The 66,433-nt window shown below is 39.6% G+C and overlaps 2 protein-coding genes across 4 annotated transcripts; one reads left to right on the top strand and one right to left on the bottom strand.

The window, feature by feature from the left end:
- Positions 1-8,328: 8,328 nt before the first annotated feature.
- LOC143292645 (UPAR/Ly6 domain-containing protein crok-like) lies at positions 8,329-12,646 on the top strand. The gene is made up of 3 exons (XM_076603137.1): positions 8,329-8,522; positions 10,608-10,730; positions 12,283-12,646. The coding sequence occupies exons 1-3, from the start codon at positions 8,459-8,461 to the stop codon at positions 12,492-12,494; spliced, it is 399 nt and encodes a 132-aa protein (XP_076459252.1). The 5' UTR covers positions 8,329-8,458; the 3' UTR covers positions 12,495-12,646.
- A 4,214-nt stretch (positions 12,647-16,860) lies between these two features.
- LOC143292644 (protein phosphatase 3 catalytic subunit alpha-like) lies at positions 16,861-64,513 on the bottom strand. Of its 3 annotated transcripts, none has more exons than XM_076603135.1 (14): positions 64,066-64,513; positions 60,056-60,256; positions 56,477-56,601; positions 54,905-55,016; positions 53,443-53,588; positions 52,990-53,129; positions 51,739-51,816; positions 50,758-50,852; positions 50,005-50,130; positions 49,344-49,421; positions 43,636-43,671; positions 27,934-28,009; positions 26,251-26,348; positions 16,861-25,693 (listed from the first exon to the last, which is right to left on the bottom strand). In XM_076603135.1, the coding sequence occupies exons 1-14, from the start codon at positions 64,112-64,114 to the stop codon at positions 25,557-25,559; spliced, it is 1,497 nt and encodes a 498-aa protein (XP_076459250.1). In that variant the 5' UTR covers positions 64,115-64,513; the 3' UTR covers positions 16,861-25,556. The 3 variants fall into 3 exon arrangements, with proteins under 3 accessions (XP_076459250.1, XP_076459249.1, XP_076459251.1); XM_076603134.1 differs by lacking the exon at positions 43,636-43,671 and adding an exon at positions 36,903-36,947; XM_076603136.1 differs by lacking the exon at positions 43,636-43,671 and having other exon boundaries at positions 64,066-64,512.
- Positions 64,514-66,433: the final 1,920 nt, after the last annotated feature.

Genomic DNA, 66,433 nt, shown 5'->3' with positions numbered 1-66,433 from the left:
CTATCTGCATCCATCAGTCTCACTTCCCTGTCTCTCTGTCTTTCTCTAACTTGCTGTGTCTTTTCCGAAGAAAATAAAGAAAGACGACGAAGAACTTTATGATTGAGTATGTCCGCAAAATAAAAGAAGAGAGAGCAGACAGAGAGAGAGAGAACGAACGAACGAACGAACGAACGAACGAATCTTTTTAATGAGGGAAGTGGAATAAGCATACATATGCTTTTTTACATCCAGCCCTCAGGGCAAAAAGAAATGAAATCAAAATGTTCACAAGATAACAAAAGGTTATAGAAAAACATACATGAAATTCAAATACACTCAATTGCACAGTAGCATTTACAAGTACATAATCATGATACCTGCATTAATGACAATAATGTTTATGAATATGGTAATGAGAGAGATAGAGTGAGTGAGTGAGTGTGAGAGAGAAACAGAGGATGAATGAATGAATGAAGGAAGGAAGGAATAAATGAATGATAAATGAATGAATGAATCTTATTTCCGATAGCATGAGAGTAAGCAAACAATTGCTTTCTCCAGCCCTCGAAAGTGAAAAAAGTCTAAAGAAAAGGTATGAAGAAGACCCCAAAAAATGAGTAAACGTTAACAAATTCATAGAAAACGAGAAAAGAAACGACATTATAATAAGCATCATATTTATAAGAAACAACACGCAATTTATAGCATCATATTTATAAGAAACAACACGTAATTTATAAAAATGCGCAGCGAGGGAGAGAGAGAGAGAGAGAGAGAGAGAGAGAGAGAGAGAGAGAGAGAGAGAGAGAGCGAGAGAGAGAGAGAGAGAGAGATGGAAAAAAGCGACAGGAGATGAGATAGTATTTATAGAGAGGGTGAGATAAAGAGGTAGAGTGAGACATGTGGCGAAATACAGTAATATCATATGACGTAACATAATATGGTATACTAAACAGAATTTGCAAAATTTTCCATCAGGTATTCATGATACCTTTTCTTAAACACAGTGATACTTGTATGAACATTAAAACTTGATAAGATATTGTTCCAGAGGCAACCGCCAGAGTAAGTGAGACTCGATTTGAATAAATCAATTCTTGGCAGTGGTACCATGATCTTGTTGTTGTTACGTATAGTAGTTGTAAGGAATCGCTGTTTCAGATATGGAGGAGCAAAACCAGACATGATCTTAAACATGAAAAGCGCCTTATTAGTGCTTCAAGTCTCCTAAAATTAATGTTCTGATGAACGTATACAAGCAGACCTGTTTCTTTCGGATTGACTGGATCTTTGCGAATAAAATGGTAGTTTTGCATTATAAGTTCTGAGTCAGATATGTGCTGAGATAATTTTGATTCTGCGAAACCAAATATATGAAAGCCTTTACCAGAATTATACAATATATGGGACACATCACTTAATTTATTTACCACATGATTTATATTGAGATACCCAACTCTCAAGCCATCTTTTGATGGCCAAAGATTACGCGTATTGTTCATAACTGTCAGGACAGAAGAAAAATGCATGCAACGCAAAAGTACAAATAATTAGAAAAGATAATCAAATAGCGCACTAAAGGTATAAATAGTGTAAATCAAACTTGTTAGGAAGATCAACTATACAAAGAGACAACAAAAGGCAGCAGTGTTTGTACACTGTTGCAGGATGTCCTGAAGCTGCCGTTCAGCCAGGTACCTCGAACGGAAAGCATTCAACACAACGTGAATCTACTTATGAACTTAGTCACATATTTTGTTCCGGCATACAGTGACACATGTGAGTTTTAAGATAAGCCATACAAATGCAGCATGTGACAAAAGAACAGAACCACAAATCACACATCCTCATTTGTATATGCATACATTCACTCACACATGTTCACAAGTAATGAAACGATTTAATTAAAAAATGTAACTAATGTGTTTGATGAGCAGGGAATGCGTGTTGTTGTGACAGTAACTTTGAGGCCATCAGCAACAACCGCTCAGCATCAGGGTGAAAACGATTTGGGGATACTGAGCTCGACCATCCTTGCATTTGTTGCCCGGGGAAAGCGGGGGGAGGGGGGCTGTATGCCTCCACATGACTTTCTGGCTGATGTGGAACGTGAGTGGAATTCGACAGGAAAGGGCGTGAGAGAGGAGGAATGGAAGTGTTTGTTTGTGATGAAGAGACAAGATTATCTTTGGTACAGGGATTTTGGATCAGTGGTGGATAATGATAGGATGAGTAGACAGATGGCGGAAGAGGTTTTGATTGTTGAACTCTAGGGGCGTGAACCTGATTATCCAAGTTATTTTGATTTACATTGGGAAAATTAGAAAACTGGACAGAAGGCTTTGAATGTTTGTACCCTTGTGAGGATCTGTACCCTGATCGGAATGACAAACGATTATCTTGTGGAATGTTGTCATCCGAATATGAAAATGTCCACAGCAGCCTTTTCAGATTTTCCGCCAGACGCGCAGTGCCCCTGGCATTGGGGTGATTTGTACTGCTGTACAGATTTGCGTCAGACGCGAACAGGGGAAAATTGTCAATAAAATTTACATTGTATCGAGTACATGCTTCTTGCATATAATGATTTGCTGGGGCAATACTGTTGTTGAAATGGTGTTTTCCCTTTGCCGGCAGGATGGAGCTAAAGGTCACCCGTGCCTTTGGAAACTTTCTCTGACATAATGCCATGAGCTCGGACCATGTCACCAGTGGCACAGGGCCAGACGGACAAGAATTGATGCCGACATGCACAATAACTTCTTTCAGATCAGGGGCTGTGGGGGTTGACTGCAGCCAGGTGTGGAGATATCTAACAGTCATACCTGGTACACATATTTTGAATAAAAATTCTTGTCGAGGGGCTAAGCGTTTCGGATTTATGAAGCGTATGATGGAGTCACCGATAAGTAGCATTGTTGCTCTCTTGGGGATAGACATGTGAGCCAGAATTTCACCGGGGCTTGATTTGGGGTGTGGGAGGTAGCTATCCTTCCTCACAACTGCCTCGACAGGAGGCAGTGTTAAGTGCGCTGCTGGAGTATTTTCTGACAGTGCGGAATATGCGTTTGCAGTGGAAACAGAATATTGCAAAGCATCATCATCCGTATCAGCTTGAATCGGGGCTGGGGGGTTAATGCATATGTTGGATTTGTCTGCCGTCAGTGACAAAATGGAGGGTGGTTGTGACAAAGACTGACAATCAGTCCGTGGTCCATCTTCAGGACCGGTAAGGACTGTTGTTACAGTCTGACCATCACTGTTACAGGGAGAACTGGGAAAACATGTATCTTCAGTTTGAGTATCAACATCCACACTGCTGGCCTTGTTTGACATATTGTGATGTATTTCATCTGACTCAGTCTGTGAGAAGGTTGATACACTTTCTTTTGAGGTCGATTTTATTTTTTTAATTTCTGACAGGAGGGACCCTAGCTGAGCTTTTATGGACCCATTTTCTTTTGTGAGTTGTTTGTTACATTTTTCCAGGTCATTAATGTGTGTTTTTAATTCATCTATTTTGGAAACTAAAGCATCAATTTTTTCACAAACATTTACACGTAGTTCATTTTTGGTGACTGTTTTGACGTCTTCAACCACAGACTTGAAGTCACTTTCCAGTGCGGACTGTGCACTGGTCACCGCTTCTAGCTGCTGTTCCAAAAGAACAACTTTGTTGGACAGTTTGGGAAATGGGCTGCACACAGATGACACACGAGGGGGAGGATAAAGTGTTCGTTTGCACTGCTTTCTTGTCCTTTTACCCACACGGGTAGACTTCCTGTGGGATTTGGGTTCAGTCTTTTGCTGCTGCTCACAGGGTAGCACTGTCGGGGTGGGTGGGAGGAGGATGACGCTTTCTCTTGTAGGGTCGTCCGTTCTAGACTCCAAGAGCAGGTGTGGTGTTTGGAGAGGGGGTGTGTCCACTGCTGGCACTGCTGATATTGTTGTCATGAGAGATAAGTCAATGGTAGGATTTTTTAACATTGGTGTTCCATGGAAACTACTAATGAACTTTACAGGAATTTGAATTAATGAAGACATCAGTTTTTCACAATTCTTATCTTGAGTAAAAGTGGAAATAAAATCTTTTAAGATTTCACATTCATCAGAGTCCCACCTCGGGCAGTCAACACCTTGACAAAGCAGAGTTCCTGCAGACTGTGAAGAAAAATAAAGGGATATAGTAATAGATTTGGAGGTCTGGTGAAGAATACGAATAACTGTTTTAGATAGAGGTGGTGGTGGCAGCAGTGAAACCACTATTGACGAGAAGTTTAATATTGAATCACTGGAATCAAAGTCACTGTGCTGAACGGAAATCTCAGTGTCCTGAATGGCTAGGTAGCGATATAACAAACTGTTCCTCCAGACCAAGAGCTCGTCTTTGCTACATGTAAAACGTTTTTGAATGATGTCCATAGTGGGCTGTAGTTTGTTGTTAATAGTTTTTCCATAAGGGGAAATAGATTCAGCCATGATAATGAGTAATAAAACGGACTACTGTGGATAAAAAAATATATAAATCATAAAAAGGAATTTACACACAGACAATACACATAACTCACTTGCTGTCACCGCCGGAACAATACACCGGGTTACTCACAAATAAATCCCATCATGAGGTGGTATGGTATCCATATGCACACAGTTATCCTGCCACACAGGGTCACACTGAACAGCACAGTCAGCCACACACAGTTCACAACAGCTGACAAGTGCGAACACCGAACAACACCGAATAACACACGATAATGTGTAAAATAAAAAAAAACAACAACTTTTTACAGCAGTTGACACAGAAAAGTATCCACTTGATCTACACAATGATGTTTTTTCATGATCATGCACAGGAAAATTTGTAATTAACAAAAACGCTAAATATTTTTGACGAGCTCTTTCCAACGGCTGCCCGGCATCTCGTGAGCACAGTTCAGAGCAGAGAGAGAGAGAGAGAGAGAGAGAGAGAGAGACTATGCAAACAGACAGTCAAACAGACAGACGGAAACTGACAGAAACGAAACAGTCCGGCAAAGAAGTACAACGTGCAACTAAAACATCACGACTTTTGCAGACCGCTATCAGGGAAGTCTGGCTCTAACCATGGACTTACAGATTGATAACTCTGTAGAAGTCCATGGGCCCTAACCTATCTATCTATCTCTATATTTATACCTATATATAACAACTGAACACCCTGTACCAATCCGCTCTAAGCAGAAAAGCACACCAACGTGTTAACGATTCTACGCATCCACTTGACTCTGTCTTTCAGAAACTTCCTTCTGGTAGACGAAAATCCCTCATGCAAAGAAGAACGTGTACAAAAAATCGTTTGTTCCGGATGCTGTTGCTGTGAAAAATAATTCGCTCAAATAATGTTTTTATTCCATTGCCTATGATTTGTTTATTGTTCTGATGACAGTTGTCTTTCTTCCCAATGTATGCATGAATGCATGTGTGAAAAAAGAAGTGAGGGTAAGAGGAGGGTTATAGGGGAAGGGGGGACAGAGACGTGTGTGTGTGTGTGTGTGTGTGTGTGTGTGTGTCCGGTGTTTTGTTTTGCTGCAGAGGGGTGTGAGAGGGAGTTTTTGCATGCTTGTAGTCTTGGTGACGGTTTTAGACCTTTCGACTGTGATTTCATGTCTTAAAAGTTAAAAATTGTCTTAATTTTCTTTTCATATAATGATTGATGTCTGTATGATAAGTCTGTACGTGTTATTTGTTTGTTTTTATTTCATTTGTGTCTCAGTTGAAATGTTATACTCGAGGCATCTTGCTGAATATTTTTCTTTCATATGATACCAATGTTTCACTTCATTTTGAAATTTTTTTTTCTCACCTGAATGTTTTCTTTTTACATCATATAATTCATATGTGTGTTGTGATCTAGGAAGGGTGTGCTAGTTGCTCATTCGTTTTTCAATTTGATTTGTGATGAGCATTTGTCTCTTAAAATGTTATAATGATGTTAAAATGTTATAATCATGTTACTAAGTGAATATTCTGCTTTTTATGATGATTTAAGACCGAACTTTACCAACAATGTCAAGACACTGGTCGACCTAGAATGTGTGCCCATGCATAAAGCAGGCTGAACTGGGTATACAAAAGACTGATTTGTTTTTTGGAGTATTCAGTTTCCACTACAACATCGGTTTGATAATGTGTTGTAATGATAGTATGATTTCCCACCATGTGATTGTGTCCCTATTTCTACTTATATTTTTACATTAAAAATTCCCCTATCTCTCTCTTTTCTATTTCTGATCATTCTCTCTCTCTCTCTCTCTCTCTCTCTCTCTCTCTCTCTCTCTCTCTCTCTCTCTCTCTTCTATTTCCAATCATTCTCTCTCAGTCTCGCACATTCACATCTGAACAAATTACTGGTAACTTCTACAACAGTCTTAGCACTATTTAGCACTATTTATTGTAGCCAATCTCTTTTAATCGGATTCTGATTGACGTGTCTCTCTTTCTTATCTCAGTCCCGCCCCCGGTGCTCAGGTCAGATCACAAAGAGAATTTACACCACGTGCCTCAAAATCAAAACTAACGTAGACACATCAAAACTAATGTGGAATTTCTAAACAGCTGGAAAAATCATGTTAAACACGACTATGGTCTAATTAAATTGCATTGCCCATAATTATTCACTAAAAAAAGAAAAAGAAAAAAAAAGGAAAAAAAAGCAGTTTATAACTTTTGAAAGAGATGTTGAAAACTACTGACAGGAACGTCAACATCAATGGCACATATGATAATGTGCATTCATTCTACACAATGCCATATATTTTCAGCTTGATACTACTGAAGTGTTTTTTTTTAGAAACTAAAACAAAATATAACTTATCATGCGCGGACTTTCGCATCAGTGTACACACACACACACACACACACACACACACGGCACCGGCACACACACGCACACGCACGCACGCATTGGCATGCACGCATTGGCACGCACACTGACACACACACACACACACACGCACGCGTACACACGTAAGAATTTAAAAGGTGATTCGATTTGAACGTGAGCACACGAACTAGTTCCTCAGTCATTCCATGTAGCCCCCTCCTCCACACCACAACGGCAAGGAGGCACTGACTGACGCGAGACCACACATGGGAGGTAACCCTTAGTGACTGGTAGTCAAGTGTTACCCGAACCGAGTGCTGTCAGAATGTGTGCTGCATGATGAATGTGTATGCGCACGTTGGGTCGTATGTGTTTATTTCTTGATGTAGGGTAGATAATTTCAGTATGTGAGTGTTACAAAGTAGTGCCGCGCAGATTTATATCTATCTAAACAACAACACCAACAGCAACAACGCAAACAAACAACAACAACAAAACCAAAAAAACCTGAACAAACAGACACACAAAACCCCAAAACAAATAATAACAACAACAACTGCATGATATGCCGATGTGCCAATGAAAAACAAAGCGTGAACATGACGTTACGCCACAACGCATGCAATGTCTTATATTAATGATTCAGCATCCTCTCCCATCCAGACGCCAGTAATAGATGTACAGGCACCCCGGCCAGGACCGAAGATTGTCTAAAGATTAGCAGAGCAAGGCAAGTAAACCAAAGGAAATCTTGACTAGAACAAAACAAAACAAGGAAGAAAAAACAAAACAACCCCCCTCCCAAAAAACAAAAACAAAACAAAACAAACAACAACAACAAAAAACAAAAACAAAACAAAACAACAAAAACGCCATGACACAAAACTGCCGAAACTTTTCCATTGAAAAAACAACAACATATACTTGACTCGCAGGGAGGGACGGGGGAAGGGGGGTGTGGGGGGTGGGGGGAGAGTTTGTGACTGTCTGTCTCTCTCCCCCCCCCCCCCCCTCCCCACTGCTACACGCCCCCTCCCCTTGATTAAAGGGCCGACATTTTGAGAAGGTTGATAAATCGACGAATATAATTATACTGATTGCTGTTTAGCGCGTGAGGGTAAAGTTGCCTGCTTAATTGTTTCAACAACAGACAATTTTGCACGATTGGTAGTAAATTTGCATAAAATCAGCACTAGGTACGTCTACATATTCATCAAGATAAAGAATGATCGAAATTCTATTGAGTGCACCAAAATGCGCAAAGAGCAAACTCTGTCCACCCACCCCTTTCTTTTTTAAAAATATTTTTTGGAAACTAGATAATGTGTTTTATTACAAAATATTAAGCCATTAAATAAATAGATACCAATTAATAAACTGATAGCAACAAGTGAATTATTAATCATCAAATTTTGACGGTTTCCTCTGACAGGAAAAGATAAAGCCAGGTTTAGTAGATTGCGGCCCTTGCATGTTGGCGGCGCCACTGTTCGCGGTATGCAAAGCGAGTGAAGGTGACCGCAAAAGCAGGAGCGTCTTATTGTCAGATCATAATATCTTGCTCGTTCCTTTTGCTGTCCAAAGACCAAGATCACACTGTCGCAACCGAACACCATGATGGGCTCCTGTCATTTGCTTGTTGCTGCAGTTTTGTTGCTTGTCGTGGCTGTGCGAGAAGGTAAGTTGAGCGGCAGTTCACGCAACAGCACGCACTCGGTTTAGTCTTGGTTGACTGCCCATCAGCAAAATTTCAGTTTCATTACTATTTGCACAGCATAGTCGGGGCAGGTGATAGTAATACTTGCATAACGCTAGAATATGCCAATGGTAGATTCTGAGCGTCAGTAGCTGTGGATAACGGTTGGGTGACCTTCGCTGATAGGTAGTACTTGCCGACTTGTTTCAGTCGAGTGTTTCGACCTCACTTGAGAAATTACACCCAGGTGTAGGGTATGAGAGAGTGAGAAGCTGTCGAGATTAGTCACGAAGTACCATATTACCTTATTACAGTTGACATGTTTTATTCAACACCAGTTGAATAGAGAATGAATATGCATAGTTTGGGTTTGTTTTATTCCTTTGGATTCAGTCAAACTAACTTTGATTTTTTTTATTTGGTAATCAACAAAAAGTTTAAGAAAATGCATTGAAATACAACAGAAATGATACTTGAGAAATTGTTGAGTGTAAATTCAGCACACACACACACACACACACACACACACACACACACACACACACACACGTGACACATGCACACACACATCACACACACACAAACACAATGTATACACACAGGAGCATGCATGCTTGCACACACATAAACATACACGCATGCACACACACACACATGTACACACACGAGCATGCATGCTTGCACACACATTCACGCACACACATATATGCGCGCGCGCACACACACACACACACACACACAGAATATCCCCATGTCCTGTCTGGTCAAGATCTTGGCATTTGGAAGTATGGATTGTGCTTGTCCTTTTAAAACTATAATAAAAGCATGTTAAAGAAAATGATAATTTCCCCAAGATCTTGGCATTTGGAAGTATGGATTGTGCTTGTCCTTTTAAAACTATAATAAAAGCATGTTGAAGAAAATGATAATTTATCAGAACACACACATACACACACACCACACACACACACACACACACACACACACACACAATCACTCACTCACTCACTCACACACGCACACACACTATCCTATACTTATTTATCCCTATGTCAGAATGTGCTGACTGGCGAGATCGTGGCATTTGGAAGTATGGATTGTGCTTGTGTTTTCAAAAGCATGTTAAAAAATGATTATTTATCAGATAGTGACTTGAAATGGTCTTCCTAAAAATAGTTAAAAAAAAAAAAAAAAAATTTATAATGGAGAAAACCTGCCCATTCAATAGTTGGCTTTGGGGAAAGATGGGAAGACTTCAATTTTTTTTTTTTTTTTTTTTTTAATTATTTTTTTAATACTAGTGCTTGGTGACACTCACACAGACTGACAGAAGCTGCTGGACACTTTATCCTGATCCATGTCGCTGCTGGACACTTTGTCCTGATCCATGTCAAAATTGATAATGATTCATTGGTAGATCTGTGACTGAGCCTATCATCAGTATTCTGTTGGAACATGAACAAGAAAAGTAAAAAATCTTGAAAAAAAAAAAAAAAAAAAAAATCAGTTTCTGTGCTGAACACTATCACTATGGTGAAAGCTTATTCATATACTGTTAAAAATTGAACATAAACTGATAAGAAAATCATTCATAATGAACATATTGTGGAATCACCATGGCAGGAATTTTATTTCCAAAACTAGTAATGCTGACTCAGAGACTCAGCATAAGAAGGTTACTGGCAAACTCTGACATGGTTTGCAAAGCCTAACAATGCCCTTTTGGACAGGAGCTTACATAACCACCCTGTCCCCCTGCTCTCCTTTCCTGGATCCCCTCTGCACCACTTCCCATCCCCCTTCTTTGTTATCAGGACATAAATGTATGTTATCAGGACATAAATGTATCAGAGATGAGGAATAGCTTTCTGTAAACATAGGAACTTAGAAATATTCAGTAATTTTGAACGTGAGATATTGAAGAATGGAAATATTATTATGATTATGTAATTTCTAGAATTTTACAATATGTTTTTTAGCATTTCACTTCAGTTTATAAAGTGGTCAGAGCTTGAAAAAAAAAACAACCCAAAAAACCCAACCATGTGTTTACTTTCACTGTTACAGGTTTATCGCTGAAATGTGTGGAGTGCAACTCATTTGTGAAAACAGATTGTGACAGCAACCCCTTGTCTCATACAGTTGAGTGCCCCAAGAACACCACATCATGCAGAAAAATGGAGCAAGAAAGTATGTATTACCTAGGGCCACAGAGTATTGATTATGTTCATTTACATTATTTTATTCCACATTTAATTTGCATTCTTTTTATTTAAAAGAATGTAATTTTTTTAATGTGCTGAATGTGTTTGCTTTCAAAGACTGTTTTGATTTTTTATGTGATTTATGTGTATTTTCAAAGAATGCTTTTTTTTGTAATTTTGTTGTTCCTATTTCTGAAAAATATCTTGCTAAAGAGAACATGTTACTGGTTTCTTTTTGTGTTGCTACTCCTTGGTTCCTGTTGTTGCATCTGTGGAAGGTATTGATTTACTTTTAGTCACAACCGATTGCTCAGTATGAGGAATGATATTTGGGCTCCTCTCTCTAGGGAAAGCACATCACCAAGGTGTAGCGCCACCCATTTTTGACTTGCTTGTGTAAACAGTAAGTGTGTTATAATCCAATGTTCGGTTGTTTGTATGTGTGTCTGTGGTAGACTTTTGAACATTGTCATTTTCTCTGGAAATGCTTTGTCAATTGACACCAGATTGGGCACAAAATAGGAAAAATTATCTTTTTTCCACTAACACTGTTTTCAATAACAATGCGCCTTTGGGATGGGAAAAAAAAAGAAGCCAAATTATAATATACTGTTATAATTTTTATTTCTATTCACAGAACTTGACACATTGATTTGATGTACTGAAAGAATGATCAACAGCAGTCTCTTTTATCATTTTTTGTTCAAATAACAACTTAAGTCTTGAAGTTACATTGATGAATAGATATCTTTGGGGCAGCTAATTGAAGGGGAGATTATTCATGTTCTGAAACATGGGCATTTATTTGTTTTTATGGTGATCTTTATCTAAAACAATTCATTTTTGAAAAAAAAATTACTCGGTACATAGAAACTGAGAAAGTCTTTTGTGTTTTACACTCATTGTGAAGACCTTTCACAATGTATATTCGCCCAAGTATTATTTTTTCAGGAAATAGCAGATCATACATAATGACATTGTTCGGAATAAGGTCCCGGAAAAAACCCTGTCATACTGTGTTAGTGTGTACATCAGAGATTAGTGACATTTTAGATACAAGCTGCTGCTGCTTCTCCCCCCCACCCCCCACCCCCATTTTTCCTTTGTTCAATTAAGTACACATCACAAGTTAGTCTTGAAGGCCTTGCCTCCCTTGTCTGGTCATTTTTCTATCTTCAGGTGTATTTCTTTCGTTGTTGGAGTGGATTTTTCTAGAGAATTTTGCCTGGACAACCCGTTTTTGGATGTGACTTCTTTTACAAGCACAAAGTCAGTAAGCGCATGCTGCACATTGGATTTTGGTTTATCGCCTCAACCAAAAGGCTAACTCCCAGACGATCACTCAGAAAAGTGGAGAGAGTTGGGGTGGAGGGGGTGGGGGTGGGGTTAAAAAACATAGAGGGAAACCCTGGTCCATGCGGATTTTGGAACACATGGGACTCTTGCTTCCTAGACACTAAGACAGGTGCTTTACCACTAGGCCACTGCTTCATGTAAGTGCTTGCTGATGATTGTTACTTCTGTGTGTGTTCCCACAGTCTACTATGATGACGACTACCATGTACGAACGATTCGGCAGTGTGCCATAGAGTCTGGCCCAATGAAGTGCATTGAGCGCACAGGGACCTACCGCATCAAGATCTTCTACTGCCACTGCGATCGCGACAACTGCAACAGCGCTGGCCACCTATCCATCTCTGTGCTGCTGGCTTCTGTCTGCGGGCTGCTGGCCTACCTGCTCCACTTGTGATCCTTCTGATAAACCTGCTTTTCTTCTTCTCTCTTAATCATCTTTCTCTGTCTCTCTCTGTCTCTGTCTTTCTTCCAAACTCTCCTTTTTATAACTTTTCAGTTGTTCCAAGAGCCCTGATTTTCAGATTGTTTGGTTTATGATGGTGATTTTTTTAATTTTTTTTATGTTTCCTCCAGATTTTTTATCTTTTTTGATAAAATCCATTTTTATTACACATAATGTACTGTAACCCACTAGTGCAGACTCCAGCAAGGGTCTGATACCCTGTCCTGTGCAAGCTATTACCCCACTGAAGGGGAGAAAATGAAAAGATGCGGTTAGTTACTCCTCCCAAAATCCAGTTTAGGTGCAGAGGTTGGTTGGTCGAACAGCTGACTGTGAAAGCTAGTGGTGGACAAAATTGATGAAACATTTGCATGTCTTGATCTGGAACTAAATCCAACTCCACGCCAAAGGCATTCCTGTTTTTTGGGAACCTTCACATCCTTTTCATTTTATTTGTTGACATGGTTATCAATTTTTGTTTTTTATTGAATAATTCTTTTTTTTATCTTGGTCCAGACTCCAGTTCAGGTATGGATGAAATCATGGTTATCTGATTTTCTTGGTACAGTGGTAGCATTTCTTCTTGGCAAGGGTTGTTTATTATGATAATCTTTCTCATCAATCTAAAAATCTCATCTGTTCCTTTCTTCTGTCTGTTGCAGACTCTTGATGTTTATCATCCAGACCTTTGCTTTTCTTGCACCAGTTCCCCTCCTTTTCTAGAACCAGTAACTCATTTGTCTTCAGTTGGTTGTCTAAAAGGATGTAGAAAATGGGTTTTTTAATATCATTTTTTAAATCTCAAGTTGTTAGCAAAGATATGTACACGATAAGAATGATACTGGACCATGTTTGTCACCTTCATTATCATAAAGTTGGTAAATTGTATGGACGTCTGTCATGTCTGTTGTCATCAAAGCAGTCGCCTTGTTCTGCAGTCATTTATTATTATTAACATTTAAAAAAAAAATTTTTTTGCAGTTTGGGAGGAAGGAAGGTTTTCTGTAGATGCACAAGTGTGTGTGTCTTCAAAGTATCTGAAACCTAGGACAAAATCTCTTTACATTATGTGATCATATTTGTAATTCACTCTTTATTGGGGTTCATTTACAGCATAACAACTGTGTGTATGTCTCTGGGTCTGTCGTTTTTCATCTGCTCTTCCTTCTCAAGTTTCTGGAGTGGCTTGATGGTTCTGATGACAGTGTACACAAACAAAAAAGTGTAAAGGAAAGAAAAGTTGCTGAACTTGCTGTGGAAGAAGAAGAGGGGTGAAGCCTGCCAGTCTTGTCACTGTATTGGTAGACTCTTGCATCTGTGACAAAAAGAATACTTACCACTGGTGTCCTACAGCTTAGATTTAGATCCACTACACACTTGCTATTGAAAGTGGCAGTCTGTTGTTCTTATGGAGAGATACTTAAAGCAGCAGTCGTAAACTCATGATTGAAGTTGTAAATGGAACAGAAACAGCTTCTTGTGTGCTTCTATTGGGAGCCTTGAGAAAGCAACAGATTTGAACAAGTTTCTTTCTTCATTGTATGTAAAGTGCTTTTGCTTACCATTTAATTGTTCCGTGTCGTGTAAATTGAGGAAAAGTCTGAATGTGCATTTATAGCCTTTCAATGAACAAGTAATGTTGGATGTTTTCGACTGGCAGAAATAGCATAGAAAAATATTAAATTTTTGTATGAGAATCAAAGCACATGCGTAATAGCTCCTGAGCTACACACACACACACTCTCTGTCACCCTCATCCATGCGTACTGTTCATGGTTGTATGGAAATAATATTTGCCATTGCTCCACAACCCTGACCTTCACTGCCTTGAGCGCAGATCCCATCCCACTGGAAGCATTTATTCCAATGAATAGTGTAGTGTGAAGTAGTCCTAAGGAACCTGTTGGGTGCATTTCAGTGGATTTGTCCTCCTTCGGATCACCTCACATTCCAGTGTGTATAATCTGTCATGCGTGTACATGTTACCAATGAAATGTTCAGCTTTTTGCAATATTAGATTTTACACTCTGCCTTTTACTTGGTTAACTCAGTTAACTGCATTGCGATTCGAAGTCTTGTTTGAAACTTTTTTCCTGGTTGTCTTGCATCCTTGCATTTTATTCTTTTTAAAATGTTAAATATTCAGTGTGAAAACCCATTGTACATTTCTAAAACTTGATTTTTCAAATACACAGAAACCTTTTTTTTCTGTTTTTTAATTTTTAGAAAATTTCCTTTTTTAGCTATAAATATTAGAAGGGGTTTGTAGACCCTTTCATGAGCACTACATTGCATTTATCTGTGTTCATCCCACCGTCTTTTTTTTTTAATCATTGTGGGATTTTGATGTGTGTGTGCCTAACTAGTAATGATCTGGTAAAAAGTTGTGCCGGTAAATCGGGGAAAAGGTTTTACCCTCGTGATTGTGTCAGTCCTCATCTATGAGGGCGTGAATGATGGACTATACTTCAGTTGAAAGCAAAACTGCCTGGCAGTGAAAATGGGGTAAAGGTTGTTCAATTTGTGCAGGGGAATGGTTCGTTGTTTCTTGCATTTCATAAGGGTGTTTGGAATTTGAATTTGCACGATTGATCAGTTTTGAGTGATGTCTTTTTTTCCCCTTGTTGGAACTTTTTATGTTTATTTGATTTTGTTCATAATCACAGATTTACTCAGGAGCTGTGAACTTGCAAAAGCAGAACTGGGTTATGAAAAGGTTGCACATCAGATACAAATGTGGGCATATCACATACTGAAACCAGACATCATACCTTGTGTGAAAGAGTTTGTGGATAAAAACATTTGTGACACAGTAGGCATTGAAACTTGAAGTAAATAAAGCAAGTGGTTTTACCACATACACTGGTTTATTTATATTCATGTTGAGGTAAATGATATCAAATAAGAAGTGAAATAGTGTTTTGTTTCAGCATTACTTTTATGGGTGAAGAAAGGACCATGCTTTAGCCAGTCATGATGGGTTGATATGGTATCTATCAGTAGAGGCAGCACATCAAGCTTGTTGGAATCAAAATGGTTATTGGAGCTTGCCATTAATTCTTGTGCAGTTGTCAAGTCTTCTTTTTTTAAATTTTATTGGATTCAGTTATGAAAACAAAACAAAAAATCCATCAGAATATTAATGTGAAACCTCATTTGTATGGATGTGCAATCTTGCCCACTGCAGTATTCTTTCATGCACTCTTCTCATCCTTGTTTGTGAAGTCAGATGCAGAATGAATTGTTCTGTTTACCAGTGTTTTTGTCTGTTGTGATAGAGTGAATATCTTTATTTCAGATCTAGTGGGTCAGTTATTTGGGAAGAGAAAAAAAAGTGAAATGTTAAAAAAAAAGAAAAAAAAAAGTTAACTGTAAAAACCACAGCTTCTAAGAAATTTGCTTATTTAATAGCTATGGTTACATTTGCAAAGCCAGAAAAAGAGAAAAAGGCCGGGGATGAATATTTCAATACTCAAGTACACTTGCATTTACTGATATTTTACATGCATTTTTTAATTGTAAAATAAATGAGGTAACCATGTTAACCCCCAAATTTAACTTTAAAAAAACCCACCACCTTTAACTAATTAAAGTAAATTCAAATGTACAAAATTTGTTTCGAGGAAGATGAAATAAAAGATAGTGAATCCATATATAACCTGTTGAATATCAGACAAATAAATGTGATCATACATAGATTTCTATTGTGAAAAGTTTAGATACAGCACACTTGTTATTTCGTATTTGTTACTCATTGTTATTTGGTTGTTACAGCCAAGGCTACATGTTCTCATTTTATGCCACTGTGTAAACTGGTTTTTAAGCTTGTATTTTTAATGTTAAAAATATTATGAGTAAACATGTAGTTATTTTTTATTAGAAAATAAAGTCTTTTAATCAGTACCTCCTTGCCATTTCATTTTGAAGTCCAAGTGTCGAGTGTATGTCAGTGTGTTGTGGATTGAACAGTTGTGTTTCAACAAAGTCTATTAAAAGCATAATTTTAGGTACATATCACTTATCTTAACTACAATTTCAAATTGATAACTTTGTGTGAACCAAGTGATTAACAAAAAGCAACTTGAGAACTGATTCAAAGATGGTTAAAAGAACATGCACTGATCTTTGTTAAAAGTCCACAGAAGTATATTTTTACCAAATGTGGTACCAGCAGAAATTAGCTGTTCCAGGGGTTACAGAGTGAAAGTGAAAAAAACAGAAAAAAAAAGTTTCGATTTGGCTGCACATGCACACTGGTCATGTGACAATGTCCACCGTCAACTTGTTCACATTAAAATGAGAACCAGAACGCAGAAAAGTAAAGAAACAAGTGATTTAATTTAAACACAGAAAGTTTACACTTTGGATACATGCATGATTTTACAATGTATGACAACTGACTTGTTTCTTTCGAAATGGAAAAGGTAATTTGTTGTAGACATATAAGTTGTATAATTTTTTAAAGGGGGGAAAAAAAAAAGGAGAAATGGAAAAAAAAACCCAACCTTAACAAGGCCAAAATAATAGTGGTGCATGAACTACATAAATGTATTACAAAAGCAAGTGCTTAAGTCAAAATCCCTGCCTGACCACATCTGCAGGCGTGGGAACTACAGCCCACTTGATGTAGAGACTGTACAAGGAGGTGCTGGGGAAGGACAGGGTGAGGTGGGTGACGCTCTATCCAGCCCTGGGTACCAGACAGTGCAGCTTCACACTACAGGAAAAAAAAAAGGGGGGGTTGGGTGGGGTGGACATGTCATCCAGACATGCTTCAATCACAGCTGAGCTCTGCGTTGTGAGTGGCACCATCTGCCGCCAACAGGATGTGATGAAGAAGACGGGGCTGTCCAGACGCTTCTCTGCTCCAAAACACAGGACGATGCAGACAGCTGGGCAGTGGTCCTGGATAAGTCAGGGCTAGGAAGAGGAGATGATCACAGCCACATGCAGTAAGTCGGGGGAATGTTTAGCTGTCTGCAGGCCCTGGCAAAAGTCAGTTCACTCGGCTAGCTGACAGGTGGCAACTGCCCACCATCCACTCAGCTCCCAACGTCAATGGAGGGAATCACTACTGTTCTGGCAAAGATGACAACATCTGGTCACTCCCCAATCATCATGCGCTCCAAAAACAGCAGCTTCTGGCTAAGTCAACTGAGGTGTATTTTGGACAGGTTGGGAGGGAGGGGGTAAAGTCACAGGTATTAGGAGGAAGATATATAAAAAGTCTTATAAAAAGAAAAATAAATCATATACACCTTCAGAGCAGGGCAAGGACCTTTTCATACACTTGTATTCAGTTAACAAGAATTGGAAAAAGAGGGGGGAAAAAAAAAAGCTGACATGACACATTCCCACAAATCACAAGAAAACAACCCAAACAAACAGCAATGGATGAAGAGACACAGCTGCAAACTGGACAAATCACACTCTTGGGTTAAAAAAATTGCATCTTTGGGGAAAGAAACGTAACAAAGAAAAACGAAATGGGCATTTTACATGAACGCATTTCAACTTGACATCAACATTTCCACAGCATGACTTCAACAAACACATCACACACTTTCACAGCTGGAGGAGGGTAACGCACAAGGAGCTGTAAAAACCAGACAGAAAAATTCTTCACTGACATCCAGGTCACTACAGAGGGGAACTGCAAGCAGAAGTTGGAACCCACTTCCTTTGTGTTTGCCTTACCAAGCATTAAGAACAATTACGTGCAATTATATAAAAAATATTTCGGTGTGTATGAAACTGTTTGATACGTTTATCCACAGAAGTGTAAAACAAGGAATTCTGCACTGAATTTGTGTTTGGGAGACAAAGTGCAAATTGATAATGTCAAAGAGCAGAAAACAAGGTGGTGCAGGCAATTTTTTAGGGGACTGAAACAAAAGGAGTATTTCCTAACCAGAATGTAGCAGTCCTTTGTCCATAACTTTTCCCCCATATAATTTTGTGCAATAAACAACAGTCAAGTGTTTGAACGTTTCAAAATAACCTGAAACTGTGCACCACCAAAAAAGAAAACAAAAGAAGTATAGTTAAAAAAGAAAATAAAGAAAAGAAAAAAAAATGCATAAATTAATCTGAAAAAGTGACAGATTTATCTTTCATTCATGCATCCCTCTGACAATCTGTCCCCACAAGACAGCGGAGTGCATTACTTTGCTGCATGAAACAGAATAAATTTAGGACCAATCCTGTATTGTCCAATCTCTCCAGCTGAATGAAATACTGCAGCTCACAGGCAGTGATACTGTGGCAGTGAATTAAATGTGGCCCAAGACCGTGCTTCTTTGTGAGAGGTCTATCCACATGATGGCTGCTGTATGCCCTCATGCTGACCCAACATACACTGACTGACACGCCAAGATTACTCTCACTAGGCCAACATAAAAACAAGAAGCTTTGCTGTGTCATTTCCTAAGAGCTATTAGACTAACAGCACGCGAAGCTTCAAATTAACACACAGCAACAAGTCTTTGGGATGACAAGGGTACACCAGATCACAAAGGACATAAATGATACCAAAACTCACTCATTACAAAGCTTCCCCCCCTGCCTCAAAAATGATAGATTTCACCTTTATGTCCACCCAATTCAATGTATGCTCCAGACTTGCAACACCATATGATCTGAATCTTTGAAGACAAGGGATTTAAATGTCGCTTACTTTGCTACGAAATATTGATCAAGGTTTTGCACCCCCAAAGCTTCATATTAGTCATCAGATCAAGATTTTTCTTAAAAGCTTGCACTCCCCCCCCGCCCATCCCCACACACACACATATCTTTATGTACAAAATGTGAGCCTTACTGTCTTATTCAAATGTCATGGAAAAGGACTGGGAACAAAACAACAACAAAAAAAACACACTAAGTTACACACACACACTGCAAACCGCCTACACCCTTCTAAAAAACATGTCAGAAAATGAAACCGAGACACTGATCCTTCAAGGGCTTGCTGTGAACTGTGATCCCAACACACACATCACAAATCTATATAAAACATGTCCTGCATGAAATGTGTACAGATGAAGTCACACAAAGCATGCAAACCAACCCCCAGCCTTCAAACGAAATGAAACTAGGGAAAAGCTTCTTTGTACCTTAAACTATTTGGATGATCGGAAGCACTGAGCAGCATTGGCATGAAGTCATGTTTTTTTGTTTTTGTTTTTTTTTTTAAGAAGAAGAAAAAGTTGTTTATTACTTCATACAACCTCTTATACTGTTGTTCTGATGTATTGCCAAAATTTCAGACAGTGGATAGGACAGGGGAAAGGCAGGTTGGAAACTTGCAGGTACAACAGGCTGTGAGGCTAATGTGGCAAAAGTTTGCATGATAAATGGAGCACCATCTCATCCAATGCAGTAAAGGTTTGAAGAGTGTGACATATCTGTGTTTTAATCTAGATACAGGGGATGGGTGAAGGCTGAGGAAGAAGGTGATATTGTTTTATCTATTTAGATAAGGGGGATGAGTGAAGAGGATGTTAGAGGTAGAGACAATTATCAAAAAAAAGAAAAGAAAAAAAAAGACGGCAATTTTTCAGTCTAAAGCCTACCATCAAAATGACTTGGCATACAAACAGCACAGACGGCAAGCAAGAAACCATTAACCCAAGAACACGACACATACAAGACTGAAACAGAAACTGGGACATACAGCACAACACAGCCTCTTCCCTCCCTCACCCCTCCCCCCTCTCCCCAGCCTAATATACATCAGACAGAAATTTATATGGACACATGCAGCAAGTTCAGTGGTAAATGGAAAACAGCAACAAGAAATATGCAGTAAAAAAATACATCTTTGGCTCTGGTCACACAAACACTCCCACAGGAAACAATACACAGAGGAATGTAGCTGGAGTTTTAGCAGGAACAAGGTCATGAAAAACTACAAGAACACTGCAGAAACTGAACAAAGGGACATCAAGTCAGAATACAACTCAGGCTGTTGATTATACAAGTACATCACTGTTCTGCAGATTTGGCATGAGGTATGGGAGAAATCGGAGAATGCAATAAAAATCAAACTGTCAAAGCTGCTTTGATGGAGGCAAGCCAACACTGCTGCCATGAAGTGATGATGTCACACATGGTTTGCACCGCACTACTCTCAGCGGACAGTTTCAAACAGCTGATCCCAACTTGATGTGCAATGTTGCAGCACATACTCACAAACATGGGGTTCCTTTGCGCACGAGGAACAGGTCTGTTATTTGCTGCCCATTATTGTTAATCTGCTGCATTACTCTGCCATGATACACAGCCACACCTAAGGAATCTATCAATGTTACGTTGGCATGAGGCTGCACACTAGAGGAGACCCTGCTCTGCTGCCAAGACACTCTTCATCACAATGCTCCTTCAACTTGCAATGAATTATATCCTTATATATAACCCATTGCGACCCATGGTAAGTTCATTTTTTTTATTATAGAAAACCACCCCAGCAAAAACCAGAAAGAAAGACTGATTTGTACTCTGACTTGTTGTCCCTAATAAATAGCATTATTAGAAACTTTGAGCAAAAACCACTCCAATGTTAGCGAGTCCAGAAAACTAATCAACCAGGAGATATCTTTTTGCTTTGCTCTTTTCCTATTTTTGCCTGTGCAGTAAGCAATGCAAGTTGCTTATGTACTTGAGGAAAGTCGTCCTCTGCTCTCAGTAACATTTACTGGCTGTTCTTATAGTTACATGGACTAGCATGCGTCTGTACGTTAGCTTAAACTGTTCATTCGAACCCTTCTCTGATCAACATGAACACACACACACACATATATATATACACACACATAAACCCTGCCACTAATGCTCGTTAATTAACTAAGTCAAGCAAACCGGGTCATTTTGGCACAATACTGTCATGATTTACAAGCAGCAAAAGAAACGACACAGAACCACCAGCAACTGAGCAATCACAATGGATGATCTGGTACACTGATGATGATGATGAGCACTGAACCAGGATACTGGGGTTCATAACTTGCATGCTACTGTCTCTCTGTGTACTCAATATCTGGTCAATGTGGACAGAGACTGTTTGTCAGAGAGACAATATAAAATTTCAGTATCTGATGAAGGGGTCTTTCTTTTTTTTTGAAGGCAGTTAAGGAAAGGAGAGTTTCCTTTGACTGATGCATGTCAGGTTTTTTTTTTTTTTTTTTTCTGGCATGTATAGTACGCATCTGGAGAGGGTTCGGGCACTGGCAGGTCCACACATCAGCTGACATGGGAGACTGGAAAGTGTCCTCCTTTCACCAATCAACCACAGCCGAGATACAAGCCCAGGACAGGGCAATGCTTTCACCACTCACCTACTGTTCCCAGAATGTTTTTATGTCACAGAGTGGTGTCAAACAGAAGTTCTGTTCCAAAATTTAGTAAGGTCACATGTGTGTGTGTGTGTGTGTGTGTGCATGCGCACGTGTGCATGCGTGCGTGCAAGCATGCGAATACAAATACCAATATGGGATGGAGAGACAAAAGATGGCACATAAAAATCTAATAAATCATGGATAACATGATTCAAAATGGTATCCTACTTAGTTTTTTGCGTTGGCATACACTTGATCATAAAGTAAAAACCAAATACCCAACAGATATATAAGCAATATTTCCACCTTAATCACATCATGCTGAACAAAAAAAGTTAAAAAAAAAAAGAAAAAAAAAGAGAAATCCAAGACGACAACAATCAACAAGTGACAAAGCATTAGAAAGACCAATTCTGATCACATCAGAAATGACTTACACAATCTAATAGCATATGACAAATTCATATTAAAACTCCAATCCAAATATGCATATGTTTAACCCAGCACAGTAGTTAAGCATGTTTTGACAAGAGAAAGCATGAAGAAACTGCGGTCTACACAAAACCACAGTTTGAAATCTTGTTCCAGGCAAACCAATGGAACAGTGAAAACCTCTGCCAGCGAGAAACTGAGCTTGACAGCAGTGCTTCAGTAACCATGCTATAGCTCATACCGTGTTAAATGTGCTCTCCCCCACATCCCCACACTCCTTTCCTTTTGTCACCCTCAGCTGAAGACACTTGCCTTAATTCAACTAAAACAAATTTTGTTCTTTTTTTTGTTGTTGTTTTTTGTTTGTCAATCATGCTTATACTGAAAAAGTGAGGGCACTGTTTTCAACCAGATGAATTCGGCTGATGTGCTTTTCTGATATCATTTCAGTTTATCATGTGACAGGCACTTGTTTTCTATACCAGACCAAGAAAGAGTACAGAACATTTTTGGGGTATGGAAGGGGGGGGATAGGAGTGCACACAAATCAGAGCCTAGCAAAAACGAATAAAAAAAGAGAAAAATGGTTGATCTACACAAAACTGATGCCCAGCAAAATCACATGTCAAAAGACAGGGGAATCTAATATGATCATAATCGTCAAAAAAACAACTATCACTAGTAATCTATTGCCCAGTATACTGGCAACTGTAACAGAGGGAAAACTACAGTGTGAAGGTCTTGTACTGATCTGAAACTCAACAGCAACTTTTTAAAAGATTTTAAGTTACAGAAAGCGTGCTCAAAAAACAAAATCATCAAGGAAAGCATACCTTATTTTTTTAATCATATAAATCGGTCTGTGGACTGAAGCTGTTGCAACTGAAGAGTCACATGACGGGATACACTGCATAATTTTTATCCTTTATTTCTGCAGCCATGCCAGGTTGAACGCCAATGCCACACTGTGCCAGCCTCACCCTGAAGCAGCACTGCCCTTCTCTTTGCGCCGCATCAACCATAACAGACAGGAGGAGGAACGGTGATAGTGACAACTATTTACACTTCTCATGTTCAGGTGCTAACGAGACACTTGCCTCATAAACCATAACACATCTGCAGAAACATCTGAGAGAGAGACAGAGAGAGAGAGAGAGAATGTTTGAACACCAGCTTCACATGAGTTAGCCACAATTTATACAGACTAATTGACAAGGTGACAGAAAGCTGTCAGCAAGTGAGCAGGTGGAAAACACCAACAGGGTCAGTCAGGACCACAGCGAAAGGCCAGGGCAAGGCAGTGTGCACAGGGTGGATTATACCCCAGCATTGTTTCCATCTTGTTCCGACACCTCACCACAGAACACTGACCCCCACCTAACACAAACAGACCTTCACTTTGCTGAAAACCTCCACCCTGCCTTACTGCGTACATTTGGGTCTTTTAAAGCCACTTTCTTTGAACTCATGACACAGGGCAGAAGCCGCGAACACACAGCCCATAGTCACTGGTATACACTCGTTACACCCAATGAGAACCCTATCCTACCAAATTTCTCCTCCCACCCTATCAAAATTATCACAAAGTTGGCAATGATGGGAAAATTCTCCCATCCCATTTGAGGTATAGTTCAGCATGATTTTGACAGAAAGTCAACAAAACACATCTATCTACAAGTAAAAACGATTCCAACTCGTTCTAATCGAAGCGCCAGGCTGCTTGCCAAAACTCATGGCCGGTCAGGTCCTAGCACTGTGACCAGCACTGCTGTCCCACCTACAGCACCCAGCTGCTTGTCTGTGAGCGCCAAACTGTGTACACTGCCTGATGCTGTCCTGGTCATCAGCAAGCCACACCTGAAGGTAGTGGGCAACAGAATCCTCAAGTCATGTTGACTGCCTGAGGCCTGTGTTGTGCTTGCAAACTCTTTCTGCCTTCAGTCACAAGTTTTACTCCCCTGGCTTTTCCGGGGTCTAACACGCGCCAGCCAGTGCCTTTCAAAACAGAACAGCTAGGTGGAGCAACCTGGGAAACGAAAATCAAACTGGGGAGATTTTTCTCTAATTAAAAACATCAAACAGGTGCCTTCGTCACTATGGAAGTAGTCCCTGGAATCACTGCAAACTCAGTGAAGTTTCACCCTATAGCACCCTCCCAATTCAGGGTCATAAAAGACCAGGCATGATCTCATGGTCTGTATATATCGACTGTTTGAAAGCATAGAGGAACTGAAGCGGTGTCAGTGGTACAATGCTGTGTCTTGTCTTTTCAACCAGAGAGTGACTGACGTCACTGAAAAGTGGAGGCACTGCCCACACATCAAAATAGTGGCCACCACTAGATCTCCCAATGTTATACCAACAATCCCGTCCTATGCCTCATCCATTCAGCAGCACCTCAAGACACGGTGAACCCAGTGCACTCAGACGACTTGACAGCCGCAGAGTCAAGCTCACCTCCAGTCAGCTGACTTGCTACACCCCTCACCAGCAGAGAGGAAGATAATCAGGGGAATGCTCCACACACACACACACACACACACACCCATCTCCACACAGGTTTGGTTGCACAGGGGGCAACCAATAACCCCATCAGCCCCCCACCCCAGAACAGTCAGTACCACCCGTTGCCACTCTCAAGCTCATAAAAATGACAACAACAACAACAAAAAAAAAAAGGACAGCTTTAGCCAATGAGATCTCAAAAAGGGAAAACAGGGTATTAAATATATATATAGAGATATCAAAAGAGACAGATATAAAGAAAAGGAGAAGACGGACAGAGAAGGGGGAACCCAGACACAGCAAGATGAGAAGAAGATGATGAGCAGAAAGTGACGTTGGATGTTGCAAGTGGGGAACCACCTCCTGTGTCATGTCATGTCATGTCAGGGTGGGTGCCTGGGTGGGTAGGTTGATTTCTGCAGCAGGGCACCCGTCTTCCAAGCGAGGTGTCCTTCAGGAAGCCAGCTTCCCAGACGGTGGAGAGCAGCCATGCAGTCAGATCCAAACAGAGAGGTGTGGGTGCTCACTTGTGCCTTTGGCAGTGTGTGTGGGTCTTTGTGTGCATGAGTGGGTCTTTGTGTGTGTGTGTGTGTGTGTGTGTGTGTGTTGTATGTGTGTTATGCGTGCATGTGTTGTGTTGTGCGTGTGCACATGGGCAAAGGGGGGGAAACCAGAGGATGACAAGACAGCCATAGTCCGTTATGTGGTGAGAGGAACCAGGTCTAGCACAGTGGTGTAGCAGTTAGGACTTTTGATGCTCTTTGTTGTTTGTGTTGTTTTGTGAGTCTTTCCGTGGAGGCATGCGCTCGTTCATCTTGTCCAGGCATTTGGCTTCCTCAAATCCGCTGATCTTGTGTGACGGATTGAACCCACTCAGTGCTGGGGGGAACAAAACAAAGTTATTTTATTTCATTAAAAATTTTTTTATATATTTTTTTTTAATATTTTAGGAGTATGTGCTGGAGAACAGACTGCTGTGTTATTTACCTTCAGACAGAATACATGCAATCTGTATGGATCAACAATGACAAGAAGTGGAGTGGCGAAACTTACAATAAATTCTTACAATAATTATAGAAAGGAAAAATGGTTTTATTCACAATATGAACATTGATATCTGCACAGTTGGGAGTTCAGTTAAAAAAAAAAAAAAAAAAAAAAAAAACCTGAAGAAAAAAAGAAGAAAAGATTATTGCAAACCTGGGTACTTTTTCAAAAGATTTATCATGGACTTAAAAGAACCACACCAAACCATGCAGTTGTTTAAAAAAACCTCTCCCGAGTGTTGTGAACACTCTAGTTATTCATCCTGTGATGCTCCCTGCCCCTTCTTTGTGCATGCATGGTGCGTGTGTGTGTGTGCGTGAGAGAGAGAATTGTGTGTGGGTGTGTGTGTACACAGTCCTATGTTAAGTGGAAGCAGCACCAGCACATACCACTGGTCAGGGTGTCCTTCCCTCCAGACAGCGCTCCCAGAGGCAGAAGTCCGTTGGGCGTGAGGCCCTTGAGTTGCAGCACGCTTTCACTCTCCTCTCTAAAATACAAACCACAGGAAAAAAAAAAGAAGAAAAAAGCATGTACAATAATTTCAAAACCGACTGGAGACATCACCATTGCTGGCTCTGTGTTTCACACATATATACAAACAAGGAAGAGAAGGGTTTTTTTTTTTAGTATGCTGCATTTCATGGCTAAGATATATGAGGATATAAAGCAAGTCTCACTTATCTGTGGTTCTTAAACTGAGAGTTTTGTTTATTTAAATATGTTGCATTTTATGGTTGACATATATGTGAATATAAAGGCAGTCTTAGTTATCTGTGGTTATTAAGTTAGGCATTTTACTCACTTAAGCTAAGGGTGCTGCATTTCATGGCTGAGATGAATGAGAATAAAGGCAGTCTTACTCTTAGTTGCATGTCACAGACGAAACAAAGATAAAAAAAATCAAGAACAAATGAACAGACGAAGAGCTGGCCAGATCTGTGTGGCCCCCTGGACATGGGGGTGTGGTGTGGGGATAGGGATGTCACACAAAACGAGCATCATCATCAGAAACTGACACTATACAATTACAATCCCCAGTCCTCTCGTGGCTGCAGCTTGACAAGAGACATACAACTCCTGTCTTTAAGAACCTGACATCAGCCATCTATGTTATAACAGGAATGTATAGCAAGCTGTAGGGCAAGATGACAGCCGATATCAGCCATCTATGTTACAATAGGAGTGTATAGCTAGCTGCAGGGCAAGGTGACAGCCACTCCTTCCTTCTAGAAGCCTAAGGCAGTCCAGTATTGGATAACAGGTGACACAACATTCTCCCCCACTGAACTATATAATAATTATGTATGTCACGAGAATTCACATCAGTGAAGTAAATGATCAGGTGAAAAATGTACCATGTCATCGACTCAAAACTACAGATAATACATGCATAAATAAATATGCATACACACACACATATATTTATATATGCATATAAACACACATATACACACAAAGCAAACATGCAGCTAACCTTATTTGGTGCCAAAAATACAAAACACTTTAAATTTATCAAGGCCAGAAAAAGACAAACTGTACTCTTTTCTATTAAAAAAAAACAAACCCACAGACACTCCCAAAATCCCCACCAAGGAGAGAGAGAGAGAGAGAGAGAGAGAGAGAGATAGAGATAGAGAGTGTGTGTGTGTGTGTGTGTGTGTGTGTGTGTGTGTGCTCACACTTGTGTGAGTATGCACATGCACAGTCATGTTTGTTCAGCCATTTGCCTTCTACATATCTTTAAATGTGAATACTTATTTGTTTATTTTGAATTATTTCAAGTTAATGTTTTACACAAACGCAGGATTGGCTCCCAAGGCCTGACCAGCGCTTTGGGTTTGTGCGAAGGTTTAGGCATCTGTTGCCTTTTAAAAAAAATTATCAAGAGAGGCAAAGTGTAGCACATATCGATCAGTCTGCAAGCTTTAACAACTTCACAAAACTGAAACTGATCGGAAAAAAAAAAGAAAAAAAAAAAGACGACGGATACACAGATGTGACAGAAGCAACACAAGAGAGAATGAAGAAGACAGAAGTGGCACAGCCGGAGAAAAGAGTCTCTGTCCACTGACCGCAGCACAGTGAAGACACGGGCCATCTTCCCAATGGCTCGGATCTTGTTGCGGATCACCTCCTTGCGAGCAGCGACTGGCGACACAGAGAAAAAACACAAACCCACAGGGCACAAAGTTAGTCAACAGAAAGTAAAGTCCCCCTCCCAACATCTCTTTAAGTCAACCCTGCAGCAAGTCAACAGAAAGCAAACTGCACCCCCTCCCCTCCCCCTCTCAACATCTCTTCAAGTCAACCCTGCTGCAAGTCAACAGAAAGCTAACCCCCTTTCCAACATTTCTTCAAGTCAACCCTGCTGCAAGCTAACATAAAGCAACCCCCCTCCCCCTTCCCCCATCTCTGTCACTTAGTCAACCCTGCAGCAAGTCAACAGAAAACAAATCCCTCCCTCCCAACATCTCTTCAAGTCAATCCTGCAGTAAGTCAACAGAAAGCTAACCCCCCTTCCAACACCTCTTTTAAGTCAATCCTGCAGTAAGTCAATATAAAACACCCCCACCCCCCTCCCAACACCTCTTTAAGTCAACCCTGCAGCAAGTCAATATAAAGCACCCCCCCCACCCCCCCCCCCCACCCCCCAACACCTCTTTAAGTCAACCCTGCAGCAAGTCAATAGAAAGCACCCCCCACCCCCCTCCCAACACCTCTTTAAGTCAACCCTGCAGCAAGTCAATATAAAGCACCCCCCCCCCCCCCCCAACACCTCTTTAAGTCAACCCTGCAGCAAGTCAATAGAAAGCACCCCCCACCTCCTCCCAACATCTCTTAGTCAACCCTGCAGCAAGTCAACAGAAAGCACCCCCCATCCCCGCCCAACATCTCTTACTTAGTCAACCCTGCAGCAAGTCAACAGAAAGCACCCCCCATCCCCCGCCCAACATCTCTTTAACTTAGTCAACCCTGCAGCAAGTCAACAGAAAACAAACCACAACCTCACACCCAACATCTCTTTAAGTCAACCCTGCAGCAACTGAGCAAGTTAACAGAAAGCAAACTGCACCTCCCCTTCCCCCCCAACACCACTTTAAGTCAACCCTGCAGCAGTCAACACAAAGCAAACCCTGCAGGTCATATGCCTAAGTTACAAAAGAGTGACAAAACTCCACTTAGTGCCCAAAACAGATTTACACAGGCTTTCACAATCAGGTTGCCTGAGTGAGGGCTAAATGAAATGGCACATAACAATTATTCTGTTTCAAGCGAGTTGAACACAAAGCTCTGAAGAAACATTTTTTTCTGGAAGATGAGCTTTTTTGTTGTTGTTATCACTTAAACCCCCCCAAATCCCAACTTGCTTCACTCCAACTATTCTGTTCCGCAAATGCATCAAATGTAACCACACTTTTGATATATTATAAGATGACAAAAGGATTTATAAACAGATATAAAATTAACTTATGCTATGTTCAATATAAAACAAACTTATGCTATGTTCAATTTTATTGCTAGTTATTATACAGCGTACACACAGAAAACAAACAAACAAAAAAAACACCACCACCAACAACAAAAACAACAACAAAAAACCCTTTTTTTCAACACTAACGACACAGCTGCTAACATATTGAAACACAACTTAAAATATGTAGACAAAAAGCAAAAATATCAACTGAATACACTTTATTCTAATTCCTTTTGCATTTGAATTAAGAAGATTTATTTCCCCTGGTAGCAAAGGCCTTGAGGGTCCACAGCTTAAAAGCAGCAATTAGCTTAACATCTTATGAGGATCCCTTTGGTATCAACAGCTTAAATTCAGCATTGCTTAACACCTTATGTGGGTTCACTTGTGATCAACAGCTTATGACAGCATTGCTTAACATGTTTTGAGGCTCCACTTGATATCAACAGCTTAACCCATATGCTACCATGATCCCATATATGGGATCAGTCGATTATACTCCAACTGCACTTCTGCATGGTCTTACTCTTAATGTATGACTGCATGGACAGTTGACGGAAGCTTTATAGAGTATGAAAAAGACAGACTTTGGAGTGACATCCTTTTAACGCAATCTGTGGAGACAGCCATTTGCAATGATACAGCCAGCTGTGAGAAAGCTATGGCATCATCAGGAAGGTAAGTGCACAACATCTAAATATGACACAGTCTTTATAACTCTTTTTAGCTAACTTACAGCTCAACGTATTCTCTAAAATAGTGTGTTTTAGATTTTCCCTAACATTCTTTGTTAATAAGTGGTGAAGGCTAGAAGTTTGGTCCCAAATAAGGGATAGTGGTAGTGTAAGGGTAGGGGTTTTTGTAGTTATTATAACAACATATCATGAAACAAAATAAAACTGTTACCTGTCATTTTTATTCCACCAAATTAAACTTTTTGAATACGATCCTGATTCATAGAGTGAAAATATGTTGAATAATAAGTCATTTATTTATCATAATTTGTTTAAAACGTCTTTTTACTGCAATAAACCTCAAATATAATTCGCCTTTGTTTTCTCCAGATAAAAAACAACACATTCACTGTTCATGAAGTTCTATCCATGCTGGAAGATGATCCAACTTTTGAACAGGCAACTATTTACCCTGAACCTCCCACAGCTAATAATGATGACAAAGAGGAACTGTGGCCATTATGATAATTTACTTGCTTTGCTGTTTTGTATGTTGGCTTATTTCTTCTTTGGTCCAATACTTATGATGCTTCTTTTCTGTTTCAGTCGGCTTCTGCAGACATGGATGCAGACTCAGGAACCATTTCTGCAGATATGATCAAACTGTCCACTTCGGGTACATCATCCCAGACCACATCGTCTCTGGGCAAAGAAGGAAAATGGAAGATACTGTGCCCCAAAGCAACAACACACAAAAAAGCAGAGAGCAGCAGCTGTCAGTGAATGGAGAAAAACTGATCTGGCAAAAAGGCAGAAAGATAGATTTCGATGGATGGCGAAGTCATGTGAACCGACAAGATTGCCTGCTGATCCCGTCCAACTGTTTCAGTTATTTTTTGATGATGATGTCTTTTCAATGATTGATGATTGTTGAAAACAACATTCTCTATGCTGTTCCAAAGGAAATGGCCGTTGTTTTATCAAATTCCAAGCAAAATAAAATGTGCTTGAACTGGATGTGACTTTTTCTATGGATATCACGACTTGTGATGCTGGATACAGTAAACATTTTTTGGGCTAGGTGTCTTAACCCTTCGGTCCACTTTTGAACACTTAATTTATACTTATTTCTTTTTGCTGCGTGTGGATTTTCTACCATGCTGTTTGACACATTCAGAAGTGAGACACTTCATGATTTCAAAACTCTGAACTAAAAGAGTTTAACCCACAGATGTTTGATTACTAAGGCATTTCAGTTTGTGTGTGTGTGTGTGTGTGTGTGTGTGTGTGTGTGTGTGTGTGTGTGTGTGTGTGTGTGTGTGTGTGGTTTTGATAGAATGTCAGAATGATTTCTTCAGAATATTACAATTTCTGGCATGAAAGAACATCAGGGTGGTGTTTCAACACTTCAGTCGATGTGTATACTAAACCACTCTTGCCATTTCTTTTGTGAAGTTTGTATAGTGTATTTTCGTTCAGTTTAAGAAGTAAGACACTTCACAAAATTACAAACTCATAACTGAAAAAGAAAATAGTTTGTATCATGGAGTCTGATTATGAAAAAGGCAGTTTGTTTCTGCTTTTTTGTGGTTTTGACAGAACATCTTGGAGATTTCTGTAATAAAGCACTGTGTTTTGTGATTTGTTTTAAGTTTCTGGTTCTTTACTAATCCAAATTAAAAAAAAAAGAAGATATAAGTGACAATGAAATATAAGAAAGAAATGCCCTGAACATAGTTGTGTGAGTGATAGGAAACCCCCTACTCTCTCGCTACCATGATCACAAATATGGGATCAATGTATTTACCATTCAAAGTCAACTTTGTCAATGGAATAAACCAAAAAGATTCTCAGATATTATAACTGTGGTGCAAATATTAAAAGATTTCAATACTTTTTTTTTTTTTTTTTTAAGAAAAAAAAAGGGTAGCATATGGGTTAAAGACAGCATTGCTGAACACCTTTTGAGGGTTCACTTGTGATCAACTAAGAGCTTAATACAGCATTGCTGAACATGTTATGAGGCTCCACTTGATATCAACAGCTTAAAGACAGCATTGCTTGACACCTTATGAGGGTTCACTTGTGATCAAGATCTCAAGACAGCATTGCTGAACACCTTGTAAGACTCCACTTCATATCAATAGCTTAAACTATGTTAAAGGCAGCACTGCTTTACACCTTATGAAGGTTCACTTGATATCAACAGCTTAAACAATGTTAAAGTCAGCACTTCTTTACACATTATGAGGGTTCACTTTAGATCAAAAGCTTAAACTATGTTAAAGGCAGCACTGCTTTCCACCTTATGAGGGTTCACTTGAGATCAACAGCCTAAGACAGCATTGCTGAACACCTTATGAGAGTCCACCAAATATCAACGGCTCAAAGACAGCAATGCTGAACGTTTTTTTTCACAGGTGTCTACTTACCATCAACAGCTCAAAAGCAGCAAAACTGAACACTTTCCATAACATTTTACACTTTCATGGCTACAAGCGGTACACAAATTACCATATATACCTGCATTAACAATAATATACTAAATAATCTATAAATCATCATACAAATGTCAACGTGAATGGACAACCCAGTAAATCACCAGAGAAATATTTTTGTCCTCTTTTTCTGACTTGACAAATCACCACCATCATCTTATATTTTGCTATCAAGTATCAAATTGTGAGACAGAAATAAACACTCTGAAGCAACCCAGAAATATTTTGTAATCATCATTATAAACAACCAATTTTGTATTCTCATCATATGAATACAACTCTATCACTTGCTCGATTAATCAAAAACAACAAACAAACAAACGAAAAACAACTCCTGATCTTTTACTGCACATACACACACTCACGCATGCACACACACACACACACACGTGCATGCCATTGGATACAAATCAGACCAGGTCACATGATAAGCATTATAATTATGTTTTAAATACCAAATTATAAATACTGGCCACAACACCACACACATGAAACCAAGATATCCACAAACCAAGATATCCCAACAGAACAAACATGTGCACATCATCACAGTGGTATTCCAAACAACAGTATAAATGTTAGTGGCTGTACAACATGTTCCTTATATCACGCAGACAACGCACAGGGTCCACACAGCTCCTTTGGAGACCGCAAACAGGACAGCGGCAGTTAACACTATCAAACGCTCAGGCAAAGAAAAAGCAAAAGCTGGTTCAAGACCACACACTAGGCGCTCTCACCAACACGGGGAAAAGAGGCTTCTTTGTCTCTTTTCACTTTTTCTCTATGTGTTTTTTGGCATTTATCTGTTTCTAACACAGCTAAAAAAGTAAATATCTATACAAGTAAACTGAATGAAAAAAAAAAAAAATCAAAAACTAAAACACATATATATAATTTCATCAAGAACAACTTGCAGCAGTCGCTTTGTGAACACCTGCACATTTAATTTTATCACTTAAAATTTTTTGTCACTGCCAGTTTTATGTCCCTTTACGGCTTTAGTCTACACAAAATTAACAATTCAAATGTCATTTTTATTTACCACAGAAAAAAAAAGTTTAATTTAGCAAATGATATACCAAACAATTCACTTAAAGAAAAATCGTGGAAAGTGCAACCTTTGAAATTGTATACCTATGATAATATGTAAGCTGGGAAAATGCGCACTCACACAAACGCCCACATGCACATACGTGGTGTTTTTTCTCCCTTTCCTTTCCCTCTCTTCTTTTTTAATTTCTTTCTGTACAACACTCAACCTAAAAAAAAAAAAAAAAAAAAAAAGGTGATAGTAAAAAACTTAAATTTGTTATATAATGAGAGTAAATATACATGCAATTTTTCAAATTTCATGCAAACTGCAAAACTCAGAAACCTATGCACTCTTTCTTTTATGCAGGAACAATAGATAAGTAGCATGACCAAAAGTTATTGTCTGTTTTATCTGTTTCATTTCTAATCATGTGTATCAGTGTGTGTGTGTGTGTGTTCGTGAGAGAGAGAGAGAGAGAGAGAGTCAGAAATTTTAATTTAAGGTTTGGGCTTTCATCCTGTAAACACAGGTGCACATGAACAGGTGGCTTGTGAATATATATCTAAAGAAAATCCAAACTGGCTGTGATATTTTCTTCTCTAGGTTTTAGTGAATAAAAGATACAGAGAGACAGACAGAGAGAGAATCTTTTTTCTTCTTTTTTTTCATTTAGAAGTAATGAGTGCAGAAACTTTCATGACATAATTGCAACAGTTTTATACACAACAATGTCAAAGTCATTCAGAACTGATCTCTGAAAAGCGATACAAAACAATCATGATTCATGTGTGTGTGTGTGTGTGTGTGTGTGTGTGTACATACACACGCGCACACACACACACACACATATATATATATATATTTTTTTTTTCATTTAATGTTTGAAATATATATATATATATATATATATATATATATATATATATAAAACTCTTGAACAACAAGATTGGCAAGCATTCACTGAGAACACATTGCAGACGACTAATGCTGTAACATTTAACTTTCCTAGAAGAGCAGAAGGAAGAAGAGGAGGGAGAAAGGGGTTGGGGGTGTGTGAGTGGACTGGAAGACTGCCAGGGGAGGAAAAAAGTTATGTTTTTGAGGAAAGGGAGAACGTTCCATCCATCCAAACATACAACCTACTCTTTTCAGAGTGCCACCACACTAACACTCTTGACTCACACAACTTGTTAACCCCTTGCCTCTCAAAGCTGAAGCTGAATTGCTGCCACTACTGATTACCATGGCAATAGTCATGTTATCAACACTGGGAGAATAAAACAAAAACAAATCCTGCATGAAGCTCAGTTCAGTATATATGTATTTAAAGCTAACTCTCTCCATACGAACGGTGAAAGAGACGACGTTAACAGTGTTTCATCCCAATTACCATCATCAAAATATTGCAAGCGGAACGCTCTTATACTGAAGAGGTGAATGTTGACAAAGAATACCACAGTTCTGATGACGGAAGCTAAAGGTTGGGTCATTCAGACACCCACTGGACATCCGAGGTGTCTGTGTAGAGGAGAAGAGAGGACTGGCCGTACTGAGTGAGCTAAAATTCAACACCACAGGCATTGTTGTTGGTCTGGGTTTCACACAGATTTTGAGAGACAAAGACTGAGAGAGAGAAAAAAAGAATGGTTATACCAGTTTACAGAACTGCCCTCGAGACAGCTAGTCACACAATCATCACTACAATGATTTAACGCACTCACAGAGATTCCCGTAGTGACTTTCAGGACTGTTCCAAGTAGGGAGGGGGTGAGGGTGTTAGAATGAAAGAGAGAACAAGGCTTGAGAGAGAGAGACAGAAAGGGAAGAAATACTGAAAAGAGAAAGAGACAGATATCACTACAAGTACATGAACTGTACTTCAGAGAGAGCTATCCAGAGAGAGAGCAACACAGACATTGCATTGCTGCAATGATTCACTGGACTAGTTACTACTATTCATCCTTTAAACTTAAAGAGATGAGAGAAGACAGTCACAAGGTATAAAAATTGCTGTAATACTAAAGAGTTTGCACACTATTGTGAGGTGAAAGCATGAGTCACTTGCACAAAACCGCAACTGCACTTTAGTGTGATAATATCACTATATGCTGCTAAGACTGTACAAGAGGATTATGAACATTTGCCACTACAGATTATCATACTGCTCCAGGAGACGGAGATTAACTCTCTCTCACACACAGAACACTACTAAGATTTATACTGATTTATCTTTAGGACAGAAAGTAAAACAGAATTACCTGAAATGACATGAAACAATTCACCCCTCTTTGTTTCCTTGATTAATGGATGTCATCATACAAATGTCAACGTGAATGGACAACCCAGTAAATCAACAGAGAAATATTTTTGTCCTCTTTTTCTGACTTGACAAATCACCACCATCATCTTTTATTTTGCTATCAAGTATCAAATTGTGAGACAGAAATAAACACTCTGAAGCAACCCATGGATGTCAGCAATGTATTTCACACAAATACAGCACACACATTTACATACTCACGCATGCACATACTCACACACACACACACACAAAACAACTAACATCTGTTTTGTCATCATCTTGGATTTCTTGTTAAAGATAGATTCTGTGCAATTTATGTGTGTGCGGGTGCGCTTTTACGAATATGTATGTGTTATTGTTTGCGAGTAATGTTTCCATGATACAAATAATTAACCACAAATTTATAATGTCAGTAATTTGAATGCACAGAATAAAAAAGAAAAAAAAAGGTAAAGAAAAAAAAGGCTCTGATAAGAAAACAATATAATCAAATATATGTGGGTCATTATTAGTGCAACGCAGGACTGTAAGCCCACAGTATTCAGGCAACTTGTTAGCCCAGTTACACAGTTCATCCACAGGCCATAAAACGGACCAATCCTTTAGTTCAGTTACAGTTTTCAGTACTTATATAAAAGACTGTCAAACTAGTCTAAGTCAGAGAGACTACGGACAAACGGAGAAGTTACAAGAAAAGCAGGCACCCAGAATCTTCTTAAAAATCTGGAATGGGAAGAATGGGGCGAGAAAAAAAGGAAAAAAACAGAAAGAAAAAAAAAAGGCTTTTTGTTTTGGTTTGTTTTTAAGCTCCCACTCAGGAAGCTTCCTGCAAAATCGTTCAGTCTCAGAGGTGCCAGTACTGCATTCAAGTTATTTAAAAAAAGAAAAAAAAGTTAGTCCAGGAAGGAAGACTACTGCACACAATAGTGGCGGTAAACTGTTCAAAAGAAAAAAAAAAAAGAATGAGGTTCGAAGTGAATGAGTGTTGGGGCAGAGGGGCGGGGGGGAGGGGCAGGGGGAAGGGGGGGGGGACGTGCAGCAACAAACCGGCCTTACTAATCTCGCTATTTGTGCGACCGAGTCTCTTCTGCGCTGCATCACCTTGAAAAGCAACACACACAAAAAAAGAAGAAAATAATTAAAAAGGAAAATAACAACAACAACAAAACAACTTCTCAACGGACAGGAAACAAAAAGTAGACAGACAGACAGACAAAAGGAAGAGAGTACACTCCCTAGCGACAGTCGAGGAATCTAATGCGCACCATGGAGCTGTCATCGAAGGACAGACACGAGATGACGGAGAGAAGAAACAGACAGATGAAGAACAGACAGTGCATGAGAACAGTCTTGGTGAGAGAGAGAGAGAGAGAGAGAGAGAGAGATACTGAACAGTCGTCTCATGTCATACTACTGCACCACTGACACTGTCCCAAGATTGCAAGGCAAAACCTGACCCCCAAAATAGTGACCCATTCAACATTTACTGAAACCCTCGCTCAGAACCATTCTGAACAGGGAGTAGAGGGGAAAAGAAACCCAAAACAAAAACAATATCACTAAGGAAAACTAAAACATGGTTGACCTTCAGCTTAAAAACACATCTTAATGGAAAGCTTCAGAATGCAACCATATGAACATAAATGAAAGAATATTTCAAATACTGATAATAAAAAAAATATCAAAAAAGCAACATTTTGAAAAAAAAAAGATCTGTTTAGGAATACTGACAAGGATGGAAAGTTGTAACTTTTAAAAATTCATGTGTGCAAACTGCAATGATAAAATTAGTGATTCTTCATCTTTAATCATTACTACTGTCTTGTGGCCTTGATTGCTGTGTGCATGGGATGACTGGAAAGTCAATATCTACTGTCATGCCAAATCTATCATCATGCCAAGTTTGGTTGTCCACAGATGTATTAGATCCAGAGAAAATGTAAGTGTTACACCACAGACACACTCACACACACACACACAAATTCTTTATGGACCAGGTGATTACACTGACTCGCTTTGTCCACATAATTCAAATAAATGAATCAATATAATCCACTTTACAGCCAAGTATCAGTATTTTTGTCCCAAATATAACATGCCATTGCATCTTGTGGGGGCATGCATCTTGGGGGTATGCATAAAGCTGCAGTCACAATGTTGGTAATTCTGATTTGATCACAGTATGTGATGTATGTGTGAGTGAGTGAGTGAGTGAGTATATATATATATATAGTGTGTGTGTGTGTGTGTGTGTGTGTGCGTGCATTTGCACGAACATAAACATCAGTGAGGGTGTACATGTTTGTGAATAGAAATACAAACACCATCACACCTGTTTTCAGTCACTTATACTTTTGGATACAACACCCTTACACAACTGCCCCTGATACACCTTTTATTTTTCTCCCCACTATTTTATTGTAGTATCTTCATTCTTTACCAAACTTACAGCACCACTCATAAAATAATTTATCCAGTGGTCCCTCTATAGCCCAATGATTTCATAGTGGTTCGACACTTTCAGCACAAAACATATCATCACCAAAGGTCTTAGTCATCGTTACAACCTACAATGGGAAGGAATAGTCTTTTTAAAGAAAAAAAAGAAGAAAAAATAGCCTTGAGCCTAGCAAGCAATCCATACAAAGCCTGGCTTACAACAAAGGCACAGTTGGTTTGACCTGGAGGTTGTGCTCAGGAAAGTAGGAAGAAGGGACACTGCTCTTTCCATAAATATTCCACAGGCTATACCGCTCTAGCCTCCCTCTCTCTCTCAACCTGTGAGCCACACCCCATTGACTTGTCAGACGACAAAAGACAAACTCTTTTAATCATTACTGAAAAAAAACAACAACAAAAAACCCCAACCTGCTAACATCATTATGTACTGTTCAACAGCAGCAGCCATACACTTGCACACTGATCATTACCAAGGCTTAGATGTTTCGACAGTGCAAACAGAAAGGGATTTTGTGTGTCTAAGAGCAACACACTAAGAGAGAATGTCTGGTGTAGGTGTGTGCGTGTGTATGTACATGTGTGCATGCATGCACATGTGTGTTCATGCTAAGAGGGAGAAGGCATGGTAATAAAAGATGAGTACAGAGAGAGACAGAGAGACAGAGAAAGAGAGAGAGACAGAGAGAGACAGACAGACAGACGGAGAGGCAGACAGTCATTTCTAATGGAGAGGGTGACAGTCACTTCTCCAGAGAGACAGACAACTGTGGAGGGTGGGAGGGAAACATAAGCTCTGGGAGGGAGGAAGGATGACAATTCTTGAAGGGATGGAGACAAGACAATCCTCAGATGGAAGGAGGGATTAAGGCAATTACTGGAAGGAGGCAATCCTGAGAGGAAAGGAGGCAGGCAGACAATCATGGAGAGGGAAGAAGACAATTATGGAAGAGAGGCTGGCAATCCTGAGATTGGAGGGAGGCAGGCAGACAATCCAGAGATGGAGGCAGGCAGACAAGACAAACATGAGGTTGAGGCAGGCAGACAATCCAGAGATGGAGGCCGGCAGACAAGACAATCATGAGATGGAGGTCGGCAGACAAGGCAATCATGAGATGGAGGCCGGCAGACATGGAGGCCGGCAGACAAGACAATCATGAGATGGAGGCAGGCAGACTATCAGGAGATGAAGGGAGGGATACAGACAATCCAGAGATGGAGGGGGGCAGAGAGACAATCAGGAAAAAGAGGGAGAAGGCAGACAATCAGGAAATGGAGGGGGAGAGAGAGACAATCAGGAGATCAGGAGAAGGAGAAGGCAGACAATCAAGAGATGGAGGGAGAAGGCAGACAATCAGGAGAAGGATGGAAGAAGGCAGACAATCAAGAGATGGAGGGAAGAAGGCAGACAATCAAGAGATGGAGGGAAGAAGGCAGACAATCAGGAGAAGGAGGGAAGAAGGCACACAATCAAGAGATGGAGGGAAGAAGGCAGACAATCAAGTGGAGAGAAGAAGGCAGACAATCAGGAGATAGACAGAAGAAGGCAGACAATCAGGAGATGGAGGGAAGAAGGCAGACAATCAGGAGACGGAGGGAAGAAGGCAGACAATCAGGAGACGGAGGGAAGAAGGCAGACAATCAGGAGACGGAGGGAAGAAGGCAGACAATCAAGAGATGGAGGGAAGAAGGCAGGCAGACAATCAGAAAATGGAGGGAGGGAGACAATGTGTGGAAGACAGACATTCCTGGAAAGACGATCCAGAGAGTGAGGGAGGTATGGAGGGGGAGGGAATCCTGGAAGGGAGAGAGTCAAATCTGACACAGACTGAAGAAGAATAACTGAACTTTTATGTTGATGACAGTAATGTATCTTACATCATTTATTCTGTCTAAAAATGAAATGTTAAAAAATCAAACTAAATATTTTTTTTTCTTATGTTCCCATTTCAAACAAATGCTGCTGAGCTCATCCAGAAATTCATAAACATTAGGCAACAGACTGTCTTACAAAAAAAACACACCCATGAAAACGTACACACACGCACACACACACAAACACACCCCAGTATGCATATAGAGTCTTCAGTTCGTGGGCTGGAAAACAATATGTGAACACCAAAACCATTAACAAAAATAAAGGCAATGAACTAAGGTTCATGCTCAACAAATAAAAAAATGCTGCATACAAAAATTACTTAAAAGAAATATAATAATAAATGAAAAATGCCTCCAACAAGGTAATGGCATCCACCAAACCAACCAACCTTACAGGGATTCATTGTTCATTACCTATGATCAAGTTAGATGATGCACACACTTAAGATTAAACAGCACATACAAAAGAATGCATAATTATTATAAAAAATTAAGCATTTGCTGCCTTCATGGTTATTTCAAGGACTGAAAAGGAATGCAACAAAGTAACTAACGCTTTGCAGATGACTACACAAAAAGTGAACATGCAGCATTAATCAAAGATGCTGGAACAAGTAGTGGAAGCATGAAAACTGCTTCCAAAATTAAGTTCTGCATGCTGCGTCTATGAAAGATGTCGGAACTAGCAGTGGAAGCATGAAAACGGCTTCCTACCTTCCCTGTCCACAGACAGAAGAAGACAAAACATGAACATGCAGAGAGTGTCACACTGTCCTTCCTCCTTACAATCTTTCCATTTTTACACCACACAGCTTTCCCCCCCAACATAAAAGACTGAGGCTCATTCCTTCGTGTTAAGATTTCAAGGCTCATGGTATTGTGAGGGCATGTCTTCTTAACCACTCAAGCTAAGCGGCAAAAATTGCTGTGTTGATCATTTCATTTCACTCATGAGACTTAAAAAGAAATGGGAAAAAAAGGGTAGAGCGTAAGAAGCTACTGGAAAATAGGAAGCAACAGGAGAATAAGGCAAAAATGCAAATGTCTTAAACTTGTTAATGCTGCTGAAAACCAAGTATGTGTAATTAAACCAAGTACATTTCAGTCTAAAAAAAAACAAACAAAACAAAACAAAACAAAACAAAAAAAAACCCACTCCAAAGCCAAACTGTCATTCACAACTACCAATTTTTCAACTGTGGGAGAAGGGGGTCGTGGTGGTATGGTGGTGGGGTAATGGTGTTAATCATAAACATTCCCAAACTCAAGACAGTCGTTCAGTAACCTGGTGAAGTAGGATCTGGTAAGTGGGGAAGGCAACACCAACCGTTCTGCTCTTCAATTTCTGGACACCTCCCCCACCTTCCAACAATACTTAACCCTTCCTATAAGATTCAATTCATGTTGACCCTGCTGCTCCAGCTTGTGAGCAAGTTCACAACTTTCTGATACCACTAGCCAGCAAAGCTGCAATCGATCAATTTCTTTTGTTGTTGTTGTTGTTGTTGTTGCTGGCTGACCTGGCAATGACCCAAAAGATCCAGACATGATTTAGAATTTTTTAAAAATGGAAGAAAATAAAAAGGCAACAGTCCTTTGTTCCCAGAAAGCTGTGTCCCAGTTTAAAAAAAAAAAAAAAAAAGTAAAAGAAAAAGAAAAAAGAAAAAAAAGGCAGCATAAAATTTTAAAAAGAAACTGTGAAAAGGACAATCTGCACACTTTGCAGGGCCATGTTTCGCTTTTTCCATTAATTAAAAAATGAGCTTTTAACAACCAGCTATGGAAAATTAACAGGACTTGAACTGAAAAGAGCACAGAGCAGCAGCAACCAGAAGCGGATGAGGGCGTCAGTACTACTGCAGTTCTCAGCATGTACTTTAGGTAGCCACTACCCATGCACAAGTACTACCACCTCTAAGGTGACTGAATGTTCATATTGCCTTGATAAAGCACACTCTGGCTTAACCTTTTCTCCCCTTTTTTTTTTCTTTTACTGTGGTAACTTTCTTTTTAAAGTTCAACTCCTGCATTTTAAACAACTGTATGAAGTGCAGTTCTCCTCACACACACACACACACACCAACCCTGATACCATGAGGAAAAAACATGAGAGATAGAAAATGAAAAACACATGGAACAAAAGCATTGTGGTTTGCCCAGCAGCTCTTTCCACTGAGTGCCCATGGAACAGGGACCATGAGCCAATGGACAGAACCTGCAGTGCCAGCTTACAGTGCACGTAAAGCCACTCAACAAGTCGGCCAGTACAGTGCAGTACAGCCCAAAGGGTGAAGGACAGGACAAAGAATCATCAAACAGAATCATCCGCTACCTTTCATTGCTCACAATTTCATATCAGAGCAACGAACTGGGCCTTTTGTTCCACTTCTTTTTCTATAAACCCAAGGAAAAATTATCCCAAAGAAAAAAATATGCAGGCTGCAATGCCAACTTTCTGACTTGAAATCATACTGAACTGCCAGGATGCTCAGAAACAAGATCAAGACTAAATTCGGTTTCATCAGTAATATACTGTGGATGATGTTCTTGATGTCATTTTTCTCATGTGGTGGGGGAGTGAAGGGGGCATAACTTTTAAATCACTACATGCCCACCAGTTCACAACTGTCCTTTGCCAACACTATTACTGTCATGAAATTTGTTTTCACTCACACACATATAATTACACACATATCAGGGTAAGCACATCTTCTCACAGATCAGATACTACACAGTAACAATGATGGTCGTGTGATCAGATACTACACACTAACAAGGCTGGTCATGTACAAGAAATGGACATTAAAAAGGTAAGAACACTGTTAGTAATGAACAGAAAATCAAACATTTAGATTACAACACATTAACATTGCTTTTAAAATGAATCACTGATTCAATCACCCAAAAGAAACAAAAAATCAGACCAACAGTTAAATATGTGAATGAAATAAACAACTCACTAACATGATCAATATCAACAAAAACAAAACCACTCATTTGGGAAACAACTCCTCTTACTCCCTCCTTTCAAATGACAGTTAAAACAATTCAAACATCACATGCATAATTTATGAACGCATCTCCACACCTTCATTACAACGCAGAGGAACGGTCATTTAGCAGTAGGTGCATATAACACATCCGCAGGGTGATGATTTTTCTTCACAGCGGAGTCATACTCAAGGCAATATGACGACTAAGCATGCACGATGACAAAGACTAGGAAAGAAGGAGAAACACAAAACGTGGGGTCACTGAACACAAGACCAGACCACAAGGAGCCACCGACTGCTCTACACGACACTAACAACAACCAGACTAGCTAGGCAGGACGGTGGGGGTGGGGTGAGCTACGGATGCCATCAACAATAATGCTCAGCTGTAAATCTAGCATACCTTCAGCAGCTTCAGACAAAAGGGGGATACTTGATGAAATCATTATAAAGTTTATTACCGTGATCATCATTTGTGCCAAACACTGATAATCCACCTGTAATAGCAAAAACACCACACCTGACATGGACAGCCAAGCAGGTAGTTTCTATTCTAACACATGCACACACGCACACACACACACACACACACACATACACACCCACGCACAGAATGGCAGTTTAGTTTTTGAGCAGCTGTGCATAAACTTAAAACTTACCCTTGCCAAAGGTTATGTACTGCTATAGTTCATCGTTTTCTTATCCAAAAAAAAAAAAAAAAAAAAAAGGAACTGAGAAAGAAATACCTAATCAATGCAAGACTTCCAATGTAAAAGACTTCCAATGTAAAAGAAACAGATGCTTTCAACTGTTATATACTGAAATTAGCGAAAAGCTAACCCCCTACTCTTACAACCCTCTTTCTGGTTTTTATTCTCTTTATTTTTTCTTTCTTTTTTTTTCAGCATTTAACAGGCATTCCATATGCCATTTGATCTTCGCTAGAGACCTAATAGCACTTTATGTAGTAAAAGCATTCTGTGTCCATGAACTTTCACATGAAACACTATCACAGTTTGCCAAGCTCTTCAGGAGGAAGTTTGTGAGTGTTAAACTGCAAACAGTAAAGGGGAGATAAAAATGAAACAGCAGCAAACCTATCCACTGAGTGCAAGCCTGAGTATTATGGGGAAATTAAAAAACAAAAAACAAACAAACAACAAACAATAAAAAAAAACCCAATCAATCAAACAAACAAACAAAAAACAACACAAACAAACAAACAAAAACAACAAGACAATCAAACAACCAAGTTTTAAGTACAAGCCATTCCAAAAAACCTGGTCTGAAAGCATTAGGACAATTAGAAGTGGAGTTTGTTAAAGTACTCGAACTTATGATCACAGGTGGAGTCGTGTCCCTTATAGTACCTGTGTTGATTTATGTGTGAGCACCTGCTTTCATTCAGAGATGAAAGACAGAAAAGAGGGACTAAGATCAAGAATGCACAGGTGGAAGGTGAGGACAGAAGGGAAATGGAGGGAAAGGAAAATGAGTGAGAGTGAGAAAGATACCCCCCACCCCCACCTCTTATACTGCCAACAGTACTTTTCTAATGTTTTCCACATTTCATTATTTTCAATGCTATGTTTTTCAAAGGCTAGCCCCAGATTCCCAACCTGTTTAATCTTTCCTTTCTTCAATTTTTTTTAACCACAGTGAATTAACAACTCATATTTTGAAAACACTGTCATATAATCAATCAACAACACGAACAACTTTATGTTGTCATGCTCTATCAAAAATCATTAACAGTGAAAAAAAAAGGGACAAATAAAAGAAAAAAAAGATAAAAAGAACATAATGCAGTTATTTTTCTTTTGATGTTGGCTGAAGACCCCTTAATTCATATTGGCTATGACCTACTTTATTCCCTGTCATCTCACCAAATCTAATGGTTCCTCTGGCACCTCCAAAATTGCATATTTCCCTTCTGATTTTACTGTCAAATGGACATACTGGTGACACATCTGCTTTAAGTAACACAGCACAAAAAAAGAGAGAAAAAAATATTTCCCACTTAAAAAAAAAAAATCTTACTGTCTTGACTTCTGCTCAGGTGGAAAGGGACCATCTTCAAGTATACTCACTCCACTTCCAGAAATCCTAAGACATTCCTGTTCTGTTTTGTTTTTTTCTTTTGTTTTTTTTCAAACCAACTCTTGCTTCTTTTTTTCAACAAATTTGTTCTCAAAATAATAAGAGATATTCCTTTTTGTTTCTTTTTATTTCAAACAAACAATTACTGGAATCCCAATGATTGATCTGTGAGGAAACAAATAAAATATTCACATCTCTATCATAGAGAGTCTATGACCTTTGATTAAAACAAAACAAAACAAAACATACATATCTAGATATCCCTTGCCATTTCAATTAAAATAAACATGTGTAGCCATATGATAAGCACACTAAATGTTGCTTTGTTCAAGCTTCACCACTGGCTGATATGACTGGGTGAATTCTGTGGGATGGAACAGGAGAAATAGAGAGAGGGGTACTAGCGCTGATGTTAGCATGCGTGTAGAGTGTGGCATGCATCACTTGAGAAACCTGAACCCTCAGTTATCTTTAATGACACTGGCAGTGCAAGTCCACCACTGTTCCAAATGCGAGGCACAAGGGGCAAAACTCTCACGTCTGGATGCCAGCCCAAGGAAACTTATACATGCCCACACGCCCCACACACATGCAACTCTCCCTTCCCCCACCTCTACTCATCCCCCAAAACTGATGTCTCAAAAATACATAAACAATCCTCAACATAACAGTCATTCTGTGTTTTACTGATATAACATATGGATTATATTTTTCAACTTTGCCAAACACAAAATATGTGATTATACCTATACAATACTGGAATAATGTTTTTCAACTCTGCCAAACACAAGAAAATAAGTGATTATATCTATATAATGTATGGATTATGTTTTCCAACTGTGTTAAACACAAAAAACCAAAAACCAACTGATGTCCTGCAGAATGTGTGGCAGTCAGTCTCACCAAATGTCCCCTCCATCGTGGGAGTCTTTTTCTGCCAGCTTTAACCAAGGAGTGACAGAGAAAAGATACTGTCACAGGCAAAAAAGGTAGTACAACCTGGAACTGACCTAAGTCTACTTACAGTAGAAGGCTAAAACAGTATTCACACCACAGCAATTTCATCACTGCAAGACTTGGAGCCACTGCATCAGAACTCTCAAAAAACAATGCGGACTTTAAAAAAACCAACGATGATGGATCCCACCAATAGAAACGACCCCATTATTACGTAAACCGAACATCATCTGTAAAATCTGAGATAAGAACTCACAAAACTAGATTTTTTCGGGTGTGTGAAAGTTATGAAAATAAAGATCATGAAGAGCACACATATAAATCTTTGTTTGTTCTGATGCAAAAAAAGAAAAAAAAAGTTCATTTGGAACACTCCCCTTCACCACCCCCACCCCTGCTAAAATTTGCACACAAAAACACAAAAAGAAATCATGTCATAGTTTATTACTGCTGTACTAAAAAGGACATGTATGAAACCTCTAATCTGTGTATCCAGTATTATGCCTCTAAAAAAATGTCAATGCACAGAGAGAGAGAGAGAGATACTGAGAGAGACAGAGATAGACAAAGATAGGCAAAGGCAGGCAGAGAAAAAAACAACACCTGCTAACACACTATACCCTCAATTATCACATGCCCCTTAGACCTTCCTCCAAACACTCAATTCCATGCCCCTTACATGCCCCACCCCTTTTCCCCACACCCCTCCCTCCTAGCACTCTCCAAGTTTTCGTTGGGACTGTTCAGTAAATGCAAGCTGGTCAACAAAGACACACTCATAACCAACTGGACTCCATCAAATATCAGGGAGTATTAGAATACACCGGTGTACTCTCTGGGCCTTGCCTCTAGCTCTGGCCTTGGGATTATATAATGTGTATACATATGCATCAAGACAACAACACAACAGTTATAAGGGAGTAGACAATTAAAAAAAGAAGAAAAGAAAGAAAGAAAAAAAAAGAAAAAAGTTGATCAGTGGGTAGAACTGAACTAGGCACAGAGACACAAAGAACAGGTATACCTTCAGCAGCTTGAAAAGACAAAAGAAAAAAAAATGGGGGAAAAACAAGCAACCATTAGTTTTGTTGTGCCTGGCAAAATAAAAATACACATCAATTCAGTGCACAATTACAGAAATAGCTTGAATGTGTAACTTAAACAGGGAAGAACAGAACTCAGAATTCAGAAAGACTGAGAGAGAGAGAGAGAGAGAGGGAGAGAGAGAAAGTGAGAGAGAGAGAGAGAGAGAAAGGGAGAGAGAGAAAGTGAGATGGAGAGAGAGAGAGGTTGGCAATGAGGCAGAAAAAAATAAAAAGAAAGACACCGAGCAGACAGAGAAACAGACAAAGAGAGATTAGGGGGCAGAGAAAAGAAGACCATTCAATCAAATGTTCACAACATGGAGAAGAAACACACAGAGAAACACTCACGGTCAAACTGCAAAGACAATCACAGACACAAGGGTGTGTTACACTTTAATCCCCCCCACCCCCATTTAAAAAAACCCAGTCAAACAAAAAACACAAAACCCCCATCTCTTGAACATTGTCAATATGCATAACTGGTGTTACACTTCAAGAACAATAATAAAAAAACACACACACACATACACAAAAACACACATATCCAGAACATCAAGACATGATAATTATGCAGAAAGGGTGTTACACGTAGTAAAGATTCCAGAAATACACACGTCTAGAACATTATGAAAGAGTAAATATGCATGATGGGTTCCACACTTTAAGAAACCAAAATGCACATGTGTAGAACATTATGACAGAGTAAATAAAAGTCTGCAAAAACAAATGAATACACAGTGACATCCAGATTCACTCAGCATAAATGACATACATACAAACACCACATATGAATTATATCGATTTGTGGTCTCGTCTTTCTTCTTTTTTTTCTCTCTCTCTCTCTCCCCAAAACACAGCATACACAAAACAGGCACACAACATCAGACGAAACACAGGAAAAGAAGCATTGGATGATAGAAGAACAGAGAGAGGTTTCTGGGAGCCAAATGTTTTGTCCTTTCCTCCTACTACAGCACTGCTAGCGCCGCATGCTCCAGAGATCTTCAGAGTTAACAGCATCTGCCTTTTCTGGCATATAAAAAGCCAGCTCTGCACACTTTAAAACAAAAAAACAACAGCTTGCGCTGTTTGCTCTCAAACAAAATCGAACAGTCATCCTTGATGTACACGATCATTGCAGCAGAAAACAACTGTTGCAGTGTTGGTTGGTTTGTTTATTTTTATCTTTCTTTGGTACAGTCATTCGACCCAAGGTGATGGGTGAGTGAACTTCCTAAGCAGCCTTCTAACTCTTGTATCACGACCTTTTCTAAATTTTTCCAGTAAATGTGGTGTAGTGTGTATAGATCTGTCTGCATGCTCTGATACCTTCATGAAGCAAAAACTGAAACTGAATGTCCTTGGCATTTCAAATTTACAGTTACACAAGCATCCCTGATGAACAAAGCCTCATTGATCATCATCATCTGTCCTTTACCGTGATAGCCAGCAGCTTTCTAACAGCCAGGACTTTACCACCACTGCTGAGAACACCATCCTGCACTGAGCAGGAGCGAAGAACACAAAACAAAAACCCAAGTTACACAGAAGCATTTCTTGCTGAAACAGTTTAGGAGGGAGAATAGGGATTAGTATGCAATGTCAAAATAAGTTTTTTGGGGGGGACAGAAATGAGAAGTGGCAAGGCAACTGGCATTGAAAATATCCATATGATGCTGAAAACATTCAAAACAGAGCAAAAGTGCCATGGGGTTTAAAAAAAAACCCATCAGAGGGAAAAAAAAATTTTTTTTGAGAGAGAGAGAAGTGGCAAGGTGGATATAAGGGAAAAAATAAATGTAAACACATCCACACTGAACAGCTTTCAGTACAATTCTAAACACATCAAAACATACACTCACAAACACCACAGGTCAATCTGATTACCAGTCCACTGACAAAAAACTTTGCAGTGCTACACAGAATATAAACTGCTGTGCCCAAAAAAAATCTTAACTAGAATAAGAATTATTCAAAGTTTAACAAGAAAGAAGAACACAGCAGTTGGACAAGGCAAATCAGCCTACCTTCAAATGATTCATCACCCTCTGTAACCAGTTCATCATCAGAGCAAATGTTGAGGATGTTCACCAACATCTCTGTCACTGCAACAATATCACACCCACATCCACACAAACATCAGAAAACAATTCCATGCATAAAACAAATCACATAAACTCTAAACAATATAAAGAACTGTTAGAAATGCACAATATTTTGCGTTCCAAACAACCTGTTACTGTTTCAAGTTATACCTTAGATTAAGTATGAAATAAACACAAAACTCAGCACAGTCCTCCATCTTAATTTGTGAGCCACATTTTACTGCATGCACACTCTAGTGCACTCTATGTATACACACATACTCATAAGCATACATACACACATACTACACACACACACAAAAACAACAAATGTCAAGTCCAACCACAGAGCCGAGAAGAGTGACATTTTTCTCCGTTCAAATCTCTGTGATCATACAGACATGTTGTTTCCAGCACACACACACAAACCTATCACACACACATTGTCCACCCACACAAAGATGAGGAGAGAACAGATCCTTTTCTTCATACAGACACATCTCCAGTTTACAGCCCCCCCCCCCCCCTTCCCCCCCTCCACACACACACACACTTTCACAAGAACAGAAACCCACTCTCCCACCCAGCCCTGCAAAGCACTGACCCTTTTCTCCCACGAAGGGTAAGGACCATGTGAAGACATCCATGAAGTTGGGCAGCCAGTACGGGTGAGGAGAGCAGTTGAACTGACGGATGTTCATCACATTGTTTTCATATTTCAAGATAGCAGCTGCACACAGGACACACATATATTATAAAATTTGCACACACACACACACATACACACATGCATTCCACACATATACAAAATACATAGAAAACACTAAAAGAAATACAGATAAGGAATTTTTCAATGCTGAATAAGTCAATTATAAATATCCCCAAGGAGAATATGGGTGAGGGAAGAACCTGCACGATCACTGCAAATTCTCTGAGCAGAAGTCTGACAAGCAGACCACAACAGCAGCCAACAGCAAAGTAGGCGGCACACACACACACACACACACAAACATGCATACAAAAACTCACATTCACCTCTCTCAACATATGGAATTCACTGGAGAAAATCTGTAATGCTCTCTCCATGGAAAATGTTTCAGATCTGTTTTCCTTTTTTTTTCTGTATAAATGTATTTTTGTGTCTTGAGCAGCATCAAGCTTAGAGTAGTGCCTTAACCACGAAGCCACCACTCCATCAAAATCTTCTGAACACTGTCAAATAGTCTTAGACCCTCTCTTACCTTTCTTTTCTCTTTCAAACTAATTTAAACAACATAACAATAAACAATCACCAACATTCCAAATTTTTAACTCGTGTCAAGAACACAAGCTAGCCTCCACAGTGATGTCAGCTTACCTTTGTTATTATACACATCCAAGTAGTTTGGAGCAGAGAATATTGTTATCAGGGATGGGAATCCTGTTGTCTGGCTTTTTCTGTACATACGATACCTGCACATAAAATGAAACATTACAATTACTCACCAAGTTTTTCAGATGAAACATGAACCTCTATCCTCTCCTGAATACTATTTTTTTCTGAAGTTTGCTTCCACATACTGAAAAAGTGAGCTAATAACTAAATTTATAAGCTGAATTATTGCACCCCCAAAAAATATCAAACACAAGAATATACAAAAAAAGGAGTGAGACAGAATGACAAATGACAACGGCAAATGTTTTACTAAAGGTAAAATAGATAAGCTTGTATTTAATGATAATAATAATAATAATGGATGCTTATAAAGCACACTATCCAGAAATCTGCTCTAGGTGCTTTACAAAAACACTTTTGTTTACATAACACATTACATCGATGTTACATACACACACAAAAATGTGACTAAACACACACACAGACAAACACACAATGGATATATACATTTTAACATACACTTGCCAGAGAGAGAGAGAATATTCAGAAAGTACTAAAGGGGAAAGTTTGTTTGATATGACATTTAAACGCGGTAAATATGAATCATGTGTCCAAAATAAGGACTGTAATTTAAAATGGCTACATATCCAGTATATTACAGCAACAGATTAAGCCATTTATATATATACATATAATACATTTATAAAGGTACAATTTTGAGAGAGAGAGAGAGAGAGAGAGAGAGAGAGAGAGAGAGAGAGAGAGAGAGGAAATAGAGGAAATGTACCACAGATGCTTACAAGAGCCCTGCACAGAAGCCCCTGGCCTCGGACCTCCCAGAGAGAGAGAGAGAGAGAGAGAGAGAGAGAGAGAGAGCGCACCTGTTTTTTTTAAGACTGAGAAAGAGAATACACACTGTGACACTGTGTATGTGTGTCAGTGTGTGTGTGTGTGTATGCTTACCCAGCATCCTGTGCTTCATGCGCTCTGATTATGGACAACAAGTTGTTCTGTTGCAAGAAATCACAACATGCTGCATAGCTGAAACATACCATCACCATCATGAAAATTCATTCATCGTCTTGAAACAACAACAACAAATGCACATTACAAATCAACATATTTGACAGTTTTCCTTTCAATGAAATTTGTTTTTTGTTTTTTTCTTTTTAAATGTTATTACAACCCTGAACAGCATCAATAAAAGCCAACATTTTGCTTGAAAGCTAGTTTTAGTCTATGCAAAGCTAAACTGATTTATTCTCAACTCTGGCCTGAGGAACATTTATCAAAAAAGTCTGCTGGTGTGGTTGGCAGCAGTGATGGAAATAATGTGTTTTCCCAGAAAACTACAAAACCTTTCAGCTCATAAGGAAGTGTACAAGCTCAAAAAGAAAAAAAACCAAACAAAAACAACAGCAACAACAAAAACCAGCAACACTATTATTCAATTTTTTTGTGAGCCTCCAACAGTCCACTGCTTTGTCAAGGCATTTCTTTGTCTCTGGACACCAAAACATACAAACATGTGGGAAATGGACAAGTCACTGAAACAATGTGTCCTACTTGCAGCTCACCTGTGGATGACTATAGAGTATAGTTGTTTTTTGTGTGTTTTTTTTTTTTTTTTTAAGTCATTTTGTTGCTGCCCCATCATCTGCACGGTTTCAGTGGCATTACTCATACTCTCACACCGCTCATTCTGAGTCCTCCTTAAACGGCATCACCCAGATTTGTCTGCTGCAGTCTCAGTACAGATTTTTTAAAAATCTCTTTTAAGCAGAGAGCTTCTGCTGTAGCTTTGCTAAACCTGTTATATGTTTTGGGATTGATTCTTTGGTATGCTGACAAACTCTGAATGACTCATAACAAGAGGTGGAGATAAGTATGCAAACAGTTTGTTTCATGTCAGATATTTTAAGAAAACTCAAATCCTGGAACTGTTCCATGTATTCATTACAGACAGGCAAAAACTTGATTTTTTTAAATCTATGGTGAGACCATTTTTGAATGGGCTTAACTCTGCAGCAAATCTGGCAAAAAGCATAGCCTGCAACACTAAAACAGCAGCAGCTGGCAGAACAACACACATGTATGAAAACATAAATGCCCAACATCACATTTATCCAAAATCACTCTCTCCTCTTTTACATCATGCACATTGTTCCTACAATGGACAGCAAAGATATAATGCAGTCCACTCATGCTACAAACCTGTAAAAATATGAGCAACCCCGGACAGTGTTGTGTGAGAAGTGTTCTGATGTTTTCTCATTGCCAAAGTCTTCCAGAGGATCTGACCATAACAAGTCACACATCGGGCCAAAAGCAGGCGGCTCCTTGAAGCGATCCAACTGGAGAAAAAACACAGAGGTCGAGGTATATCAATTGGAATTATTTTCACTTTACAATCAAATGTGTAGCACATTTTGCACATATGAAGACAAACATTTGTTAATTTCCAAGAAAAAGCATCATTACAAAACAAAAACATTCATATATGCTACAAAAAACAACAACACAGCATTCTAATGTTTACCAAAAATACTAGACATCAGGAGCTTTACCACTGAATCACACTTTCAGATGTCACACCATCCATTTCAGTCCCAAATGACCAGAGTTAACAATTCTGACGCTCATTTTCACACAACAGCGGGATCATACCTTTCTAATGTCTTCAAGGTTGTGAATTTCTGGTGAGAGGCCCCCGTGTACACAGAGAAACTGCTGGTTCATTAAAGCGGACAGGGGCAGGCAATCAAATGCGTCCATGCAGGCGTCGTACACCCTCTCTGTGTACTTGATTTTACCTGCAGTCACAGCCACACACCACTTAGATTCCTTACTTCAGTGCCTGTCTCTTTGCAGGAAGGACTGCACTGTTTTCTGCTAACTTCTGTATATAACTAAGCGGTATACTCAAATATGGCAAAATCAGTTATCTGTCTGAACATTTTTAAAGAAAAAATGATCACTTCATTGTGTTACTTGTATGTCAAATCTCATGTTGCACTGACGCCAAACTTTCAGACTGATTTCACTGTTGTTCAGTTTTGTATGCCTGTTCTGATTCAACAAATACAGAACACCACACAGCCAGCCCTACTTACAAAGAGTAAGAATGGCTCAGTCAGAGAGACAGATTCAAATCTAAAAAGTGTTGTGGCTTTACACTTCATCCCAAACTGGAAACATAAAAAAACAAACACTGCTATCTGGGTGTTAACTTCTGTGTCAATTCAAATGTGCATAAGTTTATACTTTTCCTTGCTTCCAACATATACAACCAACCAAGAGAGAAAAAAATTGCCAGGAAACCATCAAAACTGTAAACAGGGGAGAAAGCCAGGGCCAAGAATTTAAAATTTTATTTTCATCATGGCACTGGTAAGTCTAATTATTTTCTGGTAAAGCTTCCAGCAAAGAAGCTGAATTGGCAACAACAAAAGAACTCTGCAAAATTAAAAAAAAAAAAAAAAAATCAAAGTACAGCTGCTGCCAAAAGAGCAGGATACCAGGTATCATGATATATCAACATTTTTCTTTTCCTGTTAGCCACAAATAGTATGTTGCCACAAAAAGCTACAAGCGTCTAATATCCAGGTGGAAAAATATAAGAGAATCAAGGTCTTCAAACACACACACACATGTATACACACACAGGGTTCAGGTTTCATGTTGGTCATTGACACATACAATTCTAAAATGACCCACTGATGTGGCAGCCAGTCAGTCACTTGACATTAGTTTTATAGATAAAAAGAGAGTATTTTGTAAAGGAATATTTTACCTTCTTTGAAGTTTAGTGTACACTGTTAAAATTCTACTGTCAGTGTCACACACACACACACAAAAGGGGAAGAATAAAATAAAAAAACAAAACAAAAAAGAGAGGAGTACTCTGTAAAGGAATATTATACCTTCTCTGAGTTTCATGTACACTGTCAAAATTCAACTGTCACACTGTCAGCTACAAATACATTAACTGACGAAGGGATATACACACTTACACCCACACACGCATACAATCACACACACACATGCAAACACACAGACGCACACACAAACACAAAAGCACAATTGGTATTACCACAGAAAAGAATGGGAAGTGAGAAAAAGGTCTTACACTCTTGCTTGAATGTGAAGTACTCTGTTAGATGTCTACATTCATGGTTTCCTCGTAAGAGGAAGAAGGTTGTTGGATACAAAATTTTCAGTGCCCACAGGTACAAAACACACTGCAAAGCGAAAAAGAGCAGAGTTGCTGAAACACATAAGGTTAACATGTTTAGACTAAAGAAACATCCACGTCTCATTACTTTTTCAATAAACAACCCCACAAAAGCCTGTTGTGATAATAATGTCACACATGACTGATCAAGGCTACAAGGTTGAGTGAGAACTTGTGACACACAGTTCATCTGTTGTGAAGCTGACACCAACACACGCTAACAGCAAGCACACACACACACACACACACGCACAAACACATACATGCAAGCTCACATGCATACTCATGTGAACACTCACACACGTATCCTCACTTGCATACACAATATCACACATTCACACACACTTTTATCTTTTGAAGCACATTTTGAGAAATCCAAATCGAACACCAAAAAGCAACACGTACGATTTTGGTCTGATGCATACATCCAATTAATTACTCACACATGTATTTGTGTCATACATTCTTAGAATGAAGTATTTGTTTCAAGTATTTATAAAGTTACAACACAGATTCAGACTATCCTAGAAATATCTGTATATACACACACATAAATGAACTGCATGTTTCTGGTATACATTTATGGACACAGAACTTTGAATCAAGTACTATCCTGTTTCTTCAAGAGCCTGGACAAGTTAAAGTACCATTATCAAAATCTTTCACTTTTTCTGGCATTCAAGCAAAAGTGCACACTCACACATACACACACACTCATACAAGACACTATCATCATTCTCAGAATTTCTGAAGAAACAACAGCATGCCCACACACAAACATTCACACACACACTTCACATAGTATTTTCATTAGTAATGTCTGTACACTTTCAGATGAAATACAAGGAAGCAGTGGCCATGTTAACATAAAAAGCATTCCACTCGATACAATCTGCACCATAATGTACACATCTGGGCTGTCTGACAATCTATCGCCAACAGTGTGCCCTTGGCACACAGCATAATTTAATTGGCATTTCCATGGGAAAGTATTTCATCCTGCTCAACATGCACATACACACTAACACACACATGTATGCATGTAATCTCAGTGATAATCTCATTGGAAAGAATCTTAATGAATTCTGCTCTGCATGTGAATACATACATACACACAATGACACACACACCAACACATCCACATATTTTGTTCACTTGCACCCCACCATCCCCCCCTTTTTTTATCATTAAGGTACATGGAAGCAAGTAAACCCCTGACACATGCGCTTTTAACCATGGCAAATAATAACTTAGATTAAGAATGTGGTACAAGTCACCATCCTTTTTAAGCAGTAAATGTATTATGAGAGACTTAAAAAACAGAACAGGAATTTGACAAGTTTTGAAAGAAGACAATGTAACACAGCTCATCAGTCATCCTTTCAGTAAGTAGGTTAGTAAGACTATTCACCTCTTGTGTGTTAAAAATCACCAGCAGCTAAACTCTACAGAGCAGTTCTTACTTACCTCTATGCTAAAATATCCTCTGTCTACATAGTCTCCCAAGAAGAGGTATCGTGTGGATGAAGGGGGACCCCCCACTTCGAACAGCTTCATGAGGTCAAAGAACTGACCATGGATATCACCGCACACTGAAATCAAAGAAACAGGTTACACTTACAGAGCACCTTCATGAACACGTAATTCTGTAGGCAAATAACATACATATGGAATGCTGACCAAGAAAATCTGTATTTGTTAACTTTTTTTTTTTTTTTTAAGTATAATAATAATAATAGTTTCCACTCAATTCCTTACCTGCTTAAATAAAAGGTCAAGGTACTTTACTGTATTCTTAAACAAAGAAAAGAAAAAGAAAAAAAAACACACACACACACACAAAACACACCAGCAGGCAGATCTGGGAAAATGGGGTGCAACTTTTGAATGATAAAGAGAAATGAGTTGACAGGTCCAGAATCCCAAACCAAACATGCTGGTCTGGGCTTGAGACACCACCTGATGGTGATTCTGAAATAATAGATTATAACACCCGAAGACTACAAATTGCAGTAGTACTGTAAACTTGTGAATGAACATAGCTTTTGGTATATTTTTGTGCAAGACTGAAATCGATTGGCAGATCACCCATGTGTGATCCGTAGAGTAACCTAAGTATAGATATTAAATTATTTCAAATTAATTGATTTATTCATGGTGCTGTTACTTCCCTAGTAACTTGTGAAAACTATTGAATGATTTTAGACATACTCATACTGTACTTCCACTGCTATCTGCAAGAGTATATTTTTCTTTTACTGTGTGAGACTGCATCTTCAGTGTGATGGCTTAACAAAGTACAGAAATGAAGACTATCAGTCACTGTGGCACACTGGCAGCACTAATGGTCTACTTTCCAACTGATGGGCAGTATTGATGGTCTGCTTTCCAACTGATGGTTTCCTGGAAAGAACCCTCTGCAACAGCTGCTGATAACAGTGATATATTGGGACTGTCTAATAACTTGTGACTTCATGTATCACTCTTCACAGCAACCAAGACTGAAAACAATGAAGCCAGAATCATAAAGAACGAAGCAGAAACTGGAACTTAAAACAAACTTCTTTTTTTTTAATTTTTTACAACGTACGTGAGTATCAACCTTTTTGGTGATCATCAGTCTCTGTGTGGATACTGTATGTCTGTGAAAGTGTGTTAATTGTATTTATATTATGTGTGTATTCCAGTTTGTATAGATCTATCTGTGTTTCAATCCCTCTGTCATTGTGTGTGTGTGTGTGTGAGACTCTGTGTGTGTGTGTGTGTGTGTGTGTGTGTGTGTGTGTGTGTGTGTGTGTGTGTGTGTGTGTGTGTGTGTGTGTTTGTTTGCTTGCTTGCTCACATGCATGTGCATGCCAATGTGTGGAGTAATTGTGAATTGTCTCACAGCACAAGAGACTGGAAAGAAAAGGTGGGCAGCAGTATTATACACAATCAACAGATCTAATTCAAACCCTTACAAACAAAAGAAAAGGGGGTGGGGGCTGGGGGGTGGGAAGGGAAATATTACAGCTTTTCACCAGGTAGTCCTAGCAACAACCTTCACTCCTTCCTTTCCCCCTCAAGAAACCCCCTCCCTTAACCCCATCCCTCCCACACATGTATACATACACACAAAGTCAGATGTTTCTTTCACCCACACTATATCCCTCCTTGGGATTTGGGATTTGTCTGTTGCCACCCTAGGCCTCATCCTTACATCCACCCTCCTCCCCACATGGCTGAGTGCCAATCTTTATCCATCGGTTCAATTCACATTCACTGGAAGTTGAACTGGAACTGGAAGCCATCATTCACACTAGTTCAGCACGAAAAAACAACAAAAAACAAAACAAACAAACAAACAAAAAACAAAAAAAAAGGGATCCATAACACAACCAATATATTTTGTAAGCACACATGCATGGAGTTAGATAAAGTAGTGCAGAGTTGCCACAGTCAAGAAAACAGTTGTGATGTTTTCATTACATGTGGCATCAATCTGGTATTAAAACAAAACATTTACAGTCCCCATTGGCCCATGTGAGCACTCTGACATTGGCAATGGAGGGCAGAGCCAAAAAACTACACAAAAGTCTGAGGGAATGCTGTGGTGCTTTCATCACCAAAGAACAAAGTGTTGGCAATTCACCTTTGCTGCAGAGCTCTGAAAGCAAAATATACACAACTACAAGGGAAAACATTGCTTTTAGTTTTACAATCAGTTTTCTTGAAATCTACTTCTTTAGTTCTTGAAATCAAAGACTTACAGCATATTTTATGTACATATGCAATTTGAATATGGAATGAAATTCAAAATGAATGTTGTGGTTCAACCTTTTGATCTACAAGCACCTTTTGGAGTTTACGCTTGTGCAAATGAAAATCAAGGACTTATTTCATTTCATTCTTTTATTTCATTCGATTCCTTAGTTTACACTCAGAAGGAAAATCTTCAGTTTAATTCATAACAAGAGGGAGAGCTCACTGTTATCAGTACTGCAGTTTTTGTGATAAATAAGATAGTGCATGTGTTGTCCACAAGGGTGTGATTAAAAAAAAAACGTCAGTGCATCATGTGTCCCTATGTCAGTATGTGTGAAAAACAAGAAAGTGCAAGTGTTCCCATGTTCGTTTGACTCTACAGACAGAACCAAAAATAAATATATCCAGCATACTGAAATACTAAACACCACCATGTGTGTGTTCATTTGTGTGACTTTGCAGAATGGAACAATAATAAACAAGTTCAGTTCATTAAAATGAAAGATTACGAATTGGATTCAATTTGAACTAGATCACTGACATGAGCACCGGACTACCTTTATTGCAGCAGCTGCAAACAGACAGCTGTTCCTGACATCTTTCTCTGTATGATTTCTACAGCTCTACATCATTAATCTGTGTCAATGCTGGTTTGCTGGCACCATCCTCTTTATGCTTCTTTATGCCTTTTCAAGTCTGGATACAAATCACTTCACTTGAGTTGCTGATAGCAATGACAGTTCATATGCATGACATATCAAATTTAGCTGTTCACAATTAATCACCTGAATCTAACACCTGTTCTTGACACTCTCTTGTAAAATCTGGTTGTACTTGTACTCATTGCAGGAAAAAGTAAGAAAAGGAGAAAGGGAGAAGCTGAATGGAACTACAACTCTGTAAGAGGGGAAACATATATCATGAGCAGGAAAACTGTAATTTATATGCCTCAGGCATACCGGTATGCAATTCTCTTGTTCTGTGAATCAATATCAGAATCACTCTTTCTGCTTCTGGTTTTGCTAGCGTCAAAAGGACTTGATAATAATTCCATTTGTTTCATGAACTTTAGTATATATTCATATTTCCAGCATTCTAACTCATTACTTTGACCCCAGCTGGCTCAAGCCCACACCACCTTCAAGAAAGAAACACACATAAAACATACACACACACACAGATTTGTGAGATGAAAAAAAGGACTGTTTAGAAAGAAAGAATGAACAGGAAATAAACAAAAACATAGAATGAAGTGGAAACAAAAAATGAGCAACACTCATAGAAAACATGAAGGGTAACCACCTGTGACTGGTGCTTCGATGTCGATCATTGTTTTTTCTTGGCGCAAGATTGCAGCTCCTTCGTTGATGATTCGCAGTGCCACATCCTCGGTGACACGGCCTTCCAGGATGAAGTGTTGCTTCAAGACGTCAGGCCTGGGCTTGCCCTTGGCATCAAAGGCTTCACTCATGGTCACTCGGTGACTGGGCGGAAAGGGCACGCCTGTAAAATAGCTCACTTAGAATTTTTTGTCAAATCATCGTTTTTAATATCACAGTTGCTTTTGAAGTTACAGCCCAGCTGACTACACTAGGCCATCATAAGGGCTGAAAACAAAGTCCATATCAATCCTGTGGAACTTATGTTTGTATATTGCTATTAGTATTACACATGCACTGGAAATTCATCTTATTTGTAAAAGATGTGACATGAATAAAAAAAATCAATATATATGTGACAGCGTGTCTGTTTTTGTTTTGTTAATTTTCAAGCTGAAATATAGTGACTGATTACCAACTGAAACAGGGAGGGTAAATGGAATTCCAAGAAAATATCCTAATTTTCAGAAAATGTGACATGATTTAAAAAATTGATGCCTGCGTGCGTGTGTATTGCATGCATGTGCATCTGTGTGTGTGTCTCTTCCCACAACTGGCACAAGCAAACTCTCTGAATTAAAATCATTATCCAGAATGTCTCACCACAAACTGACAAACACATAGGCACAGACACAGACTGTGCTCTGAAATGAACCAACAGCATACACTTAACAAGACATAAACTATGCACTTGAATGCAGATAAGGGCCCCCAGTTTGTAGCCTTCCCTGAAATGGAGGACCTGACATTAGTTACAAGGACCTGTTAATGACCAACAAGCCTCCTAAACCACCCTCTCAGTCTCAGCCTTACCCTATCCTAGAGTTCTCCCCACCAGTTTTAAAACCAGTGATTTTCGCTGCATAAATCTACTGCTTTCATTTTCTGTCACGTGAAGTGTGAGGCATGACCCCCAGCTTTGATGTAAGCATGGAAGAAAATGGTGCTTAACTGCCTGGAGTAAGTGGTTTACCTTTGAATTGTCCAGAATATCCTATGGGTGATAGATTTAAAAAAAAAAAAAAAAGAGGAGAAGAAGAAGGAGGAAAAAAAAAGAGAAAAAAAAAGGATTCCACACACAGTTGCATCAACAGTATCAGAACTAGTAATACCTCTTAGAGTATGGTACACATCCAACATCAATTTGCTGAGGAATGATTCTTGACATGGTTGGTGCACTCCGGGTATTCTGTTTCCATTACTTATCACTGTATCAGACTGTGGATTACAGAATCTGTAACATGCTTATTTGATCTTCTGCATATATTGGGGGTTTCAGCTGCACAAATAAACTTTATATCATCAGGTGCTGACAGAATTGAAATCAGAATGCAAGTCACAGGCCTTAAACTTTAGTTTAAGCTTTAACTACTCAGTCAGTGTAACTTTTACTTTTAGAATTCAGACTTCTTAGTTTTGCAATGATTAAGTTATTTTGACACAGTTTACACTGGTGTTAAACCGAATGGAAACACCTGACTATTCTGACCTTGATCCTTCACTCTACCAGTTCAATGCATGCATACTAGTGTAATACTAATACAGTAACAACACTCTGATACAGTGGAAATATCAGATGCCTCGTTTCAATTCTTTTGTCTGATACTGAAAGTAAAAGATGATAACCAATTCACACTTTCTGTTAATTGAACAGATGCACACTTCGATCATATAATCTGCAAATTATCTACATCAGGTCTATTACAAGTAGTCAAAAGTAAAGATATAGTTATGATATATACATTACGGTCATACTAAAGTAAAAAGGCTCTTGGTCAAGGTCTTTTCATATCAATGCATGCATGAGGCTGATCAATATAAATTATAATGCATTCCGTGCCTTGAAACATGGACATGCAGATCCTGATGTAAACAGACTTCAAACATATAACTCTTAGTCTTACACTTAAGGTGGTGTTACTGCTTCCAAAGATCAGAGAGATGATGATGGGATTAGCTTTAGTTTACCTACAGTGCAACAGTGACAAAGGTGATGAAATTAAAACTGATCTTTTTAAAGTGAGTATTTCTTTCATCTGGCTAAGTTAAAATTCAAGTAAATGTCATAGTGAGCACAACATGCCATACAGGACCATTCATATCAGGGTTATCCTTCATTCACTATGACCATGAAGAACCAATATGAAGATAATTTTATGAATTCAGAATAAGAGGTCCAATTTGTATCAAAACTGGTCCAGCCTCATTTCCTCTCCTATTTAGTCAGTCATACATTTTAAAAATTGTAAACCATGTCATAACGTAAGAATCAAAACTGAATGGATCTGATGATAACTATGCAAAACAACAATCAAAAAACAAGAACAAAAATTTGAGATAAACATTTGCACATGTAATGTGTATACAATAACATATCACATCATACACATCAACACTCATTCTGACAAATGAATACTACTTGAATATTTTGTGTTTTAAGTCCCCATCTTGTCTACCTCTCTCTCACTTCAGTTTTATGACAGAACACACACACACACACACACAAACACACAGAGTTCATCATCCTAGTCACACATTCTGGTATAGGTAGTGAGTGTACGAGTGCAGGCATGCTTTTCCCCTGTGCATGTGATGTGTGTCACTCTGTGTGTGTGTGTGTGTGTGTGTGTGTGTGTGTGTGTGTGCAGGCATGCTTTTCCCTTTGCATGTGATGTGTGCCACTGTGTGTGTATGTGTACAGGTATGCTTTCCCCCTGTGCATGTGATGTGTGCCACTGTGTGTGTATGTGTGTGTGCAGGCATGCTTTTTCCCTGTGCATGTGATGTGTGTCACGATTGTGTGTGTGTGTGTGTGTGTGTGCAGGCATGCTTTTCCCCTGTGCATGTGTGTGATTGTCATCTGCAGGAGCATGCACTAAAAATTCAGATGTGCAAAGATCTGTTCAAGACGGTCACTGTTAGTTAGTGTGGATGTGTTTGCACTCATGAGCGTTATTGTTTTTATCTGATACTGTATGAGTGTTTGTGAGACGGAGGGGGAGGGGGAGGGGGAGAGGGGGGGGAGGGGGAGAAGATAATGAGTGGGGAGTGTTTGGCATATGACTATGAGTGTTTAGGCATACAGGATTGTGAGCATGTTATGTGTGTGTGTGGGGTGGGGGGGGGGGGGTTGTTTCTGCGGCAAACACTATGAGAACATGTCCTGCTCTTGCACTGCTCTTGTTAAAATGCCGACAAATGTCTCACTCTGCATAATGCAAGACTTGTGACCATTCAAGTGCTTAAATTTGTACGCCATTACCATGCAAACAAGCTTTACTACTTTAAGCAGAGTATACATTCGCCATCTTATTCTTAACTTTTTTGTAATTTACGTTAAAAACTAGCTTTTGCTCATATACAACGTTTCAGGTTTTCCCCATCCGACTGGAACAGACCCTTAAATCTGTTATATAATGACAAGTCTGGATCCGGTTGGACAAGAAACCGGGCCAGGCCTCTGGTCAACTGTGACAGAAAGCCCAGCTTCGATCACGGAAGCACTGTGTAAATAGCCGCTAGTTTTAAGACTGTGGCGTAATATAAAAATTACAACCCATCTAGCTGCGGAAACCGAACAGACTGTGTCATAAGCACATTCGTGTACCGAAAAAACGGGCTGTAAAGTGAAAATAGACGGACGATTGACTTGTGAGCTGGTTTGCCTGCAGTATGTTTCGAATGTAAACACTGGGTCAGGGTAATTGTGCATTGGAAAAGTAGGCATTCCACGGGTTTGATTAAACTCTAGGGGGCATATATATAAAGAAGGGTCTTTAAAACTTATATAGTGATAATTTAAAATGCAATCGTGTAATAATAGGAGACACATAAGGCTGTGTACGGTGCGATCGATGCAAATGTTAATGGCCGACATGTCTAATATGGCGGATGAAAGGAAGCTGCAAGTATAAGGTATGTTGCTTCACTTACTTTTGATGACCCTTTCGGTCGTTGAGAGTTTATTATCCGTCGTGGCCATCTTGATATCTGTGCACACGAAATATCAAAAGCAGTGCCTTCGATGGCACAAAATAACGACGATTTTCCAGCGATCACCCCCTACTTATCTCCCTGGCACAGCTTCAAGATGGCGATCACAACATAGGCCTACAACATTTGCATAGAGTAGACCTGAATGTTTACTGCGCACCACCTTGCGCAACTTTGTATTGTTGGATTCACAAGAACAGTTCAGATTTGCACTTCATTGACACAGGACTAAAACTGCAGAAGTCAAGTCAATAATCACGACTGCATGTGTCAAGCCTTGTGCAACAGCGAAATGCTCTGCGCTGCCTCCGTGGAATCTCCCGTCACACTGACACACACACTCTCTCACACACACTCGACTGAGCTCTGTTGTCTCGCCTCGCATTCTGCATCTCGGCCACAGTGAGCTTGGGCCCAGGCAACTGCGGGCAACAGCACAACAGGCACTTGATAGTGATACCAAACCAGCTCCTGTCTGTTATCAACGTTTTTAGCTGAAATTATTATCTTTTCATTTTTGTTATCAGTTTGTTTCTTTCACGTGCAGTTTGGAGAGCGACACTGGGTTTTCACTTTGCGAATGATGTTGTTATCATAAGTAAACTCGGTGAGCATTCACTTTGTGAGTTGGTGGAAACTATGAACGATTTCTGGCGGCATCTCTTACACGGATCGCATTACAAGAGCGACTTTTGGCATTTGACGATGGCCCAGTACTAAATAACGCATGTTAGTGGACTGCAGTACGGACCCAGACATAAGAGCTATCTTCTCATGTAGCGAAATGTATAGTGGTTATGGTGATGTCACGGCCGGTATATGTCAGGCACGCTCCGTCGCCGCATTTTCTGCAGCCGGTTGGGCAGAGCGCCCTTGGCTGCCTCCCTGGAGTAAATCAACCCCCCACGCACCCCCCCCCCCCCCCCTTCCCCGCACCCCCCAACTGGTTAGTGAGATGTAGCGCTGCAACAGGACATCCTTGAGCTCAACTGACTCGGGGTGTCCGTTGGAGCAGTAGACCTCCCACCCCAACCCAGCCCAGCCCACCGGCCTGCTAGGGAGACACAGTGCTGAACCAGGACATCTTGGAGAACAATTTAAGATCAACAGTGATAGTTGGAGTAGAATATAAAGTTTTTTTCAATATAGGTTTTTATAGTTAAGTGAACTTTTACTGATATAGTTAAGTAAATATAGATGATGACAATTTGAGCTTAAAACAAAAATAGATAGATTCATAGACTAATCAAGCCATGCGGTCCCATCCGTCACCCGTTGTGCGACCATTATCTGCAAACTGAGGTTCCTGTAACGTATCGTTCCAGATTCCAGACATCGTATGTATAACGAACCGGACCAGGGAATGCCTTTCGCACTCATGCAACTTTAAGAGACTTCAGTAGACGGAATAACGTGACGTACGTGACATGCACATAATTATCATTTACTCAGTGTGATACACCGAAGCTGCGCGTCAACGCACATACACCGCCGGGCTCACACACACACACACACACACACACACACACACACACACATTTATATCTATAATATATATATATACACACACACACTGATATATATGTATATATCCATAGGCCTACACCGCCGGCTGGAACACACACACACACACACACACACACACACACACACACACACACACACAAACCGGCTGGCACGCACACACCGACACAAACACACCGGCCTGCTGCCGCACGCGCGCGCACACACACACACACACACACACGACTGCCACGTGACGGTCGCACACACACAGGACAGCCGATTGCTCGTGCATCCAGTCTCTGGCGGTGTACTGTTTACCTGCTTTGTGTGTATGTGTGTTCGCGTGGGCGTGTACAGTACTCGGTGCATGCCGAAGCGTGACTGATTGCCAGCGTGCGGTGTGTTTCAGTACTAATGCGAGTGTGTGTGTGTGTGTGTGTGTGTGTGTGTGTGTGTGTGTGTGTTCATGCGTGCGCGCACCGCCCATCTGTCCCGGCCGTCTGCTTTGAGAACGTAGTGCACTGCGAAAAACGGGTAGCAGCAGTGCCGGAAAACTGAACTCCGGGTACTCACACCCCTTCGGTGGCCCCTGTGCAAAAACATTTGTGAAGGGGAAGTGGCAAGGATCGCTTCATTTGCACGGTTTGCTTTGCAGTCAACCCACACCCCAGTTCGTGGGGTGAACTGACAATTTGTCCGTCGGTTCAAGTTGAGTGCAATATGATGCAGTGTTTGCTTTTGCGTTCAGCCGTCTGTGTGTACTCGATCCCTGCATGCACTGAGTTAGGTTTCGTGTCGAAAT

The sequence above is a fragment of the Babylonia areolata genome, chromosome 18, assembly GCF_041734735.1.
Source record: "Babylonia areolata isolate BAREFJ2019XMU chromosome 18, ASM4173473v1, whole genome shotgun sequence".
Taxonomy (NCBI): Eukaryota; Metazoa; Mollusca; class Gastropoda; order Neogastropoda; family Buccinidae; genus Babylonia; species Babylonia areolata.
The sequence above is the reverse complement of the archived record's forward strand: the minus strand, read 5'-3'. Positions and strand labels throughout refer to the sequence as shown.

Coding starts and splice junctions, on each gene's coding strand:
- LOC143292645 (XM_076603137.1), top strand. CDS start 8,459: ATGATGGGCTCCTGTCATTTGCTTGTTGCTGCAGTTTTGTTGCTTGTC. Junction 8,523..10,607: donor TGTCGTGGCTGTGCGAGAAG/GTAAGTTGAGCG, acceptor TCACTGTTACAG/GTTTATCGCTGAAATGTGTG. Junction 10,731..12,282: donor CAGAAAAATGGAGCAAGAAA/GTATGTATTACC, acceptor GTGTTCCCACAG/TCTACTATGATGACGACTAC.
- LOC143292644 (XM_076603134.1), bottom strand. CDS start 64,114: ATGGCCACGACGGATAATAAACTCTCAACGACCGAAAGGGTCATCAAA. Junction 60,257..64,065: donor GACCGAAAGGGTCATCAAAA/GTAAGTGAAGCA, acceptor GCTATTTTACAG/GCGTGCCCTTTCCGCCCAGT. Junction 50,853..51,738: donor CATGAAGCACAGGATGCTGG/GTAAGCATACAC, acceptor TTTTATGTGCAG/GTATCGTATGTACAGAAAAA.